The following is a 72,089-nucleotide window of genomic DNA, read 5'->3' on the forward strand; positions in this document are numbered from 1 at the left end:
ACCTTTGTGTCGTCTGTAAACTTACTAATCAAACATTTACATTTTCCTCCAAACCATTTATATATATTGCAAACAGCAAAGGTCCCAGCGCTGATCCCCTAGGAACACCACTTGTCACAGCCCTCCATTCAGAATCACACCGTTCCATTGTTACTCTGTGTCTTCTATGAGCCAGCCAGATCTGTATCCACCTTGCCAGCTCACCTCTGATCCGTGAGACTACACATTATGTACCAGTCTGTCATGAAGGACCTTGTCAAAGGCCTTAGAAGTCCATTTGGACAACATCCACTTCCCTACCAACCCATGTCAATCACGTTCGCCACTTCCTCGAAAAACTCGGTCAAATTAGTGAGACAAAACCTCCCCTTCAGAAAACCATGTTGCCTCTCTCTCATACGTTTACTTATTTCCAAGTGGGAGTAAATCCTGTCTCGAATAATCCTCTCCAATAATTTCCATACAACTGACGTAAGATCAGTTCATCTGGAGAAGAGAAACATTGCACATGGTGATGCTAATTTATACAACAACTGACAGTGTTATTAGAAAGAGTAGAGTGGAACTGAAGACAGAAATGTTTTTCTCCAGGACAGTTTGAAGATCGTTTTGAAGAATAGAGAGTGTTGGAACACCACAAGTCAGCTGGATGTATATTATGGACAATAAACCAGTATGGAATGAAAATAGCTCCTTCTGCAGAGCAGGTTATTGTATAATTTTGGGCATGGAACATTAAGTAAAAGAGACATTCACTTTCTAGCGAGATGTGTTATTGTGAACAAGAGCGTGGAACTTAACATTGATACCCTTCTGCTTTACATTGCATCAGCTATTTTGAACAAGTTAATGAATTGAAACACATGTAATCGTTAAAAAAGATGGGTGTCTTCTTATGAAAAAATCAGTTAAATGCAACACAAAGTTTTCATCTACATTAACGCTGAAAGATGTATTTTGTTTAATAGAGTGGAACAGAGCACTGAGTTGTTCTTCAAAAGTGCAACTTAACGTGCTATTGCGAACTCCAGAATGTAACAAAACACCCACATATTCTTCTGGAGTAGTGTTCTAATGTTTCATTCTGAAAATTGGAGAACAAAATAAATGAAGATCTGCAATAGTGAAGGGAACTACTCGCCATACGAATATCACTAAAAGGGATAAACTATGCAGTAGAGAGGAACTAATTATAGAGACTGCTATTTGTGAGTCAATACCCATAGGGATAAAAATGTACACTGCTAGTTCACAGACAGAAACACTGCAGGTGTCAATACTCATGGACCATAAAACAATGTGTGGCTGTGCAGAAAACCAAATAATCTAAACATAACATGATTAATAACATGCCTATGATTTATGGCTTGAACACAGGGTTTAGTAACCTATCGCACATCACCAGCCTGGGAATTGATGAGTTATATCGGCAGAACTTATGATTTAATAATGAGTATTGATGGAGCAGATAAGGATGATTGGGCCCAGTAAACTCCCGCGTGGGCATCCTGAATTGATGCCATCGAGCTGACATGATTGACCTCCAAGGACCAAAACCATGCTCCTTGGAGCGATGCAGGGCGCAACCAGCGGTGAATTTTCCCACTGAATCCCAACTATTGCTGGATTGTCCATGCTCCTTGATCAGCCAAATTCAGCCATAATATGAGGGGCAGTCACAATCTCCCCACGTCCGTAGTTCCACTGAATATTTTTGCTAAGTTTTCCAATTGGCTTAAAATTGTTTGGAACTTTTTGAACGACAGCAAAACATTTTCCATGGTTATGACTAAAGCATGTTCAAGAATCATAAATTATCTGGAACTGTTGCAAATAAAATTAGAGAGTTTTTTTTTCATTTTAAAAGCGTTAAACATATTCAAGAATAATTATAAAGCATCACTTTGTATATCGTGAAACATGGTGATACAGTTTTATAAAATGATTAGATGGTAATGAAGGAGTTTAACCTCTTAGAAATGCATGCATGGGATTTTAGAGATGTATGCACATTTGTAAAATGTGCTTTTGGATTGTAAAATGTTATACCTGATCGCAAAGTGATTCACAATGTGTAATGCTCAACTGGTGCTTTTTTTCCACGATAGGAAACCTAATCATTTGGAGGCAGGAATTTTTCACGCTGTCCCTTGAGGCAGTTCAGCCCGTTAATTGTTGACCTGACATTACATTCAAATTCCTGCCGCAACTCAGATCACTGCCTTCTTTGTTCGCCTAGGCTGACTTGCTTCATTCAATGGCCCTAACTCCACATATCTCTCTTGCTGAAAACATTAAAAAATAACAACGCGCAAAGTATCTGGCGATTCCAGCATTTATTATACATTCCACATGTCCTTCTGAATGTGATATTGTGCTGCTTTCCCGAGTAAAAACATTTTCGGTGGTGAACATACATCGGCAGTGCTGTCGCAGGTCCCTTTCTTAATGCCCATTGTCCCCGAATGTTTTAACTGTCCCGGTCACCTCTCCAATAATGAATGTGAGTGCACTTCTCCTTTGACAGCAGTTGGTCTAACTTGCCATAAGTTTTCTATTCCACCATGCCCCAGTCACCCACCCCCATCTCCCCCATTTCTTAAAAGGTGTTGTTTCAATTGTAGTATTGCTATCCTCATGGATCTTTCAAGAATAGAGAAGATTTTGTAACTTACCAGCAATATTTCAACTATATGTTCAGCAGACTATTTAAGAACCGAGCACACCAATATGCGAGCAGACATCTCAGCAGTTTGTTCGCTGATTTTGCTTTGTCCCTTTCATCTTATTGTCTATAATTGTTTCATATTATTCATACAACTTTTCCACCTCTGCTTTCACTATTGGATTTCTTTTTTGGATTATCTTCTGTCGTAAATATCTGCACTCTGTCCTTCTCTTCTTGAAAGAGGGACACGAGATAATTATATCTCCTCTTAGTTGCATGTTTACATAACTTGACGAGAGGCTTTACTCTCAGTTTTGCTATTCGTTGATAGCATCATGTTGGATTCCAAATTTCCTTCATTTCTGCATTATGTGCTATTTTCAGAATGTTCCCCGACCATGTTTCTTGAAACTAAGCTTCTCAAATATCTGCGCCTTTTACTTCATCATGATGTCGTCCATATGTTTCCTTGTCATAAAAGACTGGTACATTTTCTATACGGTTTTCTTCAATGCATTAAATCGCTGGTAAGAGTCAGGAATAGCCCTTTCCCTTTCTGACGGTGCCTGATAGCAATGTCACGTTTTTAACAAAAGCATGAAGCATTTAAAAACGCAGCATTTCTGACTAACTTGATAGAGTTAACCTCAGGTTGTGCCTTCATAATGTTGCAAAGTATTTTAAGTGTGAAGCATTTGTTATAGATTCACAATTCTCGTTCCCAAACTGCAAATGATATTCCAGCATGATGTACTCTCCAAAAATATTTATTGTGACGTAAGTAATTAACGCCGACTCGTTGCACATCAGTTGGCCTAAAATCGCCTGATTTCTGTGGAGTTCCAGAGCGAATTTTTCCGAGTATCAACATCAAATATATTCCTGGATCGCCTCCTCTAAAATTCAAGTTACAATTCGATTCATTCAATTTGTCTGAAAGTTAATGGTTTCCATAATTATTGCAGTAAATATGTAGCAGGCTCAATTATTTGCAACTGCGAGGAGTTTCCAAATGTTTCGCTACTGTTAATGGCTCCGCAATCTACTGCAGCTGTTCTTTTATATCAGCCCAAACATTTTCAATATCTTCATCTCCTCAGCTGAGGCCATTTTCTTGTTCTTCTGTTACTCCACTCCACAGTGCCACTGTATATCTCGTTATTAAAGCCTTTGGAAGTGGAGATTTTGTTTTTTTCATGCAGAGCTGGATAGATTCTTGGTGAAGAAATGTGTGTCATGTTATCAGGACTAAGTGGAGTGCCGATTCAATGTTACCATTATATCCTCCCTCCATTTTCAAGCTGAAATGCTAAACCGACTTGAACATGCAGGCAATGTCGGTAAACTTGCAAGCACATGTTGTAAAGTGAATTATATATCCTATGACTTTTAATTGAAGTAGATATTGAGCTATATGTAAGTGACATGTCAACGGGTTTGCTCCCTGTTAGCAGAGCCACAAATATCTTCCTTGCTTAGTTACTCTGCTGGCAGCCCTGATTCAAATCAAAGAACAAAGAACAACGAACAAAGAACAGTACAGTACAGGAAACAGGCCCTTCGGCCCTCCAAGCCTGTGCCGCTCCTTGGTCCAACTAAACCAATCGTTTGTATCCCTCCATTCCCAGGCTGCTCTTGTGACCATACACGTAAGTCTTAAACGATGTCAGCGTATCTGCCTCCACCACCCTACTTGGCAGCGCATTCCAGGCCCCAACCACCCTCTGTGTAAAAAACATCCCCCTAATATCTGAGTTATACCTCGCCCCTCTCACCTTAAGCCCGTGACCCTCGTGATCGTCACTTCTGATCTGGGAAAAAGCTTCCGACCGTTCACCCTATCTATCCCCTTCATAATCTTGGACACCTCTATTAGATCTCCCCTCATTCTCCGTCTTTCCAGGGAGAACAACCCCAGTTGACCCAATCTCTTCTCATAGCTAAGACCCTCCATAACAGGCAACATCCTGGTCAACCTTCTCTGCACTCTCTCTAACGCCTCCACGTCCTTCTGGTAGTGCGGCAACCAGAACTGGATGCAGTACTCCAAATGTGGCCTAACCAGCGTGCTATACAGCTGCATCATCAGACTCCAGCTTTTATACTCTATACCCGTCCTATAAAGGCAAGCATGCCATATGCCTTATTCACCACATTCTCCACCTGCGTTGCCATCTTCAAGGTTTTGTGGAATTGCACACCTTGGTCCCTATGTGTTTCTATACTCTTGATGGCTCTGCCATTTATTGTATAACTCCTCCCTACATTATTTCTTCTAAAATGCATCAGTTCGCATTCATCTGGATTAAATTCCATCTGCCACCTCTCCACCCAATTTTCCAGCCTATCTATCTCCTGCTGTATTGCCCGACAATGCTCATCACTATCCGCAAGTCCAGCCATCTTCGTGTCATCCGCAAACTTGCTGATAACACCAGTTACACCTTCTTCCAAATCATTTATATATATCACAAATAGCAGAGGTCCCAGTACAGAGCTCTGTGGAACATCACTGGTCACGGACCTCCAGCCGGAAAAAGACCCTTCGACTGCTACCCTCTGCCTCCTATGGCCAAGGCAGTTCTCAACCTATCTCGCCACTTATCCTTGTATCCCATGAGCCTTAACCTTTTTAACCAACCTGCCATGTGGGACTTTGTCAAGTGCCTTACTGAAATCCATACAGATGACATCCACGGTCCTTCCTTCGTCAACCGTTTTTGTCCTTTCCTCAAAACACTCCAACAAATTTGGAAGGCACGACCTCCCTCTTACAAAACCATGCTGTCTGTCATGAATGAGGTTGTTCCGTTCTAAATGCACATACATCCTGTCTCTAAGAATCCTCTCGAACAACTTCCCTACCATGGACGTCAAGCGCACCGGCCTATAATTTCCCGGGTTTTCTCTGCTACCCTTCTTAAACAACGGGACCACATTCGCTGTCCTCCAATCCTCAGGGACCTCACCTGTGTCCAACGAAGCAACAAAGATTTCCGTCAGAGGCCCAGCAATTTCATCTCTTATCTCCCTGAGCAGTCGAGGATAGATGCCATCAGGCCCTGGGGCTTTGTCAGTTTTAATGTTCCCTGAAAAACCGAACATTTCCTCCCTTGTAATGCAGATTTTCTCTAACGGGTCAACAACTCCCTCCGAGACACTCCCGGTTAACACGTCCCTCTCCTTCGTGAAAGTCCCCTATTCCCTTGGGTTCGAAGCATAATTCACCTCCTTTGTCCCTGAGAGGTCCGATTTTCTCCCTGACAACTCTTTTGTTCCCAACGTATGAATGGAATGCCTTAGAATTCTCCTTAATCCTGTCTGCCAAGAACATCTCGTGACCTCTTTTTGCCCTTCTAACTCCCCGTTTGAGTTATTTCCTACTCTCTCTGTATTCCTCCAGAGCTCCACCTGCTTTCAGTTGCCTGGACTTAACGTACGCCTCCCTTTTCATTTTAATCAGATCATCAATTTCCCTGGTTATCCATGGCTCTCGAATCCCACATTTCCTATCTTTCCTTTTTACAGGCACATGCCTATCCTGCAGCCTTATCAATTGTTCCTTAAAAGACTCCCATATGCCAGACGTGGACTTACTTTTGAACATCCTCTCCCATTCAACGTCCACCAATTCCTGCCTAATCCGGCTACCGTTAGCCTTCCCCCAATTTAGCACGCTGCCCGTAGGACAGCACTCATCCTTGTCCATTACTATCCTAAAGTTAACAGAGTTGTGGTCACTATTTGCCACATGTTCCCCTACCGAAACTTTGACGACCTGACCGGGCTCATTTCACAGAACTAGGTCCAGTATAGCCCCCTCTCCAGTCGGGCTATCTACATACTGTTCCAAATAACCTTCCAGTATGCATTTTACAAATTCCTCCCCGTCCGGAACCCCAGCTCTCAGCACTTTCCAGTCTATTCCAGGGAAATTAAAGTCCCCCACTACAACAACCCTATTTTTTCTGCACCTATCCAGAATCTCCTGACATATCCTTTCCTCCACTTTCCGTGGGCTGTTGGGTGGTCTGTCGTACACCCCCAGCATAGTGACTGCACCCTTCCTGTTTCTGAGTTCCACCTACAGTGATTCAGTACATGACCCCTCTAAGTTGTCTACACTCTGCACCGCGGTAATATGCTCCTTAACTAATATCGCTGCTCCCCCACCTTTTTTAGCCCATCCTCTGTCTTGCCTAAAACACTTATACCCCGGAACATTCAGCTGCCAGTCCTGTCCTTCTTTTAACCAAGTCTCCGTCACCGCAACCACATTCAAATTCCGCGTAAGCATTAAGGCCCTATGTTCGTCTGATTACTCGTTATGCTCCTCGCATTGAAGCAGATGCACTCGACAACTCCAGGCTCACTAAGATCATCCTCTTCCAGAGTGCTCCTCTTCTTAGCTAGCCTTGCCCTGGCCCCCAGCTCAACCCCAGCCTCAGTACTTACTCACCTACTGATTTGTTCCCCACCCCCCTGCCACACTAGTTTAAATCCTGCCGAAATACTCCAGCAAAACTTCCAGCCAGGATAGTTGCTCCCTTCCAGTTAAGGTGTAATCCATCCATTCTGTACAGTTGCCATTCTGACTTGAGGACTTCCCAGTTATCTATGAATTTAAAACCCTCCCTCTTGCACCAGTCCTTTAACCATGCGTTCAACTGTAGAATCTCCCTGTTCCTCGCCTGACTTGCACTAGAGACCGGGAGCAGTCCAGAGATTGCTACCCTGGAGGCCTTACTTTTTAGCCTCGCACCCATCTCGCTGAATTGCTCTCGTATGACCCCCTCCCCCCTGCTCTTCGTACATACATCATACCTACATCCTACCTAAATCAATGCCACGACGTAGAGCCACTCACTTTGTTCTGTCCCTACGTGGACGCATCTCATTTCAACCCTTTGGTCATAAACACTGATCTTGAATCCACTCTCAACCGTTAGCTACAGATCTTGCGTTTGGTCTAACTGCTGCAATTAAAGCCATTTCAAACAGTCCCAAAATAGACAACATCACCTCTGCTCTGTGACGACAGAACGAGAACGGGACACCACCAATTGACATACTGATCAACACCAACATTCATTGATCCCACATAAATCTGAAATGCATATTAAGGTCGGCTCTATCATGACAGTGACATCACCACTGTCTAACGAGAAAGCCAGAAGGGGAAGAAAACAATGTAATTCTGGACACAGCCAGCGATCCCGTTATTCCGATAGTTGAAACAATTGAACAATTGAAGTAAAAGGATACATCAGCATATTCTTCAATTGCATTCTGAATTTAGTCTGTGTTACGGCATAAATACAAGTGTTTGTGCAGCAACTCATGAGCTGCAGCATGAAAACTAATTCTTTCACAAAAAGATGTAGATTCATGGAATAGTACCCCAAATAGCTCATTCTGCACTATATAGAATAAAACGTTAACGTTGGCCTTGAAATAATGAAATTTTCCCAGATGGCAAATAGTAGAACGATGGATGTTCTTCGACTTTCAATCTCTGGGTCTCTGGGACTGTCCCCTTAGAGTCTTCTGCGGGCTCTGCTGGATGTTAAAATATGTCGGACAGTGAAAATGCTGAGGAGCACAATCAGGAAAAATAGCAGAGAACAGGACATGTAATTCTGAGAAACAAAACAAATGAGAGTTCCTCAGTTGATAGTGACCTGTAAGCATTAAATACCAGAAAACTTTCCTTAAACAACTCAGACTGCTTAATATTCCCAACACAGCAGCTGCTATTTTCTCGGTGCAATATTTAATTTTAAGCTTTGGAGGACAAATGGCCACGAATCGATCAAAGGTGAAAGAGACAGTCAACCAAACAGAACAATCAGTCGTGGCATAAAGTACGGCAGCGTGGATGTTACAAAGAGGGATATGCATCACAAGTGAAATTCTTCTTCAAAAACAATTGGTGTTTGTCTGAATATCAGATCGAATATTACCACCAGTAGATCCGCCGCTGCCATGGCCACCAGGTAGGTTGTTACGCACTTGGAGAGGCCACACTTTCTTCCAGAAAGGATCACAATCGTCAATACATGTTCTGTCGAAGCATTGATGGCGAGAACAATGTCAGTTCCAAAATAAAGCTACGGGTTTGATTGAGATTTTGAAATTAAATATGTAATTCTCTATTTCGTAGTTTCGCAGGAAAGAACGACATAATTGTGTTATACTTGAATGCAGCGTTGATTTAATTACCAAGGATGAATGCAGAAACGATTTCCCTCAATGTTGATCATTTATGTCTCCTGCTTCATTTCAAGGTGTGATACAACAGCACAAAAGACGACATTTGCAGTGTCTAATTGTTACCTGTTCTGCCAAATGGCCAACACATTATGCTTAGAACCCAAGGGAATAGGGGAGATCCTAAATGAATACTTTGCATCGGTATTCACGAAGGAGAGGGGCGTGTTAACCGGGAGTGTCTCGGAGGGAGGTGTTGACCCGCTAGAGAAAATCTCCATTACAAGAGAGGAAGTGTTAGGTTTTTTAGGGAACATTAAAACTGACAAAGCCCCAGAGCCTGATGGCATCTATCCTCGACTGCTCAGGGAGACGAGAGATGAAATTGCTGGGCCTCTGACGGAAAACTTTGTCGCTTCTTTGGACACGGGTGAGGTCCCTGAGGATTGGAGCATATTGAATGTGGTCCCGTTGTTTACGAAGGGGAGCAGGGATAACCAAGGAAATTATAGAACGGTGAGCTTGACGTCCGTGGTAGGGAAGTTGTTGGAGAGCATTCTTAGAGACAGGATGTATGTGCATTTAGAACGGAACAATCTCATTAGTGACAGACAGCATGGTTTTGTAAGAGGGAGGTCGTACCTTACAAATTTGGTGGAGTTTTTTGAGGAAGTGACAAAAACGGTTGATGAAGGAAGGGCCGTGGATGTCGTCTATATGGATTTCAGTAAGTCTTTTGACAAAGTCCCACATGGCAGGTTGGTTAAGAAGGTTAAGGCTCATGGGATACAAGGAGAAGTGGCTAGATGGGTGGAGAACTGGCTTGGCCTCGGAGACAGAGGGTAGTGGTCGAAGGGTCTTTTTCCAGCTGGAGGTCTGTGACCAGTGGTGTTCCGCAGGGCTCTGTACTGGGACCTCTGCTATTTGTGATATATATAAATGATTTGGAAGAAGGTGTAACTGGTGTAAGCAGCAAGTTTGCGGATGACACGAAGATGGCTGGACTTGCGGATAGCGAAGAGCATTGTCGGGCAATACAGCAGGATATAGATAGGCTGGAAAATTGGGCGGAGAGGTGGCAGATGGAGTTTAATCCGGATGAATGCGAACTGATGCATTTTGGAAGAAATAATGTAGGGAGGAGTTATGCAATAAATGGCAGAGTCATCAGGAGTATAGAAACACAGAGGGACCTAGGTGTGCAAGTCCACAAATCCTTGAAGGTGGCAACACAGGTGGAGAAGGTGGTGAAGAAGGCATATGGTATGCTTGCCTTTAAAGGATGGGGTATAGAGTATAAAAGCTGGAGTCTGATGATGCAGCTGTATAGAATGCTGGTTCGGCCACATTTGGAGTACTGCATCCAATTCTGTTCGCCGCACTACCTGAAGGACGTGGAGGCATTAGAGAGAGTGCAGAGAAGGTTTACCAGGATGTTGCCTGCTATGGAGGGTCTTAGCTATGAGGAGAGATTGGGTAAACTGGGGTTGTTCTCCCTGGAAAGACGGAGAATGAGGGGAGATCTAATAGAGGTGTCCAAGATTATGAAGGGGATAGATAGGGTGAACGGTGGGAAGCTTTTTCCCAGGTCAGAAGTGACGTTCACGAGGGGTCACCGGATCAAGGTGCGAGGGGCGAAGTTTAACTCAGATATTAGAGGGATGTTTTTTACACAGAGGGTGGTGGGGGCCTGGAATGCGCTGCCAAGTAGGGTGGTGGAGGCATACCCTCTTGCTCCGAATACATGCAGAAAAGCCTTGGGATTCTCCATCTCCCTGTTTGCGAACAACATTTCATGGTCTCTTTTAGCCCTCCTAATTTGGCGTTTAAATTCCTTGCTATATTCTCCATACTCCTCAGGGCCTTTGTCAGTTTTTTAGTTGCCTCGACCTATTGTATGCTTTCTTTTTGACTAAGGTTACAATTTTCCTTGTCGCCCATTGTTCCCGAATTCTGCTATTAGTAGCCTTCATTTTTATGGGTCATGCATGTTCTGCAATTCCGTTAACCGGCCTTTAAAAGCTGCCCACATGCCAGACCTGGACTTGCCGTCAGATTTCCGCTCCCCGACCAAATTCCCCTGATCCTCTCTAACTTGTATGTATTTGGCTCTCGTCCTGAACCAAGGGCCACTCTTGTCCTTCTCCATTGCTCCCCGAAATCCTATGGAATTATATGGAATCCTTTGCTTCTGTGTCTGTTCTGATTTTTCCAGTTGATGTGTAGCTGACTCATGCATTTTTAAATTTGAATTTCCTTGCTCCACCTTCGACTTGCTCTTAGCATCTTTGCAGTTCGTGGCTAAACCCCCATTTTTGTTGCAGTGGCGACAAACAGCATCAAAGCATTTGCAATGATCCACATAATGTGTCCCTCAACACCTGACACATTCTATTGCTTTCGCCTTTCTTCTTGCTGCCTCTTTCTTTACTTGATGCAGTGTCCCCTCCTGCGCACCACCATTGGCCTTCTGGATATCTTTTGCATTGCAGCCATTTCGAGGCACTGATAAATTTCTGGGGTCCTCTTGAAAGTCAACGTGGCTTCACCCAATAACTGATGCTGGCTCGGTGTGGGCGAGGCCGGGTCATTGGGGTTGATGAGGAATAAATCCGGATCTGTTCAGATGACCAGATGTGTATTACAGAGCCTCGCTAGAATGATATTGTAAATTTAGTGTTAAATTGAAGCGACCCATCAGGGAGAATGAATTTGTGCTTTGGGATTTTTTTTTTAACAAAATCAGACACACTGGAAATCTGAGTTGTTCTACGAGATTAAGAGTGAAACGGGTAACTGCATTTTACATTGCTGGTTTTAAACCTTGGTTGTAAATTATTGCTGTTGAATAACTTCCAATTCTAATTTGAAGAAATTAAATGTCTGAATCACTTTTCCATTTCCATATCGGAGAAAGGAGAGGACAATAGCTGAGTTTGATTCGGGGTACAGGTATAGGGACTCAGACACTGACACATCCACACGAGTGGGGAATATGGAGCCACGTGCATTTGTATAGCACCTTTAACGTAGCAAAACATCCCAAGACACTCAACAAGAGAACAATTCAGTGGGAAAACAAATACATAAAACATTCGAAGGGATTGCTGGGCAGGTGACTAATTTTTGTCAGATTGTTAATCCTTTTAAGGTGAATCTGAGAAGAGGGAAAAGTAAAGCAGCCGAGAGGCTTCGGGAGGGAATTCCGGAGCTCAGTAATTGGTCTGGATTGTGGACAAATTATCCTCAAGATACACAACTTGTCAGACTGGGCAAGGTAGAGATGTCGCTGGCTTCTGGGGCTGCTGTAGGCTGCATGAATAGGAAGAGAGGGGCCATGGAGAGATTGAAAAGCTAGTTTGAGCATTTTAAAATTGAGCTGTTGTCAGGCTGTGAGACAGTGAGAGTTGGTGAACACAGGTGAATGAACTGAGACGTGGTGTGAGTTAGCCAGGATTCAGGAAGCAGAGTTTCAGAGCAGTGAGAATGTAGAGCTGGATATCAGCAGTTTGCATGTTGAACCTGCTGCCAGGTTACCGAGGGGCAGCATGTTGATGAGAAATACAAGAGGGCCAATGATAGAGATAATGGTGTGGGAGTGGCAAGAGAAAGCAATGTCACTGATTCTCTGGATGTAAAGTAATAGATCAGAATTGAACCAGGGGCCTTTGATGCATTTCCACTCAGCTGCACGACAAGAGGGAGGAGTTGGACAAGGATAACATGGTCAAGCACGTTAAAGGTTGCAGATGGGTGAATGAAGATACTTCACTGACTGTTGTCAGAGTCGGATAGGATAGTATTTGTGATTTCAAGAGCAGTGGCAGGTTCAAACTTGGCTGCAAGGTGCTCCTGCAAAAATGGTCATGGATTTGGGAGGTAACAACATTTTCAATGACTTTGGAGAGCAAAGTGGAAACTGGAAATTGGGTATAGGATTGAAAGGGAAAAGGATTTTTCAACGGACGTGATGATGGCAACTGATACTTTGTGAAACAACTGTTACTAATATCACAGTAACATATCTGAGACTGTAATATTCTGAAATATATCTTGCATATTAGTCAAGATCTCAACGCCCTGCTTCTGATTTCAATACTTACATCTGATCCTGACATTGATATTATCCTCATTACAGAGTCTCAGAATCAGGCAAGGCCTGTCAATATCATGGCTGAAGGTTCAAACAGGAGAGAATATACAGCAGCTTCATCAAAAATGAGAATGGACACAGGTAGGATCACAAAACTACAAATATAATTTCTATCCTGTCTACAGCTCAAACAGGAAGAGGGAACAGGACAGGGACTGAGTGGAAAGTGGGGGAGAGTGACCATTTAGAGTAGGATTATCCAAGCTTCGGACCGAGGGGGCCGGGTGTGACCCGCAAAGCTCCTCTACGCGGCACCGGAGACAGTTTCTAAATTGTTGTAAAACAGCTGAGTTTCAATTCAGGATTCTGCTTGGAGCTGATCCTCCAATCAGAGGTAATTTCTCTCTCCCATTGCTGCTGATTTGTCGACTATTGACTGTGAATGAGAGAAACAAACCACGATTGGTGGCACAGTGAACAGTGTGCTGAAGGCTGGTGTGAGAAAAGCAAAAGCATCTCTGGGTGGGACAAACTGCAGTGGGGCTGGATCTCCCCAACATTCGCTGCGAATAGAGCGATTAGTGAGTGGGAGTGAGGCACTGAGTGGAGGGGTGTGGGGTGGGGGATGTGTGGGAGTGAGCGACTGAGGGGGGGATGTGTGGGGGTGCGTGGGCGAGGCAGTAAGGGGCTTGGGTGTGTGCATGGGTGAGGGGCACTTGGGGCTCGGTGGCTGGGACTGCAGGGAGGGGGCCTGACAGTTGGGACTGCAGTGGGAGGGCTGTGCGAGTGGGATGTGGGGTGGGGATCAGAGGCTTGGTGGGTGGGAGTGCAGTGGCGGGCGCTGCGTGTGTGGGACTGTGGGTGGGGGGAGGGTCAGGGTCTGGTTGGGTGGAACTGCAAGGGGTGGCTGCGTGGGTGTTTGGGATTGCGGGGTGGGACTGGGGCATGGGGCTGGGTGGGTGGTGCTGTGGGAGTGGGCAGGGTGGGTGGGGCTGGATGGGTGGTGCTGTGGGTGAGAGGGACTGGGGGGTGCTTACCACTTAGCATCTCATGAATGCGTATAGTCTTCTTTGTATTATATGGGGAAGGACTGCTTCAGTATTGGAATAGTTATGAGATCAAATGAACATTGTGCAATCAGTCAGCATCCCCACTTCTGGCCTTCTGATGAAAGGAAGTCTTTAATGAAGCAAATGAAAATGTTTGGGCCTCGCACATCACTGAAGAACTCTTGGAGCTGAGATGGTTGGCGCCCAACCACCACAACAATTGTTGTTAGGTGTGACTCCAGCCGGTGGAAAGATTTCCCTGATTCCCACTGATTTCAGTTCTACCCGGACTCCCTAATGTCACAATTGGTCAAATATTCCCGTGATGTCAAAGACAGTTAGATCAGCTCACATCTCGCATAACTTACAGAAGAGAGTTCCTGTGTGGGAAATCTTCTCCTAATTTCACTCTTGAAAGTCAATCTCTGGAATTCTCTGCTCCAAAGGTGGATGGAGACTGGATCATGCGAAATATTTAAAGCAGAGGTAGATAAATATTTGATCGATGGATGAATGCAGGGCAATGGGGAAATGGCACAGGAAAGGAGTTGAGGCCGGCATCGATTAGCGATGATTGTACTGAATGGCGGGGCAGGCTTGAAGGAACTGGTGGCCTACTCATGCTTTCATTTCTTGTGGGTTTTCATGTTGTGAAAGGGCGCCTTATTTTAACTATGCCGCCTCGTACTCGAGCCTAAATCGAGGCGGAATCCTACATTCAGGCGGTGTAGGCTGAAAATTTAAGTGTCTGCCTTCATGCGACAGGGAATTTTCTGAACAATGTAATGGTCACAGGACCATAAAGTGGGTCAGGGCAAGACTTAAGCTGCCATCAAGAAGGATGTCCTGGCTCTGAGTTATCCAGCTGATCAAATAGCATGCAGCATTTGTGCTATACAATGCCAAGGAATGATGATTTCTAACAAGAGAGAATCTAACCATCTGCGGCTGACAGTCAGTTCAGCATTGCCATCACTGAATTGGCCATTCTTGACATTCTGGAGATTGTTTTTGACCAGGGTAATCAAACATCCAGATTTTCTGCACTGTCCTATTTTTGAGCCCTGTATCTCTGGGTTGTCTCCTGCCAGGATGCTTGTTGTCCTGAAATTTTGTGTTTCCAATTCTGCACATGCGCTGTGTGTATTCGCAAAGGCACAGCCTTTCTGGCTCTGACCCGTCACGAAGCAACCTGCTGCAAACTCCTCTGCCCCAGCAGTTACATGCTTGGTAGCCGCTCACCTGCCCATTCCAATGCCAGAGGTATTTCCTTACCTAAGAGTTGTTCACCGTGACTTTAACCTGAAACTGAACTGGGTTAGCCATATCAATACAGGAGCACGTCAGATGCGAGGCATTCTTTGGAGAGTAAGTCATCTCCTGTCTCCCCAAAGTCTACAATGTACAAGGCACAAATGGAAAATTTGCAATTTGTCTACTGTGGTTCCATGAACACTCAAAGCTCTACATCACCCAGGACAAAGTAGCTCAATTGATTGACACCACCCATCCACCACCTCATTCTCTTTGCCACCGATGAAAGTGATAGCAATATGCATCATTTACAGGATGCATTTCAGCACCTTACCAAGGCTCCTTCAACAACACTTTCCAAACCCGAGACCTCTGCCACCCTAGAAGGCCAAGGGCAGCAGATACATGGGGATACCATCATCTGTAAGTTGCCCTTTAATCCACACACCATTCTTACTTGAACAATATTGCTGCTTCACTTTTCCTGTATAGAAGTCTTGGTGTTCCCTTCCCAGCAGTACTGAGTGTATACGCACCATGCAAATTGCAGCAGTTCAGAATGGTGTCTCAGCAGCTTTCCAATAACAATTAAGGATTCACAACAAATCCCGGCCTTGCCTGGAACCCTCACACCCACTGACCAATGTAAAAAATGTTGATTTTATATTTGAAATTGATGGACTCTTGTTAACCAAGGGTGAGAATGGATTTAGGACAAAGGTGATTATAGTCAGGTCAAATATGCTTTCACTGAATGTTTGTGTTCCCAGAAGGTGTTTGATAATGTGGCTCACAGGAGGCTTTAGTTGCTCTCTGTAAAGGGAAGTGTAACAACATTAATATGAATTCATTGACAGAAATGTGTTTATTTTACTCCATTTGTGTTTACAGATCCAAACTCCACAATTCCTCAGCTCCTGACAAAGAGTGATGATTATCAACTCTTCAAATTGACAAAATTCTACCGGGACAGACTAGAACAGGCAATGGAAGGAGGAGTGGATGGAGTCAGCTTATCGTTAACGTATGAGAGGATTTTCACTGGACAGGAGCATCGGGTAAGAGGGAGGGACCCAGGATAGAACAAAGAACAGTACAGCACAGGAATAGACCCTTCGGCCCTCCAAGCCTGCGCAGACCATGATGCCTGCCTAAACTAAAACCATATGCACTTACAGAGTCCGTATCCTTCCATTCCCATCCAATTCATGTTTTCATCCAGATGGCCTTTAAATGCCGCTTTCGTACCTCCTCCCATCACCGCCCCACCCCCTGGGCAGCACGTTCCAGACATTCACCACCATCTGTGTAAAAAAAAACTTCCCTCGCACATCTACTCTGAACATCTCCCTATACACCTTAATCCGGTGTCCCAAGTACTTGACTTTTCGACCTGAGGAAAGAGCATCTGACTATACACTCTGTCAATGCCACTCATAATCTTGTAAACTTCGATCAGGTCACTCCTCAACCTCTGTCATGCCAATGAGAGCAAACCGGGTTCATAGCTAATACCCTCCAGACCAGGCAACATCCTGGTAAACCTCTTCTCTACCCTCTCCAACACATCCACATCCTTCTGGTACTTTGGTGATCAGAATTATACACAATATTCTAAATGAGGCCTAACTGAGGTTCTGTACAGCTGCAGTATGAACTGTCAATTTCTAAACTCAATGCCCTGACTGATGAAGGCAAGCATGCCGTATGCTTCTTGACTACGTTTCCACTTTAAGTGATCGGTGGACATGTTCGCCCAGATCTCTCTCCCTGTCAATACTCCTAAGGATTCTACCATTTACTAAATAATTCCTACATGCTGTATCTTCCAAAATGCATTACCTCATATTTGTCCGGAATAAACTCCATCTGCCATTTCTCCACCCAAGTCTCCAACCGGTCTATATTCATAGAATGATTTATAGAATCCCTGCAATACAGAAGGAGGCCAATCGGCCTATCGAGTCTGGACCGACCACAATCCCACCCAGGCCTTATTCCCGTAACCCCATATGTTTACTTTGCTATTCCCCCTGACACTCGGTTCAATTTTAGCATGGCCAATCAACCTAACCCGCACAACGTTGGACTGTGGGAGGAAACCGGAGCACCCGGAGGAAACCCACGCAGACACAGGGAGGAAGTGAAAACTCCACACAGACAGTGACCCAGGCCAGAATCGAACCTGGCTCCCTGGCGCTGTGAGGCAGCAGCAATATTCTATTTTAAATGAGTTAATGAATTTGAAACTTTCCTTTGTAAACTCCAGTCTGAAATTCTCCATTGCTCTGACTCTGCACAGCCACTTCTTCAGACTCCCACTTGCAGCTGAACATGTTTATCTCTCAACTATCTAACTCACCAATCCTCCTTACTGAGCTTTTATGCCAGAAATAAATTGACAAATAACATTCTGTTTCTGACACTTGAGTTAATGAGTAGAAATGATTAAATGATTAGATTTTTCACCATTATTATTGCTTCATTCTCCTGACATAAATCAAGAGTCGGTGTTTGGGTTAGTCAAAAGTTTATTCATCAGCTAATTTTCATTTTAGGATTTCCATTCTTCTATTTAAATAACGTAATAATCAGAAGCATCCTATCCTTGCTCCCTGAGTTCTTACTCGCCACTGTATTATTTACATACAGAGAACAGGAGTGGGCTGTTCCACTCCTCTGTTTAACATCATTGTGGCCGATTTCATAGTGAGTTCAAATCTGCATCTTGCCGATCCCTTATAAACTATCACCACCTTGTTTACCAAGTGTCCATCTACCTCCGTCTTAGAATTAGTCCATGGCCTTTTCAGGAAGAGAGTTCCAAAGACTTATGACCTCCTCAGAGAAACAAACTACCTCATCACCTCCGGATTTCGGAGTAAATCACAAAGTGATGCAGCAGGAATTGAGAGAAAGAAATGGATCATATTGTCAATCAGTAACCAACCAGATGTCATGTTGGACTCTGAAGGGCAGACAACTAATTACATTAAAATACTGCAGATTCTCAGTGATCCCTCACTCTCCTTGAAATATATTTTTGATTCGAGTTTAGTTGATTCTCATTTCTTAATCGTTAATGACTGGAATGAGATGTGAAGAGAATTTTCAGTCCATGTTTATTGTGGATCAGGACCCGGCCCAGTGACTGATTTCTGAGCTGAAAACAACTGGGAAATCCCATCACTGAGCAGATTCCATCTCATTCTCAGTGTTTACCTTTCACTCTGCGTCTCATTATTCTTCATCACTATTCTTCATAGAAAGTCACTGAGCTCGTGGATAAGGGAAACCGGGCGGACAGTTCCAAACTTCTTCTCAATCTGGTGATGGAAAAAGGATCTCGGGCTAGAAGGGTGATGTGGGAATCCTTTGTCAGAATGCGTCACGGAGTCCCAAAGCTGGATAAAATACTGAAAGAAATACAGGAGCTTGGTACGGTAAAATCACAGTGAATTCAATTTCACATTTAAACACTGCCGATATCACTGATTTGATTTCATGAATTATTTAAACAGGTTCTGATGCATTCGATGAGATGAACTTTGCACAAGATTTATCTGAATTGCCCAGTCACCTGAAAGGTAAGAGAGGAAATTGAGATTGTAAACGATTTCACTTCTGAGAATCAGAATGATTAATTACCGCCTTTGTTTAGGAGGTAGTCAAAAACCTGAGAATCAGAAAGATAAAGGCTGGGGTAACAGGGCTGAACATGATTGGGGTTTGTCATTGATCCTCAACTATGCAGAGATTCAAATTACAATTCATCGCATTTTTCTTGCATTCTGTTAATGTGTTGCCATTGCATCTTTTCACTTAATCAGCTGCTCATTTCTAGTATTTCTGATGTCTTATACACTTCACAGAATCCTGCTACAATATGAATCTCATACAAACCTATGTGTGTGCATGAATGGTCTGGATGGCAGTGAAGAGTAGAGCCTTGCTCCAGAAGTTAAGGTTTGTCTACACTGGGGTGGCACGGTGACAAAGTGGTTAGCTCTGCTGCCTCAGAGTGCCAGGGACCTGGGTTCAATTCCGGCCTCGGGCGACTGTCTGTGTGGAGTTTACACGTTCTCCACGTGTCTGTGTCGAACACCTTTGGGTCCTCCGGTTTTCTCTCTCAGTCCACAGATGCGCAGGTTAGGTGGATTGGCCGTAGTTAATGTGTCGCGTTCCGGGGACAGGGAGGGAGGGATACGTAGGCCTTGGTAAGATGCATTATTGGAGAGTCGGTGCAGACTTGATCGGCCGAATTCTGCACTGATGGGATTCTATGGTTCCATGGAAATCATTCGAAACAAACACAAACCAAAATACTGAGCAAAAAAATCCCAGAAGGTCAATCAAACAAAGATAACAAGGGTTCAGGCATCATGGCGAATGATATCTTTCACTGGTGCCTCCCAGTCCAAATTCTGCCACGAACAATGACCATGCAATCTTCTTGTAGCAGCAAAAATAGAAACGCCTCGAGTTTAAATGGAAAAATGCTGTGTTTAATATTCCCCTCGAATCCCTCAGCTGACTGTATCCAATCGTGTAGATCACGTTGCCCCATTGTTCCTCATATGCACTTCTCTTCCACATGATGCAGTCTCTGTGCCAGAGAGGATTCGACTGGCTCCCTCTTTAGAGTCGCCACAGCTACTCGAAACACCTTACAGAGGCTCATAGTTCTCTGGAGATAACGAAACGCTGAACATCCACTCTATTCCTGCATTTACATAATTCAAACATGTGCTATCTGATCCCACACAATTTGAAGACTGGAATCATCTATCAATAGTAATTCTGCACTCACTCAGATATTGACTCGACCTCTTTCAATTAGAGTTTGTATCAGTACTTCAAAATAAATAAACCATGGTCCTTGATGTTTTCCATGTAGCTGAGCTTCTCAAAGCTGTTAATCACTTTTGTAGCTTGCTTCTGTGAGTTTTTGACTCTATGTTGGGGGGTAACCACAGCTGTGCACACTATCCAGTTGTGATGTGAGCAGGAAAGTGTGCAGGCAAAATCATGTCGTAGAAATATCGAAAGTAGGAGCAGGAGTAGATCATTCGGCCCTTCGAACCTGCTTATATAGACGATCTGGAGGAGGGGACTGAGTGTAGGGTAACAAGGTTTGCAGACGACACAAAGATAAGTGGAAAATTGAATCATGTGGAGGGCGTAGAAGGTCTGCAGAGAGGTTTGGACAGGCTGAGTGAGTGGGCGAGGATCTGGCAGATGGAGTATAATGTTAACAAATGCGAGGTTATTCAATTTGGAAGAAATAATAGCAAATCGGATTATTATCTAAATGGAAAGAAATTACAACATGCTGCTGTGCAGAGGGGCCTGGGGGTCCTTGTGCATGAGACGCAAAAACCCAGTCTGCAGGTACAACAGGTGATCAAGAAGGCAAATGGGATGTTGGCCTATATCGCAAGGGGGATAGAATATAAAAGCAGAGATGTCTTGCTGCATCTGTACAGGCCATTGGTGAGGCCGCAGCTGGAATACTGTGTGCAGTATTGGTCCCCTTATTTGCGGAAGGATATATTGGCCTTGGAGGGAGTGCAGAGAAGGTTCACCAGGTTGATACCAGAGATGAGGGGTGTTGATTATGAGGAGAGACTCAGCAGATGGGGTTTGTATTCATTAGAAATTAGAAGGCTGAGGGGGGTCTTATAGAGACCTATAAGATAATGAAGGGGCTGGATAGGGTAGAGATGGAGAGATTCTTTCCACTTAGAAAGGAAACTAGAACTAGAGGGCACTGCCTCAAAATAAAGGGGGGGTCAGTTTAGGAAAGAGTTGAGGAGGAACTTCTTCGCTCAGAGGGTGGTGAATCTCTGGAATTCTCTGCCCACTGAAGTGGTGGAGGCTACCTCGTTGAATATGTTTAAATCACTGATAGATGGATTCCTGATCGGTAAGGGAATTAGGGGTTATAGGGATCAGGTGGGTAAGTGGAACTGATCCACTTCAGATCAGCCATGATCTTATTGAATGGTGGGGCAGGCTCGAGGGGCTTGATGGCCTACTCCTGCTCCTATTTCTTATGTTCTTATGTTCTTTACCATTCATTATGATCATGGTTGAACATTCAACTCATTAGCCTTATCCCTGCAAATTGTTTGAGCCCTTTAGCTCCTGGAGGTACAGCTAAGTCCTTCTTGAAAACATACAATGTTTTAGCTTCAATTGTTTTTTGTAATAGCCAATTTCATACGGTCATGACTCTTTGCATTTCTCTGCATTTCAGTCCAAAATAGTGTACCCTGTGACCTCAGACTGCGATCCCATTTCTGGAATTCCCCGCCATCGGGTACATACTACCTACATCCATCCTGTCTAGCCCTGTTAGAATTTAGGTTGCTATGAAATCCCCCCCTTATTCTTCTGAACTCCAGTGAATATAATCCTGATTGACTCAATCTTTCTTCATACATCAGTCCTGCCATCCCAGGAATCAGCCTGGTATACCTTCTCTGTGCCCTGGGATGGGCGGCGGTCGGTGGGGGCGGGGCCGGGGCAGCGGGCGTGGGGAACTCCCAGGAATCAGCCTGGTATACCTTCTCTGCACCCCCATTATAGCAAGAACAACCTTCCTCAGATGAGGAGTCCAAAATTGCATGTAATATCCAGGTGTAATCTCACAAAGTCCCTGTTGTTGCAACAAGACATCGCTGCTCCTGTACTCGAATCCTCTTGGCATGAAGCCCAACACACCACTTGCCTTTTTTACTGCCTTCTGCACCAGCATGTTTACCTTCAGTGACTGGTGAGCGATGACAGCCGGGTCTCGTTGCACATCTCCCTTAATCTATAGCCATTCAGATAGTAATCAGCCTTCCAGTTTTTTGCGACCAAAGTGGCTAAGTTCACACCGCATCTGCCATGCAGACACTTTGAGTCAGACACTTTAGGAACATTTAAGCGGTTATTGGATAGGCACATGGAGCACACCAGGATGGTAGGGAGTGGGATAGCGTGATCTTGGTTTCAGATGAAGGTCGGCACAACATCGTGGGCCGAAGGGCCTGTTCTGTGCTGTAATGTTCTATGTTCTATGCATTTCCCCACTTAATCAGCTTCTCCATATTACATGGAAGCATCTCTGCATCCTTCACACAGCTCACCCACCCGCCCAGTTTTGTGTAGTCTGCACATTTGGAGATATTAGATTTAGTTCCCTCATCTAAATCATTAATATATATCATGAATAAGTGATGTTGTAGTAATTGGTATCAGCCTTTTAATTGATCACAACTTTATCTTTCAAGGAACTAGACCAAGTCACGGAGTTCTCTTAAACAACTGTTTTAATCATCTACGTAGTGAAGTCTCTGGAAAGTCACAGGTCACAGTCTGTAACGAGCCAGAATACAGAATTCCTAAATACAGAAGCAATTATAGCCTCAAATTCAATTGCAGGTAATTAGCATACACCAATCACATTTTAGGAGCTACCTCAGTCCGCTCAGTTATTGATTGAGCTCATATCATTCAGATATTAAAACCAATCACAGTCCCCTTAAGCTACTCGTCTTGGTGCTTATCTGTGAAAACTTTTATAAGAACTTTTTTTTCATCGCAGCTTGGGTGACATTAACCATTTCATTGGTCTCCCAGCACCGATCCGTGCGGTATCCCAATAGTCAGTCTGCTATTTGGAAAAAGACCCAGTTATTGCTACTCTGTTTCCTGCCTGCCAGCTTATTTCCTGTCCATCATAATACACTGCTCCCAAATCAATGTATTGAGTTTTAGAGGCTCATCTCTTACCTGGGACCTTGTCAAAAGCCTTCTGAAAGTCCAAATAAATCACAAACATTTACTCACCTTCGTCACCTCTGCTAGTTGCTTCCTGGAAAAAATTCAAGTAGATTTGTCGAACAAGACTTCCATTTCATATATCCATGCTGACTGTCCAATCCTGCCACTGTCTTCAAGTGCTATTAATGAACTATAGCATTTTCCCCACTACCAATAGAATGTTCCAGAAAACTATTCCGTATACAATCCAGGAACTCCTACTCGACGTTATTGTGTTTGATTTCACTTGGCCAGTCTATATGGAGATTAGAATCACCCACAATTACTGATGTTCCTTCAGCATATGCGTCACTAATTTCCTTTTAAATACCATCCCCAACCTCACCACTACAGTTTGTGGGTCTATCTGCAACCCCCATTAAAGTTTTCATAAGTTCATAAGATATAGGAGCAGAGTTAGGCCATTCCGCCCATCCAGTAGACTCTAACGTTCCATCATGACTGATATGCTCCTTATCCTCATTTTCGTGCCTTCTTCCCATAATCCTTCAGCCCATTACCAATTAAAAATCTGTCTAACTCCTTAAATGTACTCACTGTCCCAGCGTCCACCGCACTTTCGGGTAGTGAATTCCACAGATTCACAACCCTTTGGGAGAAGTAGTTTCTCCTCAACTTTGTGTTAAATTTGCGACCCCTTATCCTAAGACTATGACCTCTCATCCTAGAATGCCCCACCAGCGGAAGCATCCGCTCCATGCCGACTTTATCAATACCTTTTATCATCTTAAACAGCTTCAATTTGATCTCCCCTCATTCTTATAAATTCCAGAGAGTACAGCTGAATCTATTTTAAATCTCTCTTCATACAACAAACCCCTCATCTCTGGAATTAATCTCATGAATCTCCTCTGAACTGCCTCAATGTCACGACATCTTTCCTCAAATAAGGGGACCAAAACTATGCACAATACTCCAGGTGCGGCGACACCAATGCCGTGCATAATTGCAACGACTTCCTTACCTTTATATTCTATTCCTGTAGATATAAATGCCGATGGTAGTCATGATGTGGAGATCCCGGCGTTGGACTGGGGTAAAAACAGTAAGAAGTTTAACAACACCAGGTTAAAGTCCAACAGGTTTATTTGGTAGCAAAAGCCACACAAGCTTTCGGAGCTCTAAGCCCCTTCTTCAGGTGAGTGGGAATTCTCTTCACAAACAGAGCATATAAAGACACAAACTCAATTTACATGAATAATGGTTGGAATGTGAATACATACAACTAATCAAGTCTTTAAGAAACAAAACAACGTGAGTGGAGAGAGCATCAAGACAGGCTAAAAAGATGTGTATTGTCTCCAGACAAGACAGCCAGTGAAACTCTGTGGGGGTTACAAATAGTGTGACATGAACCCAATATCCCGGTTGAGGCCGTCCTCGTGTGTGCGGAACTTGGCTATCAGTTTCTGCTCAGCGACTCTGCGCCATCATGTGTCGCGAAGGCCGCCTTGGAGAACGCTTACCCGAATATCAGAGGCCGAATGCCCATGACCGCTGAAGTGCTCCCCAACAGGAAGAGAACAGTCTTGCCTGGTAATTTTCGAGCGGTGTTCATTCATCCGTTGTTGCAGCGTCTGCATAGTTTCCCCAATGTACCATGCGTCGGGACATCCTTTCTTGCAGCGTGTCAGGTAGACAACTTTGGCCGAGTTGCAAGAGTATGTACCGTGTACCTGGTGGATGGTGTTCTCACGTGAGATGATGGCATCTGTGTCGATGATCCGGCAGGTCTTGCAGAGGTTGCTGTGGCAGGGTTGTGTGGTGTCATGGTCACTGTTCTCCTGAAGGCTGGATAGTTTGCTGCGGACAATGGTCTGTTTGAGGTTCTGCAGTTGTTTGAATGCGAGAAGTGGGGGTGTGGGGATGGCCTTGGCGAGATGTTCGTCTTCATCAATGACATGTTGAAGGCTCCGGAGGAGATGCCGTAGCTTCGCCGCTCAGGGGAAGTACTGCACAACGAAGGGTACTCTGTCCACTGTGTCCCGTGTTTGTCTTCTGAGGAGGTCGGTGCGGTTTTTCGCTGTGGCGCGTTGGAACTGTTGATCAATGAGTCGAGCGCCATATCCTGTTCTTATGAGGGCATCTTTCAGCGTCTGGAGGTGCCTGTTGCGATCCTCCTCATCCGAGCAGATCCTGTGTCAACGGAGGGCTTGTCCGTATGGGGATGGCTTCTTTAACGTGTTTAGGGTGGAAGCTGGAGAAGTGGAGCATCGTGAGGTTATCCGTGGGCTTGCGGTACAGTGAGGTGCTGAGGTGACCGTCCTTAATGGAGATGCGTGTGTCCAAGAATGCAACCCATTCCGGATAGTAGTCCATGGTGAGTCTGATGGTGGGATGGAACTTGTTGATGTCATCATAGAGTTGTTTCAGTGCTTGTACACCATGAGTCCAAAGGAAGAAAATGTCATCGATGTATCTAGTGTATAGCATCGGTTGAAGGTCCCGTGCGGTGAAGAAGTCTTGTTCGAACCTGTGCATGAAGATGTTGGCATATTGAGGTGCGAATTTGGTCCCCATGGCTGTTCCGTGTGTCTGGATGAAGAACTGGTTGTTGAAGGCCAAGTTCCGCACACACGAGGACGGCCTCAACCGGGATATTGGGTTCATGTCACACTATTTGTAACCCCCACAGAGTTTCACTGGCTGTCTTGTCTGGAGACAATACACATCTTTTTAGCCTGTCTTGATGCTCTCTCCACTCACGTTGTTTTGTTTCTTAAAGACTTGATTAGTTGTAAGTATTCGCATTCCAACCATTATTCATGTAAATTGAGTTTGTGTCTTTATATGCTTTGTTTGTGAAGAGAATTCCCACTCACCTGAAGAAGGGGCTTGGAGCTCCGAAAGCTTGTGTGGCTTTTGCTACCAAATAAACCTGTTGGACTTTAACCTGGTGTTGTTAAACTTCTTACGATATAAATGCCAACATCTCATTCGCTTTCTTTATTATCTGTTCTACCTGCATTGTAGTTTTCTGTGACTCAGATCCCTCTGCACCCGAGCACCCCGAAGTCTCTCCCCATTTAAATAATAAGTCGCCTTCCTATTTTTGTGACCAAAATGCATGACCTCACACTTATCCAAGTTAAACTTTTGTAACCTCTGAGCCTTTTCAGCACGACCCATGCGGATTACACATCATCAGAGCTAATATCCTACCTCATTATTTACCTAATTTCCTCTTTAACCAGCAAACCAGCTCTATCATCTTTTCCTTTTTGACTCTCCTTCCTAGATAGTGAACAGCACTGGATGTCCCATCGCTTGTCAATCTGCAGTCATTCCCGACGACATCACACCTGTTTGCATCTATTTGCACGATTAATTCATCCACTTTATTTCAAATTTTCTGTGCGTTAAAGCACAAAGTATTTTTGTCAATTGTCCCATTCCCACTGTGTGTTCATTTTGGCACTGTTTGATTTTGGCCCTTGATTTATCTGCCTATCACTTTTCTTAATCTCCCTTACTGTCTTTTTTTAACTTGTCCATGAAAAATGTTTGACTCTAGAACGTGGGAGGCAACGTATCATCCAGGAATTTTGTCTGTGACCACAGAAGGGCCTGTCTATTTCTCTTACAATTAAATCCCCGATAACAATTGCATTCCCATACTTTTTTCTCATCCTCTATGCAGCAGGGCCAACCCTGGTGCAACAGATTTGTCTGTTGCTGCTTTCCCCTAAGAGGTCATTTCCAAAGCGGTATACCTGATTTGCAGGGGAGTGGCTACAGGCGATTCCTGCACTGCCTGCCTCGTCCTCCTGATCTGCCTGGTCGTCACCCATTCCCTTCCTGCCTGTTGAGACTTAACTTGCGGTGTCACCACCTGTCCATAAGTGTAATCCTCAATACTTGTGGATGCTCCATAGTGTCCCAGCCGACCTCCAGCTCTAAAACATGGGCTTCCAGCAGCTGCAGCTGGAGACACTTGCTGCACACGTGGGCTTCCGACATGGAACACGAGGAGCACACCACAGCTTTGAGATCTCCTGCCATGACCTAGCCCTCTACCTTTTGAAAGATATCTAAAATGAAATAATATCAAATACTCTACATCGCTTCTTCCCGGTTCCTTGTTCCTGCATAATGGCACGGACAAACAAGAAACCACAAAATAAATACTTTAAAAACCATAAGTGATAAAACCAATAAAAACTTACCCGATCATACTTACCCAATCAGCTGCTTCCCCTGGCCCCGCACCATTTTTGAATCCTGATGTCAACACAGCATCTCCAAACTCCAAGCTAGTGTTCAAATTTCTCACTGCAGTCTTTGCTGTATATTTAATCTTCTCTTGATGCTGCTGACTATCTGTCTGAGTGACCCAGTGTCTTCCTCTCGCACTCTCCTCGAGGTGCTGCTGACTGTCTGTCCCAGTGTCCTACTCTCTCCCTCTTCTTTAGGTGCTGCTGACTGTCCCAGTATTCCAGTGTTCTCCCCTCTCACTCTCCTCTCGGTGCTGTTGAATGTCTGTGCCAGTGTCGTCCTCTAACGCTCTCCTCTAGGTTCTGTTGTCTGTCTCAGTATCCCAGTGTTCTCTTCTCACACTCTCTCCCCGAAGGGCTATTGAATGTCTGTCCCGGTGTCCTCTGCTCTCACTCTCCTATAGCTACTGCTTCTTTATCTAATATTGATTGGTTCTGTGAATGTAACCCAATGTCGTGTTACCTTTAGCTACAGATTCTCAACATTGATCACAGACCTCCAGTGATATGTGTATGCTGGCACTGAGGTCTATTTCTGTGTCTCAATATCTTTCGCGCAAAGAATCCGTCTGTTCAATATTGGCTCGACCACTATGTATGAGATACATCTATCTTAATACGTTGTTTTGCGAATCTGTGGAATTGGCGACCCTGAGGTGCTGGGGCAGTGAGTAAATTTAAGGAGGAATGAGACATATTTTTAATTGGTAATGGGGAGAAGGCTGGAAAATTGAGATAAGGAGCATTTCAGCCATGATCGAATGGCGAGGCAGACTAGATGGGCCGAATGGCCAATTCTACTCCTATATGTTATTAACTTATGAACAATGTGTGCCCACTGCTATCACAGATCTAAACTTTTCTTTATCTCACTGCCTTCTACCATGTAAACCATTGTATTGTTGGCATCTGCAAACTTACTGTAGACATCACGTTAATGCTGCAAGCTCCTAGTTCATATGTTAAACCTTGCTCAGCTCTTGAATATCAGACTGTGAGGAGTAGAGAGACCCGGGCTAACATTTTTAATAAAACTATGGAAGTGGAAATCTGTAAAAACAAAAAAAAAGTGTGATAGACTTAGTTTTGGCAGTACCTGGAGAAAGAACGATAGTTAACATTTTGAGTCCAATGTGACTGAGTTCTGAGGTACCGCCATATGGAATAAAAATGATAATTACTGTCTCCATGGATGCTGATCTTACCCAATATTTTCTGTTCAGATCATTTGTGACATGTCTTCAAGCCAAACTACATCTGGTCCACTAAGTTTTAGTTGCAATATTGAAGACGATTCCTGAAGCAGAGTTTCAAATTTCCACTGATATAACAACATTCTTTGGTGAGGAAACCTATCAACGGCTTTCTAAAAGTCTAGGGAGACAATGTCCACCGTATTTCCATCATTTATGATTCTACTCACTTCCTCAAACTCCAGCAAGTTGGACCTTTTTCAGTTCTTCTGTGAATTTCTAATGGTCTCTTCCCTTTCCCAGTGATCATAAGGAATACTTTATATTATCACTTGCAATGTCCACTTGGTAACGGACGTCTGGCTCGTCGACTTGCAGTTCCCGAGCTCTGATTTTCCCCACGTTAGGGCTAAATGTGGAAGTTTATTGTGAATTTCTAATGTTTCATAAAGAATATCTCTTATTATCCCTTCCAGTATCTTCCCAATAACAGTGGTCAGGCTGAGAGGCCTGTACTTCCGGGGCTCTGATTTGTTCCATTTTGAACTGCAGGGAAAATGGTAAAGAAATGAGGAACATTGGGGGCGATTCTCCCAAAAGGGTTCTATGTGCTGAATTGGCGGGAAACTGGTATAAATGACGATTGTTTTTTCAGTGGGAGTTCAAACTCTAATCTCCCACACAGTGTGCAATGCAGAGGTCAAAAGCGTGAATCTCATTAAAGGTTTAGGGGGTGGGGCCGATTCACACCAGAGGCTGACAGTGCCTGACCTCTGCGCATGCGCAGTGCCCCCGAGCTGTCAGCCTGCAGTTTGCTGGCCCGCCACGGGACCCTCGTAGTGCTGCCCCTTGGGTCCACCGCCCCTAACGGCCCCCCCAACTTCCCAGGCCAGCCCCGACCCTCTCCCGTCCCGGAGCACCGCGATCTTCTCCGGATCTCTCTCTCTCTCTCTTACCCCCCCCCCTCCCACCAATGGGAGGCAGACACCCTAGTCCCGCCCAGCAGATGCCCCCCACCACCAAAGAAAGCAGACACCCCGCCCATGGAGGCCACCTAGGCCCTGCCCCCTTGGCACTGCCCCATGCCTGGTTCTTAGTGCCAAGGTGCCCCATGGGCATGGGCACTTTGCCCATTAGGCAGTGCCGGGAGCATAGACTGGCCCTGCCACAGTGCCCATACCCAGGGGGGAACAACCTGAAGCCACCCAACCCCCTGAGGGGCCCCAATTGCACCCCTCCCTTCACTCCAGCGGGGTCTCCTGTTAGTTCCCTGAAACTGGGGAGCGAATCTGAACGGCGCCGGAGTGAAATTGCACTGACGAGAGTGGGAGATGTTGCGGGTTCGGAGGCTTCAGTCCTGGGCCCGCTAATAACTTTAAAATAAGGTTAAAATAGATTAAAATCTCGTACCAGTTGTTCCCACTGGTTTTCAGCGTGGTCCCCACCGTGCTGGATATCCGGCACTCGGAGATGCGTGCGCGTCGGGAATGCATGCTTGAATCCCACAAATCGGCCCACAAGCGATTCTTCCGGCCCGCCGCACTAAAAATTTAGAGCGTTGGGATGGGAGAATCGCCCCCAATAATCTTTCCCATATCACAGAACAGATTGAGAGGTCAGACAACCTTTGATAAAAATGATGATACTACAGGTGTTCACACAATTGAACATTAATCTGAAGAATGTCTCTGAGGAAAAGGGAATATTTAGGCTTATTACAAAATTACTGGTTAGTTTCCTAATGGTAGTTAAAGAGAGCACATTACTCTACTGAAAGGAAAATCCCTTAATTCAGGGTTTTCCTTCAAACCCAATGTATGAACGAAGATAAATACATTTTCCATTTCCCAAAACGAGGTGATAGGAAACAAGTAACATAATTAACCATGAATTATAATTATTGTTAAATAGTTCAAATGAACTGTGAATGTTTCCTGGTTTCATATTACACTTAGTAAAGTAGCTCCTTGTTCTTTTTCTTGTTGCCATCATGGCAGAATGGTTATCAAAACACAGTTAATGTATCTACATGTACAACTGTTGAAACATAGTTATTGATTACTGAAATACACTACATCAAAGGGGTGGGTATTCTTTGAGTTCTCTGTCTGAAGGCAGGTTTGAACCACGGCTGAATGATCTCTGGCACGGATAAGGCAAGGAGTGAGGTCCGGAATTTGCCCCAGATACAACGGGGATCGGACCCCATGCTGCTGACACAATATAGCCCACAATCTGACCAACTGAGCCAACCGGCTCCCCAGTAACATGGGTGACCAGGTTACAGCCTGATAGAATAGGAGAACTTTCCATGTTCAAAACTGTTGGAATTCCAATGCTCACACAGTATGAAAGGGAACCTGTTGAAGGAGGGATGCAGTCACAGTGAGACTCCTGAACAATTACAATCTCTCCATCTCCCATTCATATCCAATATCCCATTTACCATTTCTGCAGCAGATTGGGAACACCGACTAGTTCACAGACTAATGGACTAGAAAATCGTCTAACATGTAACCATGATCCTTGCAGACTCCCAGTGAGGTGTCTGTATTAAGGGCAGGCTGGAAAGCATTAACCATCAGAGAGGAAACATCACCTTCATAAAATGGACAAGTTATGGAAATATTAGAGTTAAGTCACGATCTGAAACTTTAATTGAAAATTGGTGCTTGGGAAGCGAGGTTTCCAATAACTTAATTTCAATTCCTGCACAAACCTTGACTGACACTGTAAAGTAAGTCTAACAATTCAGCAAAGATGGTATTTTAATGCAACTAACATTTTCTCTCTGTTCTAATTGAAGATCTCCAACAGAAACACAAGGAGACACTCCGGGTACAAACTGAAACACTGAGAGTGAACACTATCCTCATAAAGGAGAAGGTTAAGATTTTCCAGCTGGTTGATCGATACGCTGAGCTAACGGTTATTTCTACTGTTCGAGATCGGACACTTGTCGAACATGAACTGCTGGCAAGAGGCCGAGACCATGAAGAGTGGAGAGAGAAACATCTCCGGAGAGAACTGGAAAAAATCCGAACTGATCAATTGTTTCAGAGCAGCTTTTCCCAGAGAAAATCCAAATCTGGGAATTCAGCAGCAGTGAGCGGAGTGCCGGGAATTGGAAAAACAACAATGGTACAAAAGATTGTTTATGACTGGGCCACTGGGAAAATATACCCACACTTTCAATTTGTTTTCAGTTTTAAATTCCGGGATTTAAACACTATTAACTGTAGAATAAACCTGAGGAATCTGATATTGGATCAGTATCCCTACTTTGGGAATATTCTGGGAGAGCTCTGGAGGAACCAAGAGGGATTGCTGTTTATATTCGATGGTTTGGATGAATTCAAGGACAGGATTGATTTTGCCGACAATCGGAGAAATACAGAACCTCAGTTCATGTGCACAGATCCTGAATGCTGGTGTGAAGTGTCTGACATTGTGTACAGTTTAATACAGCACAAGCTGCTCCCAGGATGTTCAGTGCTAGTGACCAGCCGCCCCACTGCATTACATTTATTGGAAAAGGCTGACGTCAGTGTCTGGGCTGAAATCCTGGGATTTGTTGGTGATGAACGGAAGGAATATTTCAACAAGTTTTTTGAAGATCAGACGGTGGCAGCAGCTGTTTTCAAACACGTGGAGGAGAACGAGATCCTGTACACCATGTGTTACAACCCTTCCTACTGCTGGATCCTCGGTCTGTCACTGGGTCCCTTCTTTACACAAAGAGACAGGAAACAGCAACAAGTTCCCAAGACCATCACCCAACTATATTCCTACTATATTTACAACATTCTGAAAAACCATGGCCGAGAGATTGAAAACCCCCGTGATGTGTTACTAAAGCTTGGTGAGATGGCCTACACAGGAGTCTCCGAGAATAAGATTGTGTTTAGAAATGGAGATTTGATTGAGTACAATCTACACCCTTCCCAGTTCCTGTCTGGATTTCTGATGGAACTTTTAGAGAGAGATGTTTCTGCCCAGAGTGTGGTTTACACATTCCCACACCTCACCATCCAAGAGTTTGCAGCTGCACTCACACAATTCCTGACTCCAGATCCTGGGGAGATCGGGAAATTCCTCAATGAAGCCGACAGGATGGAAGATGGGCGATTTGAGATATTTCTCCGTTTTGTTGCTGGTCTGTCCTCCCCACAGTCAGCTCGACCCGTGGAGAAGTTTCTGGGTCCATTTCTTCATCAAACAACCTGCCGAGTGATTGCCTGGGTGAAGGAGAAAGTTGAAGGACAGAATGAAAACAGAAGATTTAGAATTGGGAAGAGGAAGCTCCTGAACACATTCCACTACCTGTTTGAGTCTCAGAATAAAGCACTGGCTCGGAACACAGTGGGATCTATGGAAAAACTTTCATTTGCCGGATTCGGACTGACCCCGATTGACTGTGCGGTCCTGTCTCATGTCATTGGACTCTGTGATACAATAAAACACCTCGATCTACAGAACTGCAACATTCAGTGTGAAGGCCTCCAGCAGCTGGGACGTGTTCTGCACAAGTGTCAGGAGTTGAGGTAACTGTTTGTTTGGTCTCGTCCCTGATATTTTCATTGAGAAGCTATTTCCTTTGTTCTAAATAAAGCAGAGACATGTTCAGTTGAGGAAATCAAGAGGGAAACAGTGTCCAATGGTCACAGAGAAAGTGCGGGAGAATGGCGCAAAGTCATAAAGCTCATTTGAGGGCAGCTGCAGACATGATGGGCCGATTGGCCTCCTTCTGAACCTGTAATAAATCTGATTCTCTGATAAAACTACAGCGGTTCAAGAAGGCAGATTCTCGTGGGCAAATCAGCATGGGCAATAAATGTTGGCATAACCAGCGATGACACATTCCTTGAGTGAATAAAAGCATTATTGGCATAAATTTTAAATAATTAGAGGTGCAAAGGCCTCCCTGCAAAATTTTTAAAAAAGGATATTTCACTCTCCCAACAGAAACCATCTGATTATGTATGATGCTGGAAAGAAATTTGTTTCTCTTGTGTTCAGTATAGCTTACAGTTTGTGGCTAATTATTGTCAGGATTATTTTCCTGCACGCTGCCTCTGTTATCTATTATAGTTGGTGTGTGTTATATCGGGACAGTGTTCCTTTATAAGTCATGTGATCACTGGTGACATCAGTCAGGGTCGCAGTGGCAGTTCAGTCTTGTATTAAACTTTACAGTGTGCAGTTCTGAAAATAAATCTCCCTGTTAGGTTACAGCAGCCCACGAGTTTTCTGTTCCATGGTTCTGACTGCAGTCTCATAAAAGGCCCAGAAGAAAATAGCCTCCACCTCAATTCCAGGCAGTGCATTCCAGACCTGAACCACTCACTGTGTTCAAAAGAATTGCTTTTTTCACACTATTTGCATCTTTTGCAAATCACTTTAAATCTTTTCTTGATCCTTGTCTGAGCAGCAACTTTTTTATTTGCTACCTGTTCTGTTCAGCACCATCCCTATTTTGGACATTTCTATCAAATCTCCTCTTCGCGTTCTTCCTTCCAAGGAGAACAACCTCTCCAATCGATCCTATGACTGAAGTTTCATATCCCTGAACCAATCTTGTAAACCTCTTCAGCACCCTGTCCGATGTGTTCTCAGACTTCCTAAAATATGACGCGCTGAACAGGGATCTAACTGATGTATTTTGCAGGTTCAGCACAGACTCTTTGCTCTATGCCCCTATTGACAATGTTACGATCCCATCTGACTACTGGACAGTCAGGGCTAAGAGCTGGCTCAGTAGATCATAACTTTTATTTATTTTTTTATTATTTAAAAATGTAGATGAACAGAATAACAAGGTAGTCGATTAACTTTTCACAAAAGACTAAAATCTTTGTTAAAAAATAACTATAATGCACCACTACTTCACCCCATGTAACTTCATAGATGTCTGCAGATCTGTAAGGATGTCACAAGTTAACAAATAGATCTTATGCTTTAATGTTCTCAGCAAGTACACAGTCAATGAAAACCAACAAGCCAGGTGTGGTCAGATACACCACACTGTGAAACTAATGGACAAATGCCACCCAAAGTAACTTCAGTGGATTCTTCTTCAAATCCTCCCAAGGTTTGTCACACTGTGAGAAATCTCGTCTCACTGGGACTCTTGCTTTCACACGAGTGTCTCTAAGCTTCACTCTAGAAAAAAAAACAGCTTTTGGAATCTTTTCACAAACAATGCTTTCTCTCAGATGTCTTCACCAAGGACCCCCCTTCAGTATTCAAAGTTTCCTTTCATTATTCCTTCATATTCAGCCATGCCAGCAGACATCGTTGTTTCATAGTCTGTATTAAGGTGTCATCAACTTTAGGATTATATCAGATGTCTGGGTTCTCGTGAGCAACCTTTAACATGTCTGCACCGAGCAGCTCTGTCTTTAACTGGGAGCTTCTCTCTGCTCCTCTGTTTAACTTCGGGAGCAGTAGCTTGTTCAGATTCAGGTTTTTTTGACACTTTGACTTCTGTCTTCCTGGCACTCCTCTTTTCCTCCTTGGTATCTGACGGCGACTTATCTTTTGGGACCTGCTTTCTGAATCCCTGCATTGCGCTGCCTCTACTGGCAGCCTCTGTGAACTCCATCTTGCTTCCTGGATTAACTGGTTGTAACTGAAACTCAGTGCTTCTATCATTCATTGTGGGCCTCTGAATAGAAGCAACCATTTCTTTAAACCTCCATAACTCTTACAACATCGTAAACCTTAAATTAAAATGCAGGGACAGTTTAAAGTGAAACCAAAAACCTGCAGGCAGGCAGATTTGTTTAACATGAAGTGAAATTAAAGTTTTAGCCATTTCTGAGCTCACAAGCACAGAAACACAAATTAAACTTAAACTCATGATTTATTTTCTAATGCCCACAAACGTAAATTATTTCATAACAGTAAAGCCGAAGATGCTGTATTCTTTATTAAGTGCTTCCTACAATTGCCCTGCGAACAGCAATGATCGATGCACATATACATCCAGTCTCTCTGTTCCTGCAATCCGTTAACAATTCTACCGATTATTTTATATTGCTTGCTCGTGTGCATGTTTCCTGAAAGTATCACCTCACAACGTGTCTGCATTGAACTTAATCTGTACCCTCGACCATAGTCCGTTTTTCAGTCCAAGCTCTCCTCACAGTTTACGATGCCTCAAAGGTTTCTGTGATCAACAAACTTTGAAATGTTCCTCTACACTGCAAATACCCAGATCATTCATATATATCAGGGAAAAGCAAAGATCCCAATACTGACCTCTAGGGTTCTCCATTACCGACATCCTCCAGCCTTAAAAATATCCATTACTCATTGTTCATCCAATTTTGTATCCACGTTGCTACTTTCCCATTTATTTTATGAGCTTATACCACAAGTCTGTTGTGTCACTGCATCAGATGATTTTTTAATATCCATGTACACCACATCAACAGCAGAACCATCATTGAACCTTTCTGTTGCTTCCTCCAATTCACAGCAATATAAAGCCAGTCAAAAACTGCATTTTTTTAAACAACCAATGAATTTCGTTTCCTCTGTGTCACTATTAGATTCACCATTTCCTTTTTGAACTCAGCGTGGGCCGGCTCAGAGTAGCTGAATGATCAACTGACCCTCAGACCCTCAGCTAAGTTTCACACTACTTCTCAAGGCTGGAGCCGCAGACTTGACAAAATTGGATTGACCCACTCTTTTCAGTTGTGGTTACTACCTCCTGGCCCTCTCTTCATCCAGTCCAACAAACTGAGATAGCTGGGAATTAAACCTGTATCAACTGCTTGGAAAGCAACTATGCTCACTATTATATCACTGTCATTGCATTTTGTGACTCCTGTCATGTAGGTGCACCTACAGAGCTGTGAGAAAGAGAGTTCCAGAATTTTGACCCAGTCACTGTGAAGGAACGGTGATATATTTCCAAGCCAGGATGGTGTGTACCATGGAAGGAAACTTCCAGGTGGTGATGTTTCCATTCAGCTGCTGCCCTTGTCCTTAGGGATAGAAATCGCAAGTTTGGAAGGTGGTGTGTAACGAGCCATGGTGAATTGTTGCACTGCATCTTGTAGATGGTACACACTGCTAGCTCTGTACCTCTGTGGTGGATGGAATGAATGTTGAAGGTGATGGGTGGAGAACCAGTCAACAAGCAGAGTTATCCTGGATCGTGGCGAGCTTCCTGAATTTTGAGCTGCACTCATTTAGACAAGTGGATGATGTTCAATTAAATTCCTCACATGTGTCTTGTAGATGGTGGAAATATTTTGGGAAGTGAGGAGGTGAGTTATTCTGTGCAGAAATCTTTGCCTTTATTCTTCACTTATAGCTGCAGTATTCGGTGGCTAATCTGTTTCTGATCAATGGTAACAAACACCCAAGGTGTTGACAGTTGGGGATTCATGGGGATGATAATCCCATTGAATGTAAAGGGAAATGACTGTATTCTCTCTTGGTGAAGATAGTCATCGCCTGGCACTTGTCAGCCCTTCCCTTGTTCAAGCCTTGCTAAACATGGAAATGTTCTGCATCACTGTCTTGAGAAGATAGGAATGGTGCTGAACATTGTGCAGACATCAGCAAACATCTCCACTTCTAACCTGATGATGGAGGAAATGTAATTGATGAAGCAGCTGAAGATGGTTGGGCCGAGGGCAGTCCCCTGAGAAATTCCTGCTGTAATTTCCTGGAGATGAGATGACCTTCTGTTCACACACTCCAATAAACTGGGAAAGCAGGGAATTAAACCTGTATCAAATGCTTGGAGAGCAACTATGCTCGCAATTATATCACCAGCATTGCATTTAGGGACTCCTGTGGTGTAGGTGCACCCACTGTGCTGTAAGAAAGAGAGTTCCAGGATTTTGACCCAATCACTGTGAAGGAACGGTGATATTTGTCCAAGTCAGGATGGTGTGTACCTTGGAAGGAAACTTCCAGGTGGTGATGTTTCCATTCATCTGCTGCCCTTGTCCTTCTTGGGATAGAAATCGCCAGTTTGGAAGGTGCTGTGTAACGGGCCATGGTGCCTGTTGCACTGCATCTTATAGATGGTTCAACAACCAGAACTATCTTCCTTTGTGCTGGTCTTCCTCCAACCGGTAGAGAGTTTTTTTCCCCCCCATTTCCATTGACTTCAGTTTTTCTCGGGCTCCTTTTTGCTACATCTGGTCATACGTTGAATTGATGTCAAGGGCAGACACTCTCATCTCACATCCTGAGTTCAGCTCTGTTGTCCGTGTTTGCATCAAGGCTGTAATGAGGTAGGGGGCTGAGTGACCCTGAGTAAGCACAAGCTCAGAGTCAGATAGCAGGTCATTGCTAATTAAGTGCTACTTGATAGTCTCGATGACGCCTTCCATTACTCTGCTGATGATTGAGAGTAGACTGATGGGGTGGTAAATGGACAGATTGGATTTGTTCTCTCCTTTTTGTTTACGGTCAATTCTGGGCAATTTCCCACTATTTTGGGTAAACATCAGTGTTGTAGCTTCACTGGAACAGCTTGGCGAGGAACAGAGCAAATTCTGGAGCAGTAATCTTCAGTACAGTTACTGGAATATTGTCAAGATCAGTGGTCTTTGCAGTATCCATTATCTTGAGCTATTTCTTGACATCATGTGGAGTGAATGGAATGAGCTGATATCTCTGATGTTGGGGACCTCTGGATGGTTCAGCCACTGAAGTTAGTTACTAATATTTGAACCATATCTTTTGCACTGATGTGCCAGTCTCCTCCGTCATGAGGATGGGATATTTGTGGAGCCTCCTCCTTCTGTTGTTTCATCGTCCACTACCATTCACAACTAAATGTGGCAGGACTGCAGAGCTTGCATCTGAGCCGAGGAAACCAGAATTTCCTGCATGAGGAAACCTGCTGCTGAAAATTCTCCAGTCAGACTGTCATTGATATGAAACAGGATTTTCGGATAATCCTTTTTCTATGTGAGGATCTACCGGGAAGAGAGAACTCCCGGTAATTCCCGGAGATAGAACACGAGTCATACCTGCAGAAAAAGTAGAGCCCGTTTACTGTGGAATGTAGCGGGAGACACCCCTCCCCTATAAACTAATCAAACAGATATATTTCAACTTTCTAATGGGAGAATAATCTTTCCGTGTATCAAATCTAGGGGATGGATCTTAAAGCAACAGTTAGCACAGTTTCACAGTTTAACTCAGCCTGAGACATTATACAGATGTTATAATGTCAATAGTTAAGAAGCACAGGGTATCCCGAGCGATCCACTCTCACAGCTTTATCATTTAGCTCTCAGTAAAATGTACAATTCTCAGAAAATCCTGGATTTATGGAACAGCAGAAATGATTTGAATTTCCGGAAACTTAGCAGGTTCAGTGAGATTCAGGAGGGTAATTCTGAGGATCAGGAAACAAAACCAGAATGTGGGACATGTTTAAAAATTACTTGCTTGTTCACAGGATGTGTGCATCACCTACTCAAGGGGCCTTTAGCAGTGGGAAATAAATGCTGATCCAGCCAGCAACACCCATATCCCATGGACAATTAAACAAAATATACATTTTGAGAGGTGTAAAAGTGGTTTCCCCCAGTAGGGAAACCAATGAGAGTGAATTGATCATCATTTTTCAATGCTGCCTTTTCAATTATTGCCTTTTCCATTCAACAGAAAGGGTTTGATATTATCTGATTTAATATTGTCACATTTGTGAGTGCCAAAGCATACCGTACATAGGGAAGGAAAGGGTCCAGAATGTAGTGTTACCTTCACAGCTAGGGTGTAGAGAAAGATCAACTTGGGTGAGGTATCGTATCGTAACTTGAATCAGTTCACCACTGTTGCTAAGTTTCTGACACAAAAATAGATTCAGCTATTTTTTCTGCTGAACATTAATCTAAATTTAATGTGTTTCTCACTTTCTCCATTTGGTCTGGGTGGCAATAAAGTGGGAGATTCAGGAGTGAAACTATTGTCTGTGGCTCTGAGGAATCCAGAATGTAAAATACAGAAACTGAAGTAAGTATCAGACTGTGTGAGATTGTGTTAATGATCAGTGGATGTCTCACACTGTAAATTATTATCAGTGTCAGTAATAGTGTCATTAGTAACCATTCCACGTTATTCCTGTCAGTGTGCGTGTTAAGCACCACGGATTCACTCTGATTCCTGAAATCTTTCTCTCTCTGATCTCCAGTTTGGAGAGTAACAGCCTCAGATATTCTCACCTCTGCTCTCAGTACAAACCAGTCAGTGATGTGTCTGAACCTGAGTTACAATAAACTGCAAGATTCAGGAGTGAAAGATTTGACTAATCACTTATAATTATTCTCAAAACCATTCATGAGAATAAAAAAGATGGACAAAACAACTAAATGTTTATAGAATTAGCAGATATGGCTGGTCACATATTCAATTTAGTTTAATTTGTCATTCAGATTATAGATGTTTATGTCTGTCGGCTTCTCAATTTGATTAAACATAGAAAACTGCTGTATATTGGTACAGTAAGGAGTCTATCAATACCAGGTTAAAGTCCAACAGGTTTATTTGGTAGCAAACGCCAAGGCAGATTACAAACTACATTGAATTCTGATGAGTTTTACTCCAATGGATCCACTCTCAAATTTACGTTAAATGGAGCTTAAGGAGCATCTCAAAAGAGAATACAGAGATCGAGGTGGGGAGGGTTATGAAGATAATTCCAGAGCTTACAACCCAGCAGTTCAAGGCACAGCTCAGCTGGCAATGGCAATAATCACAGTGCAGAATAGTCTGAATGATGTCCCTATTAATAATGGACATTGTTTTTAAGAACACAAATAATGATGCTAAATATACCATTGCTATCAGTATTCGTGTTATTAAAAACACTGTCCGCTATTAGTCGACACAAAATAAGCTTGGCAGCAAAGTTGGAGACCATGAAATAAAAGAGGCAAAGGCAGCCTGGATATGAAGTTATCTGAGTGACAGGAAACAGGCAGGAGAGGTGAACTGTACCTTTTCATTTATAGGAAGCTGACAGTGGCTTTCCCCAGCAACCAGTACTGTGTTACTACGACTAATTTTCTTTACATGTACTACCAAATGAGACTTGGGTTTATCTAAAGATGAGATGTGAAGCTCCAGCACACGGCCACCAGACCACAGAGTGGACGCAGCATATGATAGACCGAGCTCAATCACACCAAAACCAATGGATCAGATCAGAGATCTGCTGTCTTGCCATATACAGTCATAACTAGTGTTAGACCTGCCGCAAAATGTTGGACATGCCGGTTAAATTAGGCGACAAGGTGGCACAGTGGTTAGCACTGCTGCCTCACAGCGCCAGGGACCCAGGGTCAATTCTGGCCTTGGGTGACTTTATGTGTAGAGTTTGCACGTTCTCCCAGTGTCTGTGTGGGTTTTATCTGGATACTCCAATTTTCTCCCACAGTCCAAAGATGTGTAGGTTCGGTTGATTGGCTATACTCAGTTGTCCTTCGGTGTCTCAGGGTGTGTAGGTTGTGTAACAATTCCATTTCTACAAAGTCTCATCAAAAATGAAATCCTTACATTTGGGTCCACGATGAATGCAGCATGTGGAGTTACAGAGATAGGGCCTGGGTATAATATTCTTTCAAAGAATTGGTGAAGACTATGTGGGCCAAAGGTTCTCCTTGTACACTGCGGGAATTCTATGATTCTATAAACATGCCACAAGAATTCCATCATTACTGATGAGGGAGGCCAGAGCATCAGTGCCAGAAGTGCTGAGTAGAATGATTAATCTCGGCCTCCTCCTGAGGTCCCCAGCATTACAGATCACAATTTGATTCACTGCATGTGAGGTAAAGAAATGACTGAAGGCGCTGCATACTGCAAACTCTCTCAGCCTGGCAGTACCCCAGCAATGGTACTGAAGAATTGTGCTCCAAACTAGCCATTCCCCTCGCCAAGCTGTTCCAGTGCAGCTACAACACTGGATCTACCGGACAATGTGGAACAAAGCAGGGCAAATCCAATCTGATGAATTGCTGCTCCATCAGTCTGCTCTTGAACGTCAGAAAGGTGTCATCCTTCCAGCGCCTCATGAACATCACTGCAGGAGTTCCTGAGGGTGATGTCCAAAGCCAACCACCTTCAATTGCTTTATCAATGCCCTCCCTTCCATTATAATGTCAGAAGTGAGGATGCTCACTAATGATTGCACAATGCTCAGTACTGTTCACAATTCCTCAGAGACTGAAGCAGTCCATGTCCATAAACAGCAAGACCTGAACAAAACAGAAAATGCTGGAAAGGTTCAGCATGTCTGACAGCTTCTGTGGAGAGAGAACAACTAATCCTTCGAATCTGGATGACTCTTCGACAGAGATAGCGTCTTAAGGTCTGAAGAACATTCAGGCTGAACCTGATAAATGTCAAGTAATGTTTCACTACACAAATGTCAGGCAAGGACCATCTCCAACAGAAGGGAATCTAACCATATTCCCTTTACGTTGAATGGCAGCACCATCGCTGAATCCTCGACCATCAACATCCTGAGTGGTGGGGGCGCACTGGGACCATTGAACAGACACTGAACTGTAAACACTATGGCTCCAAGGGTGGATGACAGTCTGGGAATTTGGAGAGAAGGAACTCGCCTCCTGTCTCCCAAATTTTTCCCACCATCTCCAAGGCACAAGTCAGCAGTGTGTTGGAATCCGCTCATCTTGCTGGATTGACTGCAGCTTCAAAAACACTGAAGAAGCTCATCCATGAAAAAGGAGCCCACTGGATCAGCTGGCCATTCACCAAATTAAACATTGACTGTCTCTACCACTGACGCACAGTGGCAGTATTTTACCACATACAAGGTGGAATGTAGCAGCTCACCAAGGTTCCTGAGTCAGCATCATCCAAACAGGCACTATCCATCACCGAGATGGGCAAGGAGATCAGAAGGATGGAACACCAACCAGCTTCAGATTTCTTTCCAAACCACACACCATTCTGACTTGGAATAAAGTGCTTTTCCATCACTGATGCGGGATCATAGTCCCGGATGCCCCTTCCTAGCGGTTTTGTACCAGATGCTCTGCAGAATTTAAGAAGCTGGCTCACCACTTCCTTCTCAAGGGCAATTGGGGATGGGCTGCAAGTGTTTGCATTGCCAGTGATACCATCAACCCTTGAAAGAATTAATAAAGACAAGCGTTACCCACTGTAGGGATGGGTAATTGTGCCTGTGTGTAACCCAAACACAGTCACAGAAGAGAGAAAAAACAGCTGCGACAGGACAAATTGTGTGACCATTGCGCAGGCCAGAGGAATTCTAAAGATAGATCTGGTGGAACTATTCAATATACTCAGCGAGGGTCTCAAATGTCCTGGTGTTGTGCTGTGTGCGATACAACCTGGAGTTAGAGTGGCGAAGCTTTGAACAAAGTGTGATGCAACACAATGTTGACCAGGTGCTTCATGATGAGGAACCCCATGGACCACAGGCCAGGGACATGGGATATGTGTCAGGAAGGATCGAGATTCAGTGATACAGACATGTTTTCCAAGAACCTGAATTCACACAGCCATTCGGTGTAATAAATCTTCACCATCTCCAGCACTGTTGCTGTTTCTTTGAATGTTCCATAATTTCCCTGGAGCCGTCACGACATGAAACAAAGGTATTGGAATTGTATTGACCTCATTCAGTGCTGTATTTCCCATCTCACATTCCCAGTGAACTGTTAAAGACCCAGTAATATGGTGAAGGATTTTTTTAGTGGTGCTCCATCTCTGAATTTACTGAAAATACGTGGATAACAAAGTGACCAGTAACAACAAAGTATAACCCTGTGTGTATTAACCTGGTGGTGTTAAACATCTTACTGTGTTCACCCTGTGAAACCCAAGGAAGCAACCCCACCATGACAACCACCCCCATCCCCGCACTTTCCGCTGAGCTGCAGGCAGGATCTTTACCTCTCCTCTGAGAATTTCGATGACCGTGGCCTTTGTCTTCGGATTTCCTGAGTCCTGGAAGGATCCGGCCAACTGCGGGTCCTCTGCACAGATGTTGGAGTTGTCTCTGTCATCATAGCTTCGTGAGGTGCTTGTGTCACAGTCGGAGCAGAAGAGGACGCACTGTCCACACCAGGGGCATCCTGAGAGGAGCTCCCAAATGCTGCAGGCAGCCGCACCTCTATCCATTCAGGGCAAACTGGACCCTCCCTGCTCAGCCGGGAAGTTCTGACAGTTACTCCAGACACATTTTCCCACCCCTCCCGCAGCCCGTGTTCCACAGAGCTCATGGAGGTGTTGAGAACATGCAGGTTCATTTGTATTTCCTGTGGGTGATAGGCTGGATGTGACTCTCCATGAAGGTCACCAATCTCTCTGTGGAGGATGTTATTTGTGCTCATACCTGAGACATGGTAACACTGCTGGCCTGGATTGACTCCTCCATCCTTTGTGTATGGATACACAGAGCCTTTGGAAATTCCACCAAATGTTAAAATACCTTACGCTGCAGCTCCAGTATCTGCTGCCTTGTTAAAGACTCCAGTCACATTTCACCTTCCACAAGCTGGCTCTTCCCTCTCCCCTCAAGAGTGTGAGTGAACTCAGCTATTGCTGCCTCCATAAGCTGCTCGGATTTGTGTGTGCTGTCCTGTGCTGCCAGATTGTAACCCCTTTGCTATTCGTGTGAGGCAGTATCTGCTCTGGCAGACGTTATGGGGAATAATATGACAATCCATCCTCTGGCGACCCCTCCTCATCTTCAGAGCTGCACGCCCGTCTCCCGCTCACAGCAGCTGTTGTTTTATGTGAGAGAGTGAAGAATGTTAGAGGGTAATGCACATTCCAACATGTCCTGCAGACTTCCTAATGGAGAGCTCCATGTGACCAATGGTGAACACACAATTGCCAAATTATGGACTCGAGCAGCAGAGTCTGTCCTGTGCCCATCCATTCACTCACTCACTCTCTCTGGATCCACAACCCATCTCACCATCAGCGATTGCCCACCCAGCCTCCAGGTCTCCCAGCTCCAGCACTGCATCTTCAATTGGCATAAGGATGACACAATCCAGACACTGTCACTCTTGGCTCCTTCTCTGAGGCTGTGTGCCCTCTTCTACAAGCACATAAATTTCCATTGTTACTCACCCAACAAAGACACACACAAGCCTATGATGCTGCCAGACTGCCCATCATGGAACCACCAGGATGGTCACTCAGTGTCGGCAGTGCAGCAGTCATCTCTGACTGATTGGAACCCATCATAGAGAGGCTGACATGTTCCTGAAGATTGATGCTGCTGTCTGGACATTGCCAGTGTCTGGGTGGAGATGTTCTTTCCACAATTTCTCTTTCATCCTTATTCACATATCAGCCTGTAAGTTTAACGCTCACCTTGTCAGAACATATCAGGTTATTGATCCCTTTGCCTCACTGCAGCCACGTGCTGCCTGCTCTGGCCCTCGGCAGTTTCCATCTAGACTTGCTTGGGTTGATGTGACAGGACTCCTCCTCCACTCCTGAGGGAACAGAACCTCCCTCCAAACCGATACAGCCTTGAGAATTTCCAGGGAAGTGTCAGCGAATTGGGTTTAATCTGCCTTCTGCCATTTCAGCCCTTTGTTCATTAACCAGGGCTCCCTCACTGCTCCCTTCAGAGCCTTTGAAAGTGCTGCTGGCTGCCTTTAAATCTGATGCCAGCATTCCTGAATGGGGTCTTCCCCTGCAGCCAGTGGTTAAGATCTGGAATGCACAGGGTTTTGGGGGGAAGGTCGGGGGATGACACTTAGTGAGTTGCTCATTCGGAGAGTCAGTGCAGACACAATGGGCCGAATGGCGTCCTCCTGCTCTGTAACAATTCAGTGATTCTGCCTGTGCTGCCTGAGTGGACGGATTCCCCTCACCTGTCAGATATTAATGTGCCTGTTTGGTTATATGTGGAGTTGGTTAGTTCATTTGGTTTGGTGTTTAGAGTGTGATGGAGAATGATGCTAAATCTGAGGGCTTGGTCCTCTTACCGGCTGTGGGGTTCATGGAATCTCATCTCCTCCCGTTGCCGCACGTTTGTTAAGTTTTGTTCCTGAAGCTACATGTAACAAATTGTCTCTCTCTATTGGAGAGAAATACAAGGAACAAAGAAAATTACAGCACAGGAACAGGCCCTTCGGCCCTTCAAGACTGCACCGACCATGCTGCCCGACTTAACTAATACCCCGTACCCTTCCGGGGACCATATCCCTCTATTCCCATCCTATTCATGTACTTGTCAAGAGTCACCACCATATCCGCTTTCACTACCTCCCCCTGCAGCGAGTTCCAGGCACCCACTACTCTCTGTGTAAAAAATCTGCCTCGTGCATCTCCTTTAAACCTTGCCCCTCGCACCATTGTGAGGAGGATGCAAAAATATTTCAAGGGGATGTGGAGAGGCTCAGGGAGTGATCGCATTGAGGGGGTGAGACAGGGTGGTTGCTGAGAGGCTGTTTCTTCTTGTAAGAGAGACCAGAACAAGGGACAGATTTTAAAATGTAATTGTCAGTCCCTTAAGACTGAGATGAGGAGAAATTTATTTCTTAGATGGTCGCGGGAGAGTGGAACTCTATTCCCTCGAGACTAGTGCAGACAGAGTCATTGAATATATTCAAAGCTGAGTTAGCAATGACTTTGGATTGAGAAGCGAATCAAGGGTTACAGAGGAGCGAGCGGGAAAATAATTGTGACTGCAATTAGAACAGCCGGGATGGAGTATGCTCGAGGGGCTGAATGGCCTTCTGCTGCTCCTAGTTATTTTGTTCTTATCCCAATACGTCCCTCAGACTGCTCTCTCTGACCAGTGATAGATACACAATCTCTATGTTTTGTCCTCACCAGACGCTCTCCTGTGCCCATTCATTAGGCCACCCACTCAACCCATCTCACCAGCAGTAATTACCCACTCTGCCCCCAGGCCTTCCTGATCCAGCACCTCATCTTCCATTGGCGTAAGGTTGGCAAGACCTGGATGTCTCCACTCGTCTTCACTCATTCCCTGATGATGTTTGCTCTCTTTCCAAACACATAAAATGTTACTCACTCACCAAACACATGCAGTAGCCCAGGGTTGTCCAACGTGTGGACCAAGGGGCGAATGTGACCCTCGAAGCCCCTCAATGCGGCCCCCGGAGCGAGTTTCAAGAATCTCAGTCACACAGTTCAGTTTGAATGGAAGAATCTGCATGGAGCTACTCCTCCAATCACATCCCATTCATTTCCCATGTTTGCTGCTGATAGGTTTTTGAGCCAATCTGCAGCAAATGTGGGAGAGAAACAATTTGTGATTGATGAGGATTAAACTCTAATAATCATCTTTATTTATTACTCATCATTGTGCTCAGCAGGTTGGTTCTTTTCATATCTCAGTTTAGTTTTTAATTGAAATTTCTGCTGTGCCAAACTTTATCATTCTGAAATTTACTCATCGGCCCCTTGAGTGAGAAAAACATTGACGTGTGTTTGCCCAATGAATATGTTGGTCAACCCTGCTCGAGCCTATGCTTGTGCCAGCCTAACGGACATGTCTCTGACAGTCAATGCTGCTGCCTTTGCATTGCCAGTGTCTGGGTGGAGATGTTCTATCTACAATTTCCCTCTCATCCTTATTCACATATCAGGCTGTGCTGCACTCACCGTGGCAGAACACATCAGGACATTCATCCTTTTCCACTCTGTAACCACGTGTCTGAAACCTGCTCACCTCCCAGCAATTTCCATCCAGACTTGTTTGTACCGATGGGATAATCTTCTCCTTCCATCCTGAGGGAACAGGATCTCCCTCTGAACCCGAGCAGCCGGGAGGAGCCCCTCCAGGGAGGAATTAGTGATTGGGGAGCAACCCTTGCTCTGCTTTCTGTCATTTCAGCCCCTCATTCAATAAGCAGAGCTCCCTCGCTGCTCCCTCCAGAGCTGCTGTGTTTGAAAGTCCTGCTGGCTGCCTTTGGAGATGGTGCCAGCATTGCCTGAACCGGGACTGCCCCCTGCCAAGGCTGCCTCAGTGGGCACCTCCCCCTGCCTGCCAGCCGTTAATTGTCCGCCTCTGACAATATCACCTTCATAACTCTGCCTATGCTGCCCAGACGGACACACCACCCATTTCCAATCCCCATGTTGGGACTTCAGAGCTTCTGATAAAATCACAGCCATTATCTTCAACCTCACCACAAACTGCATTCCCAAACCACTGACCATCCCATGTCCCTCCCGAGCCACTCCGAGTAAGGACATGGGGATCCTGTGATTATGGTCCTGTCCCATCATCACTTTTATCATTTAATCACTCCTGTAATTCCAGTTTGTCCTTTCTTTGTTTCTTCCCCAGCCACCCACCGCTGTCACTTCAAACCTGTCAATTTACTGCCCGTTCCCAGTTCCAATGGAAGCTCAAACTTTACCCCTGTTTCTCTCTTCACAAATATTTCCCTAACCTGCTGAGCATTTCCCATTTATTTATATTTCATTTTCAGCATTGAGTATTTCCTCATTCTACTGAAATGCAAGTTGTGTTTTTGGAATGTCTGATACAATACATTATTATTGTTATTAACATTATTATTTAAAACACCGGGGATTGAGCCTGATTCCTGTTATTCCTCTCTCTGGTCTCCAGTCTGGATAAGAACGCTCTGACAGATTCTTGTGCTGAGGATCTCACCTCCGCTCTCTGCACAAACCAGACACTGAGGATTCTGAACCTGGGATTAAACTCTTTCACAGATCAATCTGTCCCTGCTCTCCGCCGCCTCATACTGACCTGCAGGAGTCTGGAGGAGATCTGGTGAGTGTTTGTGTTAATTTTTAGTGTAACAATTAAAATATAAATGGATTTAAAATATAAATGGGCCTGAATCTTCCAAGCAGCAGCAATGGTAAGCAGATTGCCGGTATGTTTAAAAATTCCCCCAACCTGAAACTGCTGCATATTTCTCCCAGAATCCTCAGCACTGCGACCCTGGGAGCTTCATCAGAGCAGACAAGAGTCGGGGAAGAGACAGCACACACCCTATTTACAGCACAGTGACCCCGGGGAGCTCCATCAGAGTAGAGTCGGGGAAGAGAGAGCACACACCCTAATTACAGCACAGTGTCCCCAGGGAGCTCCAGCACAGCAGACTCGAGTCGAGGAAGAGAGAGCACAGGCCCTATTCATAGCACAGTGACCCCGGGGAGCTCCATCAGAGCAGAGTAGAGTCGGGGAAGAGAGAGCACACATCCTATTTACAGCACAGGGACCCCAGGGAGCTCCATCAGAGTAGAGTCGGGGAAGAGAGAGCACACACCCTATTTACAGCAGTGACCCCGGCGATCTCCATCAGAGCAGAGTGGAGTCGCGGTAGAGCGAGCACACCTTATTTACAGCACAGTGACTCCGGGGAGCTCCATAAGTGTTAGTTGATTGTGGCAGTGAATGGGTTGGTGTGTCGCTCGATGAATGGTTAGTCAGGGAACTGAGGAGAGGTTCAAGGAATAGTTCTGGGTGTCGGGAGGGTGGTCGAGTTGTATTGTGTTGGTTTGGGGGGTAAATCAGCAGTTTGGATGGTGGCTGGGAGTTGGTCATGTTGTTGGGTGTCTCGTTAGATTTGGTTGCGTGGTCGGAGGTTGGGATTGGTTAATAGCTTTGGAGAGTAGTGGGTTGGGGTTGCTTCTTGAGTCATCAGTTTAAGTCAGAGATATAGCCAAGAATGTATTCAAGAGGCGGCTGGATATCGCACTTGGGGCGAACAGGATCAAAGGTTATGGGGAGAAAGCAGGATTAGGCTATTGAGTTGGACGATCAGCCATGATTGTGATGGATGGTGGAGTAGGCTTAAAGGGCCAAATGGCCGCCTCCTGCTCCTATCTTCCATGTTTCTGTGTCAGGTCAGGAGAGGTTGGGACGGATGAGGCCAAGTTGGGAGGTTTAGTCAGATTTGTTCAAGGGCTAGTGGGAGGTAGTCGGGCTGGAGGGGAGGGAGAGATGATTTACGGGAGTGATAGCCTGTCAGGGGGAGATACCAGCAGTAGCCAGGCCTGTGACACCACAGCTGGTTCTGCTGTGGGACAGGGTCGGGCAAAGAGCAAACGAGCAGTAGTAATAGGGGACTCGCTAGTTAGAGGCACAGACAGGCGTTTCTGTGGCCGCAATCGAGACTTCAGAATGGTGTGTTGCCTCCCTGGTGCCAGGGTCAAGGACGTCTCTGAGCGATTGCAGGACATTCTTAAGGGGGAGGGTGAGCAGCCAGAGGTCGTTGTACATATTGGTACCAACGACATAGGTAGGAAAAGGGATGAGGTCCTGAAATGTGAATATAGAGAGTTAGGCAGAAGGCTAACGTGTAGGACCTCGAAGGTAGTAATTTCAGGACTACTATCGGTACCACGTGCTAGTGAGAGGAGGAATAGGAGGATTAGGCAGATGAATGACTGGCTTGAGAGCTGGTGCAGGGGGCAGGGATTTAGATTTTTGGATCATTGGGAGTTTTCCTGGGGAAGGGCTGATCTGTTCAAGAGGGATGGGTTACATTTGAACTGGAGGGGGACTAACATCCTGGCAGGGAGATTTGCTCAAGCAGCTCGGGAGTGTTTAAACTAGTTTGGCAGAGGGGTGGGATCCAAAGCAGTAGGGAGACAAAAGAGAAGTTTGAGGACAGCACGGAAGTTAAAGAGAGCACATTAATTAGTAAAGGCAGTGTCAGTAATCCTAGTACCAGACACATAAGACAGAAGCAAGACAGAGAGCAAGGGAAGTCCAGATTAAACTGTATTTATTTCAATGCAAGAGGCCTGACGGGCAAGGCAGGTGAACTCAGGGCATTGATGGGTTTGTGGGACTGGGATATTATAGCAATTACTGAAACATGGCTTAGGGAGGGACAGGACTGGCAGCTTAATGTTCCAGGGTACAGGTGCTATAGGAAAGATAGAACAGGAAGTAAGAGAGGAGGGGGAGTTGCACTTTTGATCAGGGAAAGCATCACGGCCGTACTGAGAGGGGATATATCCGAGGGTTCGGCCACTGAGTCTATATGGGTAGAACTGAGAAATAAGAAGGGGGAAATCACTTTGATAGGGTTGTACTATAGGCCCCCAAATAGTCAGCGGGAAATTGAGGAGCAAGTATGTAAGGAGATGACAGATAGCTCCAAGAAAAATAGGGCGGTAATAGTCGGAGATTTTAATTTTCCCAACATTGACTGGGACAGCCATAGTATTAGAGGGTTGGATGGTGAGAAATTTGTTGAGTGTATTCAGGAGGGATTTCTCATTCAGTATGTGGATGGCCCGACTAGAGAGGAGGCAAAACTTGACCTCCTCTTGGGAAATAAGGAACGGCAGGTGACAGAAGTGTTTGTGCGGGATCACTTTGGGACCAGTGGCCATAATTCTATTCGTTTTAAGATAGCTATGGAGAATGATAGGTCTGTCCCAAAAGTTAATATTCTAAATTGGGACAAGGCCAATTTTGATGGTATCAGGCAGGAACTTTCAAAAGTTAATTGGGGGAGTCTGTGGGAAGGAAGAGCGACGCCTGGTAAGTGGCATGCTTTCAAAAGTGTATTAACCAGGGTTCAGGGTAAACACATTCCTCTCAGAGTGAAGGGCAAGGCTGGTAGAAGTAGGGAACCCTGGATGACTCGGGATATTGAGGCCCTGGTCAAGAAGAAGAAAGAAGCACATGATGTGCATAAACAGCTGGGATCAAGTGAATCTCTTGAAGAGTATAGGGGGTGGAGGAGTAGAGTTAAGAGAGAAATCAGGAGGGCAAAAAGGGGACACAAAATTGTCTTGGCAAATAAGGCAAAGGAGAATCCAAAGAGCTTCTCCAAATACATAAAGGGCAAAAGAGTAACAAGGGAGAGAGTAGGCCCTCTTAAGGATCAACAAGGTCATCTATGTGCGGATCCACAAGAGATGGTTGAGATCCTAAATGAATATTTCTCATCAGTATTTACTTTTGAGAAAAGCATGGATGTTCGGGAACTTGGGGAAATAAATATTGATGTCTTGAGGAGTGTACATATTACAGAGAAGGAGGTGCTGGAAGCCTTAAAGCGCATCGAGGTTGATAAATCTGCGGGACCTGATGAGATATATCCCAGGACCTTGTGCGAGGCGAGGGAGGAAATTGCGGTTCCCCTAGTCGAGTTATTTGAATCATCGATAGTCACGGGTGAGCTGCCTGAAGATTGGAGAGTGGCAAATGTTGTGCCTTTGTTCAGAAAAGGCTGCAGGGAAAAGCCTGGAAACTACAGGCCCTCACTGGTCTGTGGTGGGTAAATTATTGGAAGATTATTTTGAGGGACAGGATCTCCAGGCATTTAGAGACACAAGGACTGATTAGGGACAGTCAGCATGGCTTTGTGAGTGGAAAATCATGTCTCAAATTTAATTGAGCTTTTTGAAGGGGTAACCAAGAAGGTAGATGAGGGCAGTGCAGTTGATGTCTACATGGACTTTAGCAAGGCCTTTGACAAGGTACCACATGGTAGGTTGTTGCATGAGGTTAAATCTCACGGGATCCAGGGTGAGGTAGCTAAATGGATACAAAATTGGCTCCTTGGCAGAATAAGCCAGAGGGTGGTTGTAGAGGGTTGTTTTTCAAACTGGAGGCCTGTAACCAGTGGTGTGCCTCAGGGATCGGTGCTGGGTCCACTGTTATTTGTCATTTCTATTAATGATTTGGATCAGAATATAGGGGGCATGGTTAGTAAGTTTGCAGATGACTTGTGTATAAAATGATGAAGGGGATAGATAGAGTGAACGTTCAAAGACTATTTCCTCGGGTGGATGGAGCTATTACAAGGGGGCATAACTGTAGGGTTCGTGGTGGGAGATACAGGACGGATATCAGAGGTAGGTTCTTTACGCAGAGAGTGGTTGGGGTGTGGAATGGACTGCCTGCAGTGATAGTGGAGTCAGACACTTTAGAAACATTTAAGCGGTTATTGGATAGGCACATGGAGCACACCAGGATGATAGGGAGTGGGATAGCTTGATCTTGGTTTCAGATAAAGCTCGGCACAACATCGTGGGCCGAAGGGCCTGTTCTGTGCTGTACTGTTCTATGTTCTATGTTCTATGACACCAAGATTGGTGGCATGGTAGACGGTGAGGAAGGTTATCTCCAATTGCAGCGGGATCTTGATCAATTGGGCCAGTGGGCTGACGAATGGCAGATGGAGTTTAATTTAGACAAATGCGAGGTAATGCATTTTTGTAGATTGAACCAGGGCAGGACTTACTCAGTTAATGGTAGGGCGTTGTTGAGAGTTACAGAACAAAGACATCTCGGCGTACACATTCATAGCTCCTTGAAAGTGGAGTCACTGGTGGATAGAGTGGTGAAGAAGGCATTCAGCATGCTTGGTTTAATCGGTCAGAACATTGAATACAGGAGTTGGGACGTCTTGTTAAAGTTGTACAAGATATTGGCACGGCCGAACTTGGAATACTGTGTGCAATTCTGGTCACCCTATTATAGAAAGGATATTATTAAACTAGAAAGAATGCAGAAAAGATTTACTAGGATGCTACTGGGACTTGATGGATTGAGTTATAAGGAGAGGCTAATAGATTGGGACTTTTTTCCTTGGAGGGTAGGGGGCTGAGGGGTGACCTTATAGAGGTCTATAAAATAATGAGGGGCTTAGATCAGCTAGTTGGTTGATATCTTTTCCCAAAGGTAGGGGAGTCTAAAACTAGAGGGCAAAGGTTTAAGGTGAGAGCGGAGAGATACAAAAGTGTCCAGAGAGGCAAGTCTTTCACACACAGGGTGGTGAGTGTCTGGAACAAGCTGCCAGAGGCAGTAGTAGAGGCGGGTACAATTTTATCTTTCAAAAAGCATTTAGCTAGTTACATGGGTACGATGGGTATAGAGGGATATGGGCCCAATGCGGATAATTGGGATTAGTTTCAGGGTTTTTTTAAAAAAGGGTGGCATGGACAAGTTGGGCCTGTTTCCATGCTGTAAACCTCTGAGACTCTATGAGTGGGTCTAGTCGGATTGTGGGAGGTGTAGTATGGGGATCAGTGAGAAGTGATTGGGGGACTGGGGTGTGCTATTCAGGTATTAGCCCAGGGGGTGAGCTGTCTAACATTACCTGATTAACTATCCAGGTAAACTTTGTGGATCTGTCCCAAGTATCTGACTCTAACTGCAGCAGGGGAGTTCCCCAATAGTAGTGAATATCTCTGGGACAATTCCCAGGTAGATCAGTGCGTCAGGACATCCACAGGGTCCCGATGCTCATGTTCGGATGTGTGTCTGGCCTCTGGCGATCCAGAGACCAGAAGATTTGTCCCATTAACTCCAGTCACCTGTTATTTACTCTGTTGTTCAATCTGTTTATTTCCTGTTTCATCTTTACTCTGTTTCAGGCTGTTTGGTAATCAGTTCAGTCCAAATGGGAAGAGACATCTGGAGTCGCTGCAAGGATCCAGACGGGGACTGAGGGTGACATTGTGAACATTTCAATCTATAAACATTGCTGCTCCACCGGTTACAGTGAAATCCTGAATTGTGAAGATCTTCGACAACTCCTTCCAAACCCTTCATTCCTGCCCCTCTCCCTCCCTATTCCATCAGCTCCTCCAGCCTGGCAGTGATTTCCCTGCTTACCTGGTTTCCCAGCTGGGAAACTGTTGTAGTTTTAGTCTCCACATTGAAGGAAAGATTGCTGCAAACCATTGTTTAAGCAGCAATGTGTTGTCAGTGTTCTCAGCAACAGAGACTTCACCCTCCTTTCAAAATGGAGCAGCAGAGATCATTCTCCAGAGAGAGAACAGTGTGTGTGATTCTGACAGTACCCAGCAGAGGGCAGATTGGTCAATCTTGTCAGAGTTTCCTCTCTGTCTCTGTGAATGAATTAAAGGCTCCACCAGCCTCTCCTCAAAACCTCTTTCACTATCTGGTGATTAAAGTGATACAATGCCACCATCTGCTGGTGGCTCACAGCTACTGCAGGGGCTGCTCTCTGTGAGCCTCAGACAAGTTCAGTAAGTCCCATGTCTGCATCAGGGAACCGGTTCCTGCAGCGTGAATATTGAACAATATTGACAGGGATTGAAGTTTGCAGCAGGAACCCCGGCTGGTGAATTAACCCTTTTATCACCAGACACTGTACATGAACTCTGTTCCCCCATTCCCTATGGGAGATATTGTCTGGAGATTGTAGTTGGGGATGATCTCAGACTGTAATGTGTACATTTGGTGCAGTTTTCAGACACTAATCCCATTCAGAATGGGAGTGGGTAAACTCTGCTGCACTCTGGAATTCCTGTTTCCAAGATAACACATCTGCACCTATTTCCAGACACACAGGCACAAACTGACACCCACATACTCACAAACACACACACACATACTCACAGGCACAGAGAAACACACTATCACAAACACACACACCCAGACACTTCCACACTCTTACCCGTGTACTGATAGACAGGGAGACTTACAGAGAGAAACACAGAATCTCTCTTAAATACACACAACACCCACAGATCACAAACTACAAGCAACAAACTCATGCACGACAGCGGTTACTGACTTCTCAGCGCCCCGTATCCAAATTAAAGTTAAGTTGGACAAAAGTAATAGCATTTCCTCTGAAACAGACATCCCTAGAACGAAAGCAACACAGCAACACTGGCGCAGCATTGCACAGGATTGGAGCTTTGGAAATGCGATTCCCTCTTTCCTTGTTTCTCATATCTCACTGAGCAGATGCAGAGCTATACCATAGAAAGGTAGAATTCACAATTTCACTCTGTTCCTGCACACTCGCCTCAGCTTTATTTAATTTCTGAATGTATGATTTATTTTGGATTATCCCAAAAATCTCAGGACAGATGCATCATGTCAGATATTGCCATTATTTATAAAACTGTTTGTTTTACCATGACAGATATTACCTGGTGTTTGTCGGATTGTTGTTTTTCATCCATCTACAGTTGCAGATGCCGGCGCTGAAAAGTGGGTAGATATTCTACACCATTAAAAGCATCACATTGAATCGGGGAAATTCTTCAAAGACTATGAATTAATCACTTTCAAATTAGTATCATTTCTTCAGAACAAACTATTCATATCATCTATTATGTCAATTTAAACTGACTTTATTGTGTTGTCTGGTCTGTGCTAGTTTGAACTGAATACTGCTCGGTTGGAATGCTGAAACTAAAGCATACACTGAAGCTAATAAAGAGTGGGGGACTAGTGTAAATACTGTAGCTAACAGTGAGCGTGAAACTAAAAAGGCCATATGATATAGGAGCCGAATTTAAGGTATTCTGCTCATTGAGTCTACTCCGTCATTTAATCATGGCCGATAAGTTTCTCAACCCCACTCTCCCGTCTTTTCCCCATAACATTTGATCCCCTTACCAATCAAGAACATATTTATCTCTGTCTTAAATACACTCAATGAACTGGCCATGCACAGCCGTCTCTGGCAATGAATTGCACAGATTCACGACCCTCTGGCTGAAGAAAGTCTTCCTCATCTTGCTGCAAAAGGGTCATCCTTTTATTTTGAGGCTGTGCCCTCGGATCATCGTCTCTCCTACAAATGGAAGCATCTTCCTCATGTCCACTCTATCCAGGCCTTTCAGTATTCTGTACGTTTCAATGAGGACCCGCTCATCTTTCTAAACTCTGAGAACAGACCCAGAGTCCTCAAACGCTCCTCCAATGTCCAGCTTTTCATTCCCGGGATCATTCTTGTGAACCTCTTCTGGACTTTCTCCAGGGCCAGCACATTCTTTAATACAGGTCCAAATTTGCTCACAATACTCCAAAGGTAGTCTGATCAGAGCCTTATAAAGCTTCAGCAGTACATCCCTGGTTTTGGTGGCACAAAATATTTTAATTTCTAAATGTGGTACAGACCTTGAAGTTAACAAATAAAACTCAGCTGATAAAGTCATTTATTACATGTCAATGTCCCAGATTTGTCTGTCATGGTTGACCGAACAACAGGAGATTCAGATGCAGCTTCCAGTCGCTTTCTCATCTGCTGGGATTTTAAAGGATGATTTATCTTTTGATTTGATTTATTGTTGTCACATGTATTAACATAGAGTGTAAAGTATTGTTTCTTGCACGCAAGACAGGCAGAGCATAACATTCATAGAGAAGGAAAGGAGAGAGTGCAAAATGTAGTGTTACAGTGAGAGCTCGGGTGTAGCAATGCACGAGGGTGTACTAATGCAAGATAGGTCCATTCAAAAGTCTGACGGCAGCTGGGAAGAAGCTGTTCTTGAGTCGGTTGGAACGCGACCTCAGACGTAGAGCAGGAGCCATAAAAAAATGAGACAATCAGAAAGAATGCTTTCCGTGGTGCATTTGTAAAAGTTGCTGAGAGTCGTAGTGGGCATGCCAAATTTCCTTTGTCTGTGATCGCCTTGGACAAATATTAATTTGGAGAGATGATAATGTTTGAATTGTAATATCTAATGGTTTAAAGTATCTGGGAGCTGAGTGGATTTGATAAAGGCTGGAATACAGACTGGGGGAATGAGTGGGAAGATGTTGTGCTGAATGAATGGTTCTTGTTGTCGGAGAGGGATGGATGGAGAGAGGGAAGGAGGGTGAGGTGGATAGAGGGAGGGTGAGATGGATGCAGGGTGGGTGAGATGGATGCAGGGAGGGTGAGATGGATGCAGGGTGGGTGAGATGGATGCAGGGAGGGTTACGTGGATAGAGGGAGGGTGAGATGGATGCAGGGAGGGTGAGATGGATGCAGGGAGGGTGAGATGGATGCAGGGAGGGTGAGATGGATGCAGGGAGGGTGCGATGGATGCAGGGAGGGTGAGATGGATGCAGAGAGGGTGAGATGGATGCAGGGAGGATGAGATGGATGCAGGGAGGGTGAGATAGATGGATGGAGAATTTGAGAAGCTGCAGTTTACATTTGAAGAGGTTCCTAGTGCCTCTGAGCAGCTGAATTGGGGAAGCCTTTGGGGCAGAGACTGTGCTGTTGCTGTTTCCCTCCCTAGCCATCAGGGGTCGCTGCAACACTCCCGGCTGCTGCTGCTGCCGCTCCTCCCAGTGTCACCTCCTGCCGTAACCGGCCGAGCCGCTGCTCGTTGGCGGAACATCCGGGGCCTGTGGAGGGGCGGGACCGCCGCCATGTTGACCCGACGTCACGGCGAGCCCCTCCCTCGCCGCCGTTTATTTTTAAATAAAAAGGAAGAAGTGAGTGTTCAGCAATGGGGAAAGTGCGAGAAATTCCCAGCCGGAAACCCCGCCAGGAAACCAATCAAAATTAAATCAAATCCATATTTATGGCCAGAGGCCGGGGCGGGACCGCGCATGCGCGGTGTGTTCTCCCAGACTGCACCGCGCGGGTCAGATTTTTAAACACACAATTTTAAAAAAAGCGACGATCCCGAATCGGAACCGAAATTCTGCCGGGAGCGGGTTAGAAATAAAAACCAACAACATTTAGTAATAATTAACATCTACCTACCGGTGCGCAAGTGCGGGAGGGCAATTCTCCCAGAGGGCCGCGCGCGGGACGCCGCCGCCGCCGCATTGAAGCCGTCTCCCCTGGCAACCGCAAGATGGCCGCCTTCCGTCTCCCCTGGCAACCGCAAGATGGCCGCCGGCGGTGAGTGCTGGTGGCGCAGCCGCAAACCGGGATTGGAAGCCGGGCCCCCGGCGCAGAAAGAGGCCATTCAGCCCATCAGAGCGGCAGCAGCTCGGGGAATGGAAACTAGCCGCCCATTGTAACCGCAGCTTCCAGTCAGGCAGCCCCCAGCCCCCTGTTTCCAGCCGGCAGCATTTCAGCTCCAGGTGCGGCTGCTGATGGAGTGAAGCCCAGGGCTTTGTGTCTGAAGCTCCAGTTTAGGCAGCGAATTGCAGACAGGCAGCAGCCTCTGAGTGAAAAGCTTCTTCCTAATGTCCCCTCTAATGCTGCCAGCAATCCCCTTCAATCTGTGGCAGCCCCCCCACTGCCCCCCCCCCCCCTCCCGGGTCAGTCACCTCTCTCTGCTCGGGGGAAACTGCCCTTTCCTCTCCACCCTGTCTCCCACCCTCACCATTCTGGACACCTCAGTTCACTCACCCCTCAGCCTCCTGTGTTCCCAGCAACACAACCCTGGCCAATCCAATCTTTCCCCATCGCCGCCATTCCCCAGCCCCGGGGCAACACTTTTATAAATCCAAATGGTTCTCCAATCCCATTAAACTTTCCATTTAACATTGCCCCATCGCCAACTGTGACCAACCAACAGAGACACAAACCAGAGGCACAGACGCTGCAAATGTCGCAATCTTTATTTACAAAACAATGGAACATTTATTGACAGGTTCAGGTCAATCTCAGTGATGGGCGGTGACCAGGTCCACATTAAAACAATGGCTCAGTCCAAGGTTAAACATCATTGGAACAAAGTTGAAGTTTATTCTGAAATTGGACATTGCCGGTGACTTCCAATGTGATGGAGAGATCCAAACTCACACCACACCCTGATGTGGCAAAGGGGACAAAAGGCCGAGCTACAGAGTTGGATGTGAAGAACAGCGGCATGTGTTTGATTCTGGTGATGCACACACTCCGAGCCAGTATTGAATAATTCTGAGGCAGAGAGACATCAGATTGAGACCATATGACACATTGGGCCTTTTAATCTCCCATAATACACCCCCCTCTCTCTAATAAGATCTCCCTGTGTGTGTGAATAGAGGGATCTTTGAGTGAGTGTCCACTGATTCCTGAAGGTAGCAGGACAGCTCGATAAAGTGGTTTCGACCGGCAGATGGAATACTTTCCTTTACTGGCCGATGTATAGAATGCATTAAGAGGTCTCACAACACCAGGTTAAAGTCCAACAGATTTATTTGGTAGCAAAAGCCACTAGCTTTCTGAGCGCTGCTCCTTCATCAGGTGAGTGGGATTTCAGTTCAGAAACAGGGCATATAGAGACACATATAAAAACAGGACATATAAAGTGTAGACCACAGTTAGGATCAAGTATACAGCTGTGGTCACCACTGGTGAGAGTCCAGAGAGAATTATCCCCGTGTCTGAATGAGTTTACTCCGGGTGATCCGGTTTCCTCCCACAGTCCAAAGATGTGCAGTTTCGATTGAGTCGCCATGGTAAATTGCCCCTTAGTGTCAGGGGGATTAGCAGGGTAAATATGTGGGGTGACAGAAATAGGGCCTGGGTGGGATTGTTGTCGGTGCAGGCACAATGGCCCGAATGGCCTCCTTCAGCACTGTCGGGTTTCTAAATTTACAGAGGAAGTTATCAATTGTGGCAGAGATTTGAAAAGCAGGGAGGTCATGTTGGAGTTATACAGAACTTTGGTGAGGTCACAGCTGGAGTACTGTGTGCCGTTCTGGTCGCCACATTATCGGAAGGATGTGATTGCAGTGGAGGTGGTGCAGAGGAGATTCACCAGGATGCTGCCTGGGATGGAGCATTTCAGTTATGAAGAGAGGTTGGATAGACTTGGGTTGTTTTCGTTGGAGCAGGGAAGACTGAGGGGGCGACCTGATCGAGGTGTACACGAATATTCAAAACGGCAAAAAAGAAAATATGCAGAAATCCACCAAAATATCCATTAATATGAACACAGAAAATATGATTAATGATCACATCTTATGACTTCGACGGGAAAAATAAAATTACATTTTCATATAAAACTAACACAGCAAACATTATCGAAAATGACCACAGAGCACATTGCCTTTAACGGCCACAGCAACTCTCACAGATAATCTGAATTCAAATGAAGACAAGATTGCAAGTAAAACACCCCACAAAAAATTTAGTTAGAATGACGCACTAAATGGGCAGACACAGAGACACACACACAGTCTCACACACGCACACACACACACACAGTCTCACACACGCACACACACAGTCACACAACGGAGACATGCACAAATATGGACACACACACAGACACAGCGACACAAAGTAACACACACACACGGAGATACACAGAGACACACACACACAGAGACACACAAAGACACACACACACATGCACAGAGAGACAAAGGCACTTACACGGACACATGGATACATCATGCACAGAGACACACACACATACAGACTTAGACAGAGATACACACACATACATTGTCACACACAGACACAGAGAGATACATAACCCTCGTTTTTGTCTCTAAAGCTGCTTCTCTGTCACATTTAACGTCCTAACGTTACCTTAGCGAGGAGACAACTCTGTTAGAAATATGTCAGTGCTGCGTTCACATAAAATGGCCACTGTGAAGAAACGCCAAATGGCTGACTGATGTTTGTGGATATTTTTCAGATTCCTAGAGAGGGAGAGCGAGATGGAGAGAGGGACAGAAGACACAGACACAGAGAGTGAGAAAAAGAGCGAGACACAGATTGAGAGAGGTATAGAAGGTCTCCCTTTTGCTGCACATTTTAACTTGTTCCCATTTTGTTTATATTTTCTCTCCTCAACTTATTATCCAAAATGCATCACATTGCTCAGCGTTGAAGTTAACTCTCTGTCCGGGGACTAAAATCCTCGATGTGTTATTTCACCACCTTGTTATTTAACCCTTGCTATCCTGCTATCATTCTGATAAATCTACACTGCACACTAATGGATGGACCAATGCCACATAGGAGATTAGTGCGCTAACTTAAAGTCCATAGTATTGGGGGTAGTATAATTGCACAGATTGAGAATTGGTTAGCAGGCAGGAAACAGTGAGTTGGAATTAATTAATCTTTTTTCTAAGTGGCAGCCAGTGACTAGTGGGGTCCCGTAGGGGTCAGTTCTTGGATCCCAGCTCTTCACAAAATACATCACTGATTTGGGTAAGCTGTGTATCCTCCAGTCTCTCTGTAGTTCTCTGTTTATCTGTCTGTTCACCGTATTTCTCTGTGTATCTGCCTGTCTCTCCGTATTTCTCTGTGTATCTTCCAGTCTCTATGTATTTCTCTGTGTATCTGCGTGTTCACTGTATTTCTCTGTGTATCTGCCTGTCTCTCTGTATTTTGCACTGTATCTGCCTGTGTCTCTGTATGTATAAATACAGAGAGACACGCAGATACACAGAGAAATACAGTGAGATAGGCTTGAGGCTGTCAACAACACTCAGATTTGAATTCAATTGGTTCCGTGTCTCTGAGTGCTTCTTGCTCCAAATTCAGAAGCTGTTTTGCTCTGCTGGGACTCTGGATGCTGCTCTGGATACAAATGTTGCAATGTTGTCTTCTGCAGCCTGCTTTCTGCAGTTTAAACCCCCAGCACAAAGACACAGGCTTTTAAAAGAGACAATGCTGTGTGATTTCTTCTTTTGGTTTCAGCATTTCTTTTCAATGTGTACATCTGTCAAACACCACATTTTTAACCGTATATGTGCAACTTCATAACAACATGGACACAAATTGAATTCTAAATGGGGAATGCAAGTACAAATTAATAACGTCAGAAAAGTAACAGTCAGAAATTTTAAAATTAAATAGCATTTAAAATAAAGTGTTCTTATCAATTAAAATATACACAACAGATATTGTTTGAAATGTGCACCACAAATGTCATTTAGAATTGTCACAGCACACATCACTTCAGTTGTACAAAGCAAATATCTCTAAAACTGAACAGAACTAACAACTCTGAAAATGATCATGCTGTTTATCGTCACAGCTTAACACAGCAAACTCTCATTCAATTGTCCATAAAAGGACAAAAGAACAGTTGAGCAGACACAACAAACATATGTTTAAATGGTTTACAACAAGCGGCATTCAAACTGGACACAGGACAGATCTTTAACATTGTCACAGCAGTCATGTTTTAAAATGATCATGAAAAAAACAAATTAAATTGAGGCAGAAACTGAGCGAGATGGAGAGAGGGACAGAAGACACAGGCATAGAGAGTGAGAAAGAGAGAGAAACACAGATTGAGAGAGGTGTAGAAGGTCTCCCTTTTGCAGCACATTTTAACTTGTTTCCATTGAATACATTCAATGTCCCAACGCCCACTGCTCTCTGGGGAAGGGAATTCTAAACAGTAACCACACCCTGAGAGAATAAATTATTCCTCCTCATCTCCATCTTTAATGGGAGCTCCATGAATTTTAAACTGTGCCCTCCCTGATACTAGATTCCCCCATGTTGGCCCCGTTCTGTGATAATTAATGCAGATGTTTAAAGATTATTCAATTGCTCTTTAAGGGACACAGGGGAAAAACATGCAGTTCTTTACACAACAGATATATTTCAAGGGGATACTGCAGCCAGCTGTAACTGAGTGGGCAGTAATCTTCCTCAGAATCAGACAGATTGTGGGTTCAGCTCAGATCCTCAAATACTAGGCCCTTAGCATCGATCAGAGACTCCGCGCACAGCATGATGGGAGAGGGGACAAAGGAAACTGGTGTTGAATTTGTGAGCCTTGCTTTGTGGAAAGCTTTAGTGTTGGGGAGAATGGCAACTTTTCAATGGACCTACCATATATTAAGCTGATCTTTCTCTACACCCTATCGGGAACTGCAACACTATATTCTGCACCCTTTCCTCTCCTCCACCACTATGTACTCTACAAGAAACTCTGCTCAGTCCTGTGTTGAGTGTGGGATCAGTGTTTGCTTTTCTCAAACCGCACTGATATTCCCAACAAGGGCAAGAGGTTTCAGTGTTTAAAAATGTAAAAAATTAAAAACAAAAGCAGATAGGATTGGGTTAGATCTCACGGGATCCAGGGTGAGGTAGCCAAATGGATACAAAATAGGCTTGATGACAGAAGACAGAGGGTGGCTGTAGAGGGTTGTTTCTTTGTCAAACTGGAGGCCTGTGACCAGCGGGGTGCCTCAGGGATCGGTGCTGGGTCCACTGTTATTTGTCATTTATATTAATGATTTGGATGAGAATTTAGGAGGCAAGGTTAGTAAGTTTGCCGATGACACCAAGATTTGTGGCATGGTGGACAGTGAAGAAGATTCTGATCCGCTGTTGAACCGTTCGATCGACTATTCTCAGATTCTCAGCCGATGTTGTAAAATACGAGTCGGTTGCCCTCAGATTCTGAGCCACACCTCATTCTTCGACCTGTTAATAGACGTGGTTATCACTCCAGAGGCACAGTTGGGTTCTATTGAGAATGACATGAATTACAGTCCAGTTACAGAACAAACTGGTTCAGTTATCCCCTTCCAATTCATTTTGTACCAAAATAAAGTGGAACAACGAATGGTGGGAGAACAGGATTGCTGAGGGAAACAAGATGGAAATACTGGATGCACTGGCAAATCTGTCCTTCGTGGTAGTATATGCGAGTTATTCAGGTTAATTTTCAGGATGTGAATGATTTTTTTCTTAATGGTGAGATTAAAGGTTATGAATCTTCTAAATTTAGCCGTTGGTCTGATGTTACTGATGATGGAATTCCGAGAGGGCACAATTAAATACAGCAGGATTATTTGCTTGTAAGGAAAATGCGTTAATAAATGGAAATGGTCGCAAATATGTGAATGGAAAATTTTGTCTGATGAACTTAGTCAAGTCATTGCTGTATTTCCTGAAATGGCTGAAGGAGATAGATATGTCCGTGTCATGTGCATGGTCTTCGAAAGGTTGTGCAATCAAGAGCAATGTAACGGAATTGTCATGGAAACTGCAATGTATCGATGCACGGGCAGTATCCGCATAGATGTTATTTCTTCCAATAAAACAGGAATCACAGGTGAATGGGGAAGGGCCGTTTTTCATATGACTTCATTTTTTGCATAAGTGATAAACAGTGAGTGGGTTGGATGCAGGATGTTGAGGATAAAGATTGGTGAAACAGGATCGTGGCAGTTGGAAATGTTCATAAGGAAGAGAGAAACGAAAAAGAACGTACGTTGGAGGTAAGGGGAGATATATGGTAAAATATATCAGATTAAAATATTACTGATGACTTGTTAGGTCTCAGCTGGAATGATGTGTCTCATTCTGGACGCAACAATTTACGATGTATTTGCTGACCACAAATACTTCTTTCTGTCTCCGAGAGATAAGGTACAGGGAAGAAGCAATACCTTTAGTTGACCTCTCGTCAGTAATTGCATCTTTCCTGGCGTTTGTCAAGACAAATGTTTGAGAAGTAGATCCTGCCACAAACTGCAATACTGATGCTGTCAAGTGACATGGCTGGTAGTAATGTTGGACCTCGGCGCCTTTTCCCAAGATCCCACAGTCACTGTCAATTGTCCTGATGGATGCTAGCTCATATGAAGTGTCACTATTTCCCTCTTTCTCTGACTATACTCCGCATTAGTCGACGTTTAGAGCCTTAACCTCTTTCCAACATTCTTCAGCCGTAGCTTTGACGTCTGTTGTGGCTATCTCTCCCTATAGGAGGCCACATGTCTGAAACATTCTTCCATCCAGTGGCCGTGCGTGATCCTCCAAAGTTGTCTCTATATGATAATTCCCGCAAAACTTCTGAGTTCTCCCTTTGTTAGAGTTCTGAATTCGTGATTGGTTTTCAATCGGCGCAGACCTGTGGTGAGCCAGCCAATGAAAGGAGGCGAAATTAAATTCTAGGCCGCTATGTACCGCCAACTTTCCATAACCATTGCATTTGGCGCTGGGAATGCAAACGTTACGAACCAGCAGATTGTTCCTAAGTGTCAGCTCCATGTTATCCTGCGCACGTGTTTTGATTTGTTCGAAGATATTGGCTACTTTTCCTATCCGTGCTTTGGGCTCTGCTTCAAGGGTAGTGATGTATTTCACCCTGAACCCAATTTAGTTGCATTGGCTATCCTCTTCCTGTGGATTTTCATTTAGTTTAATCAGGGGCACAAACACAAACAGAAAACTAGCCTCACCATCACTGCTTGAATTGCAAGTTTAGTTAGGAAGAAACAGTTCAATTTATCTGACAGAGACTCACTGAGCACTTTTCACAACGTTTCCATGACTACTACAACATTTTCAGCCTTGATGACTGATTTGTTCAGGATGTCAAATTATGTCTTTTTTGCCTTCACTGAACGTCTTTTCAGATGGCAGAGCTTACAGTCTGGCCGAGTCAGTAAGTGAATGCCTTTCGTACCTACAGATTGGAATCATAGGCAAAGAAATGACACAACTGCCTGGAACAGAGGCCATATTTCACCTCATTTTTCATTCTTAGTCTGAGTGGAATGGGAGAATTGAAATTATGGAATGCATTGTATGTTGTTATAGAAGGACGGGATGAAGCTGAACAGCTTGTGTGAAAAGAAAATGTACTCACAATTGTGTAGGCACCATCTTCTTTAAAAGCATTGAATACCAAATTGAGATATGATAAAGTAAATAAATAATTCGTATATGGATTAGATCATAGCCACAGCACATCTGTTCGCATGAGTGTCATTGTTCCACTGGTACATGGAGACTCTTCTGCTAATTCGCATAAAATTACATGTTCCTGGTGCTAAGAATAGAACGACGTTGTGTTCATGCAGCTTGCTCTGTCATCGTTGATTGTGTGTCGTTAGGTGACTTTGCCTAACGTACACGCTGTGGATGAGAGCCTATCTTCCAGCAGAGAAGTAAACACGTTGAATATTCTTGCGCTGGCTGGCGCTTTCTTTTTTTGAGCAGTTCAGCAAATATTCTTTCTTTTCCATGTTTACAACTGTTCTCTGGGTGGCCGCTTCCCATTATGAGTTCAATGAGGCAGATTGTCATGATCTCATTCTGCACTGTGGGATCCGATGATTATAAGATTCGATGTAAATCAGTCGGGGTAGGAATTTGTAAGCGAGTGTCAAGCCCGGACTCAGTGGCATCAATCTTAGAAGCATTGCGGGAAATTGGTTTATTTTCTTCACTGAGTACTTCAGCATCTGCTAGACTCCGAAACTAATCTTTGTTGTTGCCAGGGCTTTGGGACCAGTCTGACTGAACTTGTCGTTCTTCATTGTAAGCAGTGATTTTTTTTTACATAAATTGATCTGCCTTTGCCCAGGATAGCATCTCCGTTTCTGGCATGGCTGTTCTGCTTGCCTGAAGGTCATGCAGTGCTTCAGATGTTTAGTGTATGTTGGTCATCATGGCTTTCTTTTTTGGAATAATGAATTATGTTATCTTAGCAGACAATGCCGAAATCCAACTTTTATGTTCGGATGCCAAATAATGTTCCTCTTGCTTCATGGATGATTGAATTCAGTGGCTTTCAACGTTCCTCAAGATCTGTTGATGCAATGTGGGCCCTTGTGTATGAACATTTCAAATGTATGTCTTTGCATGATCACTTGGTGGAGAGATCATTTCTTCCACATGTCATTAAAATGTTCTTCATATTTGACAATGCAGAAGAAAATTTGTGTGGAGAAGCTTCTGGTATTCTTTTTTTCTGACCCCATATCAGGTGTGGTACACCGACGTTGCTGCTGTTGGTTCGATGGACTGTGTCAGCTGGTTTATTCTGCAAAGCTTACATTAACCTAATGATCGTTTTCTCTGTTATTCCTCTGGCAGAATAATGTATACATAACCTAATATATAGATGATGATGTTGTTACTCCGGTTTCGTGGAAAACAACCAAGTAGATACCAATTATGTTTCGCTCATGATATATCAGGGTCGACTTGCACGATTTACTCTTCAGTTTATGCCACAGAGCACAGATCTTGCCTTGCTGCTGCCAGGCCAAAATGTTGCACTCTTTCATCTTCTTTCTCACAGCTTATCCTGGCCATAGTTTTCGGAGATGCAATCCTGCCCATAACTTCTCAAATGCACAGACTTGAACCCAAAGGGACAGTGAAAACGTAATGTCTGGGGTCCAATAGTGTCTGGCTTTTCTCACAATAAGTTCATTTGATCGAGAAAAAACACTCGTCCAACTGGGACAAACTTTATCTTTGTTCCATCCAAAAATTTTGATTTTGGTATTGTCGACAGCGATTTGAAAGGCATTGACCTGTCAAGCGCAAAACTTCATTCTGAGATGCACTTTTTTGTCCTGCAGATGCCCCATTTTATGGCAACTTTAGGGACGGTCAGCCTATTAGCACTGGTACTGATTTGAAATCCCAGCGATAAAGGAAAAATTCAGTTAATTCTAATTACTTAAAGGAAATCAGTCCTCCTCAATGATAAAGGAAGCCACTGGTTCAGTCATATAAACAACCGCAGTGCACATGCACATGACCACAAATACCGTTTAATTTGGCAACAGAGTCAGCACGATAAACCCTCAAATCTCTCTATTAAAACAGAAAATGCACCACAACAGATGCTTTACATAAAACTGGAAGCCCACCAATACCCTCAGCAGAATAAAGCATTCCTGCATAACAAAAATCCATGGACTCACTTATTACACAACACTGAAGGTCACTGCATCAAGCCCACCACATCACAGCAATCCAGGTGCCCAAATCATCCTTCCCGGAGCAGTCTGATAAGCAAAAGAGCTCAGCACAACAAATTCTCCAAAAAATATGTTCATCCCTCACTAGCTAAACAAAACATATTCTTACTCACTAACTAAGCCCGAGTCAAACAGAGCAGTGGCATTTAATCATCTGCCTCCCGCCATATGCGAGCTCAGGCGTGTAGCAGTCAGAGACCTAGCTGCATGACTGGTGGAGTATTCGCAGAAACTCTTCCCCTTCCACTCCAACGAGAGCCTCCTAGAGTCAATGCCAAACGACTACTGCCTTTCTACAGTCATCTGCTGATATGTCGGGGATTGCAGTAAATTCTGAAGTTCTTCGAAGAGCGAGAGGAATGATGAGGCGCTCAACAACCTCCTGCAGTTATGAGCCTCTATGCCTCTCCTCCTCTATAGCAACAAACTTTAATTTTGATTTGGTTTGTTATTGTCACATGTATTGGCATGCAGTGAAAAATATTGCTTTTTGCCCAGCATACCGTTCATGCAGAAGGCAAGGATATAGGGCAAAATGTAGTGATACAGCCATAGCCAGTGTGTAGAGAAAGATCAACTTAATGCGATGTAAATCCATTCAGTTGTCAGATGGCAGCATGGAAGAAGCTGTTCTTGAGTCGGTTGGCATGTGTCCTTAGACTTATGCATCTTTTTCCCGACTGAAGAATGTGAGAGAGAGTATATGAAGCGAGCATACCACAGCAGTGCAGCACTGAAGCTGCAGCAGACCAGGGGGGAGCCGTGCAGCAGGATGATATTTCTGATTTCCATATTGATATACAGGAAAATGCAACGGTTAAGGACTGCAACAATTGCATTGACATGGCTGCTGTGTTGAAGGAAGGCTCAGAGCCTTCAGCGGGGAGGAGCCTTCAGCGTTTTCAGTGGAAGAGCCCACACCTCCTTAATGTCACATTCATACTGGTCACTGAATAATTCCGTTATCCTCAGTTTTTTGAGGTTTGTAAATGGCCTGAAAATTATTAGGCCACAGCAAGGATCCAAGAAGAAACCTTAAGACATGTCTCCCAGCAGCTGAAAAGCGTTGCTGACGTCAATACTCACCACATACAGGTTTTGAAGCAAGTTGGTGAGACAGCATAATGACATTCCATTACAGCAAATTGAGCCGCTGAAACAGCACAGTGTGCGCCATCATCAGGTTATCAAGAATATGGTGGCACTTCATACTGCATCATCCGGCCAGGAGCTGCCACGTACAGAGACAATTGCTGCTGGACCAGATGCAGCGCCATCAGGAATGCAGGAGGCACATGAACCGGCACGGGTCACTGGCCGCCAGGAGGGACCCTCTCTCCCTCCAACACTGCATCCTGTACTTCAACATTATCATGTTCATGCTCTTGCTCTAATTGCACTGTGCAGCATGGCACTGGTCTGATGCAATAAATAAGCTGCTGAAGCGATATCTTTTTAATATGGGCTTTATCATCAGTATGTTTTGGCTTTGTTTCCTTAAATGATGCTGTTCAGTTATAATTATCTCGCATTTCAATATTGCCCCATAACCTCTGATCGCCGACGGTCCGCCTAAAATTGAAAGAAAATTGAATATTGACGTTTCCTGAGCAGCTCGAACGAAACTCCCGATGTGTGAAGCCGACTGGGACCCTCAGCGCAGCCATCGCAACAGGCGCCAGCACATCGCAAAATATTCCAACCCAGGACCCCTTACGACACAGCAACCCAGAAACGTCCATTGAGGTCCAGATTTAAAAAGACAGTTTGACATTGAAAACGGAGTCCCCTGCTCTTATGGAAGGAATGTGTTTCTACTTGCACTTGAGTTATTTTCCTCCAACTTTGAAGCAGTTAATAGACTGTTATTGGTTCACTAGAATTCTAATTCTTAAACCAATTCTAATGATTGACCACGAGTATTATTTCACATGTATAAATAAATGTCATAATTGTTTTAAAGTCGTGAACGCATTATTTAAAGTAATAGATTTGGAGGGGCGAGTTTCCCCATTCCACCCTCCACGGGAATCGTTGCGACCATGGAAAGGTCCGTTGACCTCAGGCGGGATTTTCAATTTCGGGGTGAACACAGCCAGAAAATCTCACACATAGAATCTCGACGGTGAAGAAGGAAGCCATTCGGTCCACCAAGCCTGCACCAACAGCATTTCCACCCAGACTCTATGCCCGTAGACACATGAATTTACGTTGCTCATACCCCTGACACTAAGGGGCAGTTTAGCATGGCCAATCAACCTAACTCGCAACTCCTTGGACTGTGCGAGGAAATCGGAGCACCCAGAGGAAACTCATGCCGACATGGGTAGGACGTGCAAACTGCACACCGACAGCAAATCAAGGACAACATTGAACGTGGGCCGCTGGCACTGTGAGGTAGCAGTGCCAATGTGTCGCCCTAAATCTGCATCATATTACTGTTATGTACCTTTCTAATATACGTGGTATTCATATAAGTACATTTTGTGTTTAAAGTCAGAATAAAGTTAGTGAAAAGTTTGCTGCAAGAAAAGAGATCTCAGAATGTCTTTGACCATGATTTCGAAAATTTATTGCATGAAGTAGAACACAGTTCAAACCTTGTGCAATGGTAAATCAAAGCCAGCAAGGAAAATACAAGCTATGGCTTGGAACGAAATTGAAACATTGGTGTCTGCAGATAGTGAAGTGGCTGCAGATCACTGTCGCAACAAAGTAATTTGATGCTTTCACATGGGTATGTAACGTTTTGGATGAAAAATTAAAACGAACAAAATCACTTTCAAAGTAAAGATTTCAGTATGCTTTGCATAAATAGTAGTCACCTCGCAGCTTTGCAGAAGGTGTTGTAAAATTCAATAACAAGGATGATTTCCGACGCAAGTGAAATGACCAAGATGCAGCTCGGAATGGTGTCCCCCAGGAGCCCCAAATGGCAAATGAGCTGCTGAGACAGCATCGTGAGAGTTCGCTGCAGTGAAATGAGCAGCTGAGACAGGAAAACGAGGTCCTTCAGCAGATAATAATGAATAAAGAGGTGACATCTAAGAACATAAGAAATAGGAGCAGGAGTAGGCCATCGAGCCCCTCGAGCCTGCCCTGCCATTCAATAAGATCATGGCTGATCTGAAGTGGATCAGTTCCACTTACCCGCCTGATCCCTATAACCCCTAATACCCTTACCGATCAGGAATCCATCTATCCGTGATTTAAACATATTCAACAAGGTAGCCTCCATCACTTCAGTGGGCAGAGAATTCCAGAGATTCACCACCCTCTGAGAGAAGAAGTTCCTTCTCAACTCTGTCCTAAACTGACCCGCCTTTATTTTGAGGCTGTGCCCTCTAGTTCTAGTTTCCTTTGTAAGTGGAAAGAATCTCTCCATCTCTACCCTATCCAGCCCGTTCATTACCTTATCGGTCTCGATAAGATCCCCCCTCAGCCTTCTAAATTCCAACGAATACCAACCCAATCTGCTCAGCCTCTCCTCATTGTCAACACCCCTCATCTCTGGTATCAACCTGGTGAACCTTCTCTGCACTCCCTCCAAGGCCAATATATCCTTCCGCAAATAAGGGGACCAATACTGCATACAGTATTCCAGCCGCGGCCTCACCAATGCCCTGTACAGATGCAGCAAGACATCTCTGCTTTTATATTCTATCCCCCTTGTGATATAGGCCAACATCCCATTTGCCTTCTTGATCACCTGTTGCACCTGCAGACTGGGTTTTTGCGTCTCATGTACAAGGACCCCCAGGTCCCTCTGCACAGCAGCATGTTGTAATGTCATTCCATTTAGATAATAATCCAATTTGCTATTGTTTCTTCCAAAGTGAATAACCTCGCATTTGTTAACGTTATACTCCATCTGCCAGATCCTCGCCCACTCACTCAGCCTGTCCAAATCTCTCTCCAGACCTTCTACGCCCTCCGCACGATTCACTTTTCCACTTACCTTTGTGTCGTCTGCAAACTTTGTTACCCTACACACAGTCCCCTCCTCCAGATCGTCTTTATAAATGGTAAATAGTTGAGGTCCCAGTACCGATCCCTGCGGCACGCCACTAGTTACCATCTGCCAACCAGAAAAAGCACCCATGTATTCCGACTCTCTGCTTCCTGTCGGATAGCCAACAGGATCTGCTGCTGCACTCTCTGTCCAGCAGCCACCCTTTTGCAGAGACTGTTGTTGCTGGGCAACATACTGTTCCATCTGGGATGCAGGAAGATCG

General features: G+C 44.6%; 1 protein-coding gene across 1 annotated transcript; it reads left to right on the forward strand.

The window, feature by feature from the left end:
- Positions 1-13,020: 13,020 nt before the first annotated feature.
- On the forward strand, positions 13,021-39,516 carry LOC144486798 (NACHT, LRR and PYD domains-containing protein 3-like). The gene is made up of 6 exons (XM_078204814.1): positions 13,021-13,112; positions 16,166-16,332; positions 18,541-18,712; positions 18,796-18,861; positions 31,321-33,057; positions 39,425-39,516. The coding sequence occupies exons 1-6, from the start codon at positions 13,049-13,051 to the stop codon at positions 39,514-39,516; spliced, it is 2,298 nt and encodes a 765-aa protein (XP_078060940.1). The 5' UTR covers positions 13,021-13,048.
- Positions 39,517-72,089: the final 32,573 nt, after the last annotated feature.

This window comes from Mustelus asterias, unplaced genomic scaffold (assembly GCF_964213995.1).
Source record: "Mustelus asterias unplaced genomic scaffold, sMusAst1.hap1.1 HAP1_SCAFFOLD_463, whole genome shotgun sequence".
Classification (NCBI taxonomy): domain Eukaryota; kingdom Metazoa; phylum Chordata; class Chondrichthyes; order Carcharhiniformes; family Triakidae; genus Mustelus; species Mustelus asterias.

Excerpts from the sequence above, each read along its gene's own strand:
- LOC144486798 (XM_078204814.1), top strand. The coding sequence starts at position 13,049 with ATGGCTGAAGGTTCAAACAGGAGAGAATATACAGCAGCTTCATCAAAA. Across the intron at positions 13,113-16,165 it reads AAAAATGAGAATGGACACAG|ATCCAAACTCCACAATTCCT; the intron begins GTAGGATCACAA and ends TTGTGTTTACAG. Across the intron at positions 33,058-39,424 it reads GCACAAGTGTCAGGAGTTGA|GTCTGGGTGGCAATAAAGTG; the intron begins GGTAACTGTTTG and ends TTTCTCCATTTG.